At 35.8% G+C, this 72,089-nt stretch overlaps 3 protein-coding genes across 3 annotated transcripts; 2 read left to right on the top strand and 1 right to left on the bottom strand.

Annotated features, from left to right (window-relative positions):
- The first annotated feature begins 28,220 nt into the window (after nt 1–28,220).
- On the top strand, nt 28,221–29,765 carry LOC137402169 (uncharacterized). The gene is made up of 4 exons (XM_068088649.1): nt 28,221–28,342; nt 28,450–28,526; nt 28,832–28,989; nt 29,213–29,765. The coding sequence occupies exons 1-4, from the start codon at nt 28,267–28,269 to the stop codon at nt 29,310–29,312; spliced, it is 411 nt and encodes a 136-aa protein (XP_067944750.1). The 5' UTR covers nt 28,221–28,266; the 3' UTR covers nt 29,313–29,765.
- Nucleotides 29,766–31,696: 1,931 nt separating this feature from the next.
- LOC137402168 (uncharacterized) lies at nt 31,697–32,858 on the top strand. Its single transcript, XM_068088648.1, has 4 exons — nt 31,697–31,819; nt 31,927–32,003; nt 32,287–32,444; nt 32,662–32,858. The coding sequence occupies exons 1-4, from the start codon at nt 31,744–31,746 to the stop codon at nt 32,759–32,761; spliced, it is 411 nt and encodes a 136-aa protein (XP_067944749.1). The 5' UTR covers nt 31,697–31,743; the 3' UTR covers nt 32,762–32,858.
- Nucleotides 32,859–55,090: 22,232 nt separating this feature from the next.
- On the bottom strand, nt 55,091–63,185 carry LOC137402170 (uncharacterized). Its single transcript, XM_068088650.1, has 2 exons — nt 63,132–63,185; nt 55,091–55,592 (listed from the first exon to the last, which is right to left on the bottom strand). The coding sequence occupies exon 2, from the start codon at nt 55,590–55,592 to the stop codon at nt 55,218–55,220; it is 375 nt and encodes a 124-aa protein (XP_067944751.1). The 5' UTR covers nt 63,132–63,185; the 3' UTR covers nt 55,091–55,217.
- Nucleotides 63,186–72,089: the final 8,904 nt, after the last annotated feature.

Here is a 72,089-nt window from a genome sequence, read left to right as displayed (position 1 = left end):
ATTTGGGATTTGACTCCAAGCCTTTTGATGATTGTCTCAGTACAATCATACCTGGACATACAAGCTTTAATGCGTTCCGGGACTGAGCTAGTATGTCAATTTACTCGTGTCTCAAAGCACTACTTCCCATATAAACTAACCAAATAAAAATTAATCCGCTACCATATTATGAAAAAGCCACATAAAGCAAGATATTGCGGTGAGAACATGTGTTTTTAATTGTTGTAACTTGGTACCTACACTAACAAAGTAACAAATATATATTTATTTGTTAAAGTCTGCAATAAAATGTAACATTTGTTTGTACACTACCATGAGTTTTCACTCTCAAGACAGGCGTAGTAGCTAACGGCGGTATGAGAGAGTTTTGACAGCAATGCCTTCGATATACTAAACTTTTGTGACGCTAAGTAACAGAAACTTCAAATTTAACTTAAATGAATTGGGCTTAGGCCTACTAAGCACACACTTGAAGTTAAGTTTTAATATTTTACTAAGCTTACTTTAATTTGGTCATTTTGCTTCTTTATGGTCTGTTTTTGGTTTGACACTTTTTGCCTCGAGTTCACTACAACTTTTAGCCAACCTTTTAAAAAAATTTTTCAAACTGATTCAAGAAAAAATACCAAGCGATGCTGTTCTCAAAAGCCACCTCCCGCATTCTTAGGCATATAGTGGCTACCGAGATTTGGCTCATGCGCTCGTATCTCAAAGATTACTTGTATATTATAGAAGAAACTCGTTTAGAACTCTGCTCGTATCTCGATTTTCTTGTGTATTGGGACACTCGAGGTATAACTGTCGTGGCCTTTTCATAACTACAGTCATGATTACTCGCTGTTTAAATTTAAAAAGTCTGCATTTTTCATAATATCAACACCCTGTGATTATATCACTGCATTAGATCTTAACTACTCTGAAACAAAATAGTTGGGCAACTGCACAAAGCTTAAGGATAAAATTTCTCCCTTTTATGCGAGTAACAAATAATTTTGGAAAAACTATCTTATTGAAAATTTCAAAACTTCAGAATATGACTACATCCAGCATCACATCTATATCAAAACTACGAAAACTTTTGTGGTAGAATATGTTTGCAGACATACAATTAACCATAAAAATTGAAAATTCATCTTAAGGTGTGGGCATACTAGAGAGAATTAGATATACAGAAGTGAAGCGATGCGACAAATCGGCAGCCGCAGCGGCAGGATTGTTGCATTTTCTCAGCGTTCAAACATGTTTGATTTTGGGTGCGACCTCTTGCACGCTATTGGCTGTTCCAAGGTCATAGACTGCAAAAAATTGCAAGCGTGGTAGCACCAAACACTAGTGTATTAATAATAATAAATTGATTGATTAATTAATTAACAATAGTAGCGTGATCAGATATGGAAGAGTAACTCATTGCGCTAGTAAGAGAGAGGCCATGCCTCTATAATCAAAGACACCAAAATTATAAAAGAGAAGATATCAAAAGGAATAACTGGCGAGAAATTGCAAAAGTTAAAGCTAAGCTGGTAAGTAAATAAATAATAATAATTAATATATTTTAATTCATATTTAAATTAATGCAAATAACATCACTACATCACTATCCCTGCATCACTAATAACATCACTTTATTAATCAAAACTGTGTACTGTATTTGTTTTTTCTGATGGACGCAAATGATATCGCACCACGTGTGCTTTGAGGTGACATTCGTTGGATGCCTCAGCCGCTACAGTTTCACTTAATTTGCTTTTAGTGTGCTCACACCTTAACTGTTTCTATGTCAAAAAATTTCAACATATAAAAACTATATCAATAGCAGAAATTACTTTAGTATTTTTTTCACAGATTGATCAAGAAGATTTTATGATAAACTCGGATAAATAGGCTTCACACAGAGTTTTGGCATTGATCCAACAAGCAACTCAACTATTACATACCTCAGCAGAGAAACTTTTTGTATTTGAATTAATTATACTCTGGTCAATCAACTTTCTACTTGCATGCATCTATATCACTATGTTCCCATGATGCAATTTGTTCCCATGATTCCCATGATGCAAATTTGGAATTGTGCGCAAATTGAGTTACCGTGCGATTAAGTGTTTTAATAGATATTCACTTGTTGTGCATTTAACTGCTCTGTTTAGTGCCAGGCTTTCTAAAAATACTGGACTTCAGCGCTAGTTATTGACCCCACAGGTCAAAAAGTAGCAATGCAGTATTGTCATACTTTGGCAGCAATCAGAACATTAACGCATTCGGAACTGCTGAAACCGAAATGAAAGTGACTGAAGTTCGAAAATCTTTAGAATGGAATAGCCTGCACAATATTTTAATGCCCATCATTTGCAAGTGCCATTTCCATCATTCGCAAGCATGAAGCATTTGATAAAGATTTATGAATAGAAAAACTCACATAACTTGTGCATTTTCACCATTTTCATAATGCGGATCTCTTGCGGATTGGCTCAAACTTGGCCAACATGCGCCATCATAGAAACATAGCCATTGAAGAGTAATCATAAACTTATGCAGCTGTGCATTCTCTCTCTGTCACAAAATAAAACAATACAACTATGGTTCAAGGTCGTTTTGGTCGTTTTCTCTGCCAAAGGGCTAAGGTAAAAAAATGACTAACAGCTGATGCTAGTTTATGAAGACTAAATCTAATAAGACACTTGCAACAATTTGTGTTCAATTGGCAGGAAAGGTTTCACAAACCTGAACTCTTGAGTGTAATTGATCACATTAAGGTGGTTCTTGTTTATTATTGCAAATGTATAAAGTTAGTGGGTGGGGGTTAATAGCTTCCATAAACATGCCAGTGATTTCTGTAGAGAAGTAAAGGCACTTCTCATACTCAAACTAGTCACACGGAGCAAAATTTACAAATTTAATTCTAACGGAACTTAAGCCAGCAACTGTTTTTGCACTGTTGTTATTACTACTCTGTACTGTTACTCCTTCTCTGTAACAGTAAAACTGTGATTATAGTATCTAATCTACCCTAGGACACTTATATTTCGCTAGTATTTAGTTTCGTGAGTGGCATACAGAGTAAAATTTTGCTGCAACTTAATTTCGCAGCTCTGACGATTGCAAAAATATAGTGATGTAAAAATAAATGCAGTGAACAAACATAATTAGATTCTTCAGGTCCAGCTCACTCGTAAAAAACAATTTGTCAATTTGAGACTAGTTTGTAATTGTAAACCGCAGGTAGAATTGTGTGGGCGATATCGATGATGCAATTTGATCGCTTGCTGCCATTTGTTTCTTGGATTATCAATGACCAAAGCTATTTAATTTCACGTTTCGCTCGTTCGTTATGATAGTTTAGTTTCGCTCATGGAATTTTCGCGAGATGATGACTCCGCGAAAACGCAAAAGTTAGATGAGGCGAATACCTAGTGTCTATCCTAGTTGTAGCTCTTCCTTGTGTTATTTTTCATTAGTTGACATTGATTTAGGTAATAGCGCTAAACATTTGTTAAACTTTGTTAAACATGCGCTAAACGTTGTTTCTATATGTTTGCACCTTTTTGTTTAGTGCTGATATCTGTGAGAAGTGCCTGTGACAAAAATTAGTTTTAGTGCATGAAGATATGCTATAAAAGTAGTTATGCATTTTGACCATTTATGAAACTGGGGGCTACTTGTCATAGAGTACATGTGAAAGCGGTTGATTTACCTCAAAGACTAGAATGAAAGTGTATCGATTCTCAATGTGTGCATATGCATACGTACTTAATTGCTGCCTGTTTTGTTGTTTGTAAAAAATCGGAAATCCGGTAGAATGACAGTTGTTCACCAAATAATCTCCATAAGTAAACATAAGATGAAGGCTTCAACGCACTGAAGCTGTTTTGGTATTACCAAGTTGTGGATTTGTTTGTTTATGCATCAGTGTTCAACCAACTCTTTGCAGTTCCTGCTTATGATAGATCAAGGTTTTTGCTTTCAAGCCCGGATCTCGGATATCTCTAATTTCCCAGGAGTTTCTTTTTGAATATTTATGAGTAAATCCTAATATAGTTCACAATTGTAGACCTCTGCTTAGATTTTCAGTTTTACACGGTCTTATCTGTATTGGAAAAAAGTAGAGTTTTACCTAATTGGGGCACCTAATTAGATACCCCAATTAGCTGAAGCTGGGGCACTTAGTTTTTTTGACCTAATTGTAAATGTCAGCTAACTGAAACTGATCAAGCACCATATTAGATATCTAAAATAATTAGAGAAAAACTGAGTAAGTTTTTGATGAAAACGGTCTCTGCATGTATCACAAAACCCAAAATGTGCTTTTCACAGCACCATCCTCTGACTTCAGTTTTTTAAAAGAATAATAGGAGATGGTGGGTAAGAAATCACAGTATAAAAAGAGAAGCATATAGTTATTATCACCAAGTAGGTGACTGCTAAACCTACAATAAGTGCTAAAAAGAATGATAAGAGATGGTGGGTAAGAGCTCACAGTAGAGACGGAGAAGTATATGGTTATTATCACCAAATACTGAATGTGCTAAAAAGAATGACCGAGGATTATTATTTACTATTGTGGTTTCCATATCTTGGAGTTGAGGGAATTACGTCCCTCCCTCATTTTATTATTTTTTATCACTATTCTTTACTAATATTATATTTGGATATATTATATATATATTATTTATTATATTATATTATATATTATATTGGATTTTGTTCACTCAGGTTATACACAATTTTATATTCTCTCATGGGCAGTTGGATAGTTTACCAGAAGTTTGAATGATGGTAGATACAAAATAAAAAGTTGCAGTTGAAGATAGTTTGAGGTATCACAAAGTAAATTGAGCTGCTCATCCTGCAATAAAAAGTGTTCGGAAAAACAAATCAATGCAATGCAAAGACATTGTATTGCAGGTAGATATTTGTAGGTAAAGCCAATAAGAACACAGGAAAATTGGGACACTAGTTCTCAACATAAGATAGTTGCAAACTTTTACAAAGAACGCCACAGGAAATTGCATAACATTTATAACTTTTAAAATATTCAAATATTTTTTATGTTTAAAATAGGCGAAGCTGTAGCCTATTACTTTTGCAATTAGGCAGTTTTATGTGATTTGTGATTTATTTGAAGCTAGGTTGTATGTTGATGGTCACACTTGGGTGTTATAATACTAGAATTGACACCATGTTAGTGATTTAAAACAGGCATTTATAGAAGGAAAACACCGTATTGTTGAGCTTCAAAACTCATATCAGTCTTACAGTGCAGACTCTAAGAAGCCCTCCATATAACAAAATACTTCCATGCATGTTTTTTCATTAACATTTACAAATAAACGAGCTTGCAATGCATTTCAAATACTTTGCCATGTTTTTTATTAATATTAATTGTCGATTATTTGAATTTTGAGCCACCCTATACTTTTATGGAGTAGTTTTATTTTTTAATACAAACTTATTATTTTTGGCTTTTGTTTTAAAACGCAAAAGTAAGAAATCAAAGTTAGCTTTGACAATGGGCCAAGTTATAACAAAGCATTGTTATGGGACTTAAAGATTTTTCCCTCTCTTGTTTTTCAGTCACATGGTAAACTCTGATGGATTTCAGGTTGTAGGAAAAATACTTTCATGATGTCCACTAATGTCTTAAAGTTTATTTTAAAAAAGTTTTTTGATGACAGGATGCTTTTATTTCTCATTAAGTTAAATAGTGTAATAAAAAAACTGTTGTTTTTAATAAAAACGTACAACTTTCAAAAGATTTAATCTGTTTGCTGGATAGAACACTAAATAGCAACATTGAAAAAAGTTAGTTCGTGCCAAGAGCTTGAAAATCTTTAGTTACTCTTTGGTTGTATTCTTCAGCATTTATAAAAGTTATTCTTCCTGGAAGTAAGATGTAAAACAACCATGAAGTATTTATTACATGAAAGGATAAGTCCTTCTACGCATGCCTTATTCATACATGTCTTTGAGTATTGACAAAAATTTAATTAAATTTGGTATTTTCTGACATATCTCATAAGAACTAAACATTTTTTAAACTAGTAGAGCCTACGCTTCACTAGGTAGAATGGTTACTTAGTTGCTTGTTGCTTCTGCCAACAAAACCTAATGAAACTGAGCTCAAAATCTTTTTCGAAGCTGTCTGATAAGAATTTACAAAATACTTTTTTATGCATATGCGCTCCAATCGATTTGTACTCTTTTCGACACAAAATTAGTTGTTTGTTAGGTTTGAGCTTTGTTCATATAAACCGATACAGTTGTAAGCGAGCTATAATTAATGACATATAGCAGTTAAGTAATCTCCATGATAGCAGTATAGCAAAAGAGTAGAAAAAAGAGTGTTGAAATGTTTAGCCTATATAAAGTCACAGTTTTGTTTAAAAAGCTAGTTTAAAAGTTTCAATATTATTTTGATTCTAAAGCTACTAGTTTCTAAAACGTTTTACTGATTTTAAACTGTGATTTGATCACAAAGTAGCGTTGCTATAGCGATTTTTGAGCTCAATTCTCTTGGCATTCAGCCTATTAAACATCCTGTAACAAGCTACAAGCAATGTTAAATAACTTATTTACCTTTCAGAAAAGACTGAGATTATTTTTAAGGCTGAATTTAGACAACGAGAACATTTTTAAGACACCTATCTCTATAATTCTAAATCAAACTAAACATACCCAACTTCCGTTCCTAAAAAGCTAGGTTACGTCACATATTTATGGGTGGGGCTTGTTGTGTTGATTGCGACACTGATATTGAGTCGCTTTAAAAAAGCCTTCAAAAACAAAAATGACTTTGAAAGTTAGTGGACCAATCTTTATTTCGAGTACTAAATCGCAATCAGCGTGTCTGATTTACCTATGAACAAAGGATGAAAACTGTTCATGGCAGTTACGGTTTAAGGTTTTTACCAGTCATTTAAACTAGTACCATGGGGGTTCACTTCACGGCGCAAGATCACCAGATGTGATAACTATCTGCACAAGTATTTCAAACTCTGGTTAATTGTCACGGCTGGTAGTGTCCGTCTGCTAAGCTAAAAGTTTTGTTCTAATTCTGTTAAAGCAATTTTTTGCTTAAGCTTTATGCATAGCTTTAGATAGATAGACAGATGAATAAATGAACTGACGGATAGATGGGCACAGTTGTTATAATAGTAAAGATTTTACCTCATTCATAAAAGAGTTAGTAGCTGAATGAAGCACGTAGCGATGAGCTACCTGGCTCAGTGCCAAAATCTTGTTGCGCTGCCAAGCTACAACAGCTATAGAGCTGGGGCTATTCACAACAGCACTTGTCTAAGTTGAAAGACGCTATCACATACTAATTAGGAAAACAAATACTTTGCAATCATTACTTTTAGACTTTAAAACAATCTACTGGTGCCAACTTCCTCTTTTTTCCAGTAATGTTGCCTGAATGCCACTCTGGAAATGTTTTGAGAACTTCTAATCCATATCCTAGCCACATACTTCATCTGATATGGTTTTTTTGACCACTAAAATCTAAAAATTCTTAAAGAGGGGAGAAATAGCCATGATTTCAAGGAAAATACAATCGTAGGCATGATTCGGAGTGTAAGGGTTGATTTAAAACTATCTTTGTACCTTAACTATAGCATGGCACCAATAATGTAATGCTCTGCCTGTCTATGTTTTAAAGGGTAAAAAAATAATACATTCTGATTATGGCTACCTTTAGCCATTTTAGAATTGTAAATACACTGTGACAACTCATTCTGGAAAACATTCACCGGAAGTTATTTTTTGTGTGATAAGTTGGCTACTATATGGTCCACCCGTTTCTAATCTAGTGTTTCATTGGCTGACAACTGATTGTTTCGGTATAAAAGATGGCTTTGTGCGATTTTATTCATTAGCTCGTGGTCACAGCAAATGACTGCTTATTACGCTTACTGTGTTTGTACAGCATGAAATCTTTACTTTCAACAGGTGTGCTGCTGGCTGTTATCGTGGCTGTTATAGCAACATCAATTGTAGAATCTGGTGAGTTGATTTTATATCTGGTAATATCATAAACCTGTTGTCTACCTTGAATACCTGCTCAACCTTTGAGAGTTAAAGGATTGGAATGAATTTATCACTTTACACTCCTAGTTCATGTTCTCTAGTATTTTTATGTTCCGTGTGAACAACATTTCATATATTAAAAACACTCATCCTTTTGCATTCAGGTTTATAAATGTTACATTCATTTTTGTAGCTCCAGCTGAAAACACTGAGACATCCTTGACAAGGTCAAAGAGATTCTTCATTGAAACTGGCAGATGCCCGTTTAAGGTAAGCTACTGCGCAAAGAATCGAATTTTAATTACGTCAGTAATATTGCTACAAACACACCGCGTAGCACCTAGTGATCACTTCAGTTGGCTTGCTTGTGTACTTGGAAAAACAGAATTGTATAATATTCTTTTGAATTCATTATTGTTATAAAACCAAGAATGTTTTAATAACAAATATGCCACGAAAAACTGCAAAACCGTACTTTAAATTAACATTGTAAGCAACTTGTAGGAACTTGTTAAATTATCAGCTTAGGCAAGAATGGTGCGAAGTTGTCTCAGAAACAAAAAATTTTCCTTATTGTAGGTACTTTGTATACACCCAAGTCAGTGTGACCAAGAGGGTGGAGAACTCTGTATGATTTGGTATTGTGGAAGTCATTGCGCTGTACCAGAAATAGATCCAGCTGATGTCCCTGTTCTTCAAGCTAGTGACTACCAGTGTCTCAACTGGAATAATCCTGAGTAAGTGTTAAATATGCATAAGTTCTTATCTGAAATGTCATTTTACTCAGCTGACCAAAATAATCTGTTTTTCTCATAACCCAGAGAGAGCTCCCTGTTATAAATCAACTTCAATTTTACGTAATTTGCTCAATTATGTCAAAATTAGTTTTAATAAAAAAGCGCTTTATTACAATATTTGTATATTTTCACAGTTGTCGAGATAGATTAAAAGTAAGAAGGCAGCAAGAAAAAGAAGAAAGACAAAGAGCAAGACAAGAAAGAAGAAGACAAAGACAAGCAAACAGAAGAGGTTAAAAGTCTAAACTCCTTGGAAGTATTTGCCTCTCAGCAGTATTTAATTTACTTATTTGTCTCTAACCACAAAATAATATTTTTTACCGAATCAACATTATTGCAGCCGAGTCACTACTAATATTATTATTTAAATATTAGTAGTTTGAAGTGCTGTTGTATTATCATTTTAAGAAACTTGTATATAAACAGTATTCACATCTACTAGCAAGCATCCAGTTTAGCATTTATAGGCCTATATATAAACTGAAATTTTTTTTATCATATTTAGAAAACACTTAAATCATATTCCATTCAACTGTTTCTGTTTTTATATTTCAAAGACTTAATTTTTTTAACCTTGTGCCTAGAGAAACCTGCAGAATTATTCTATTTTCATTTTGCAAAAATATAATACATGATATTATTTCACCTTTGTTGTTGGAAATTACACAGTACTGTTGCCTCAAATTATTCCACTAGTGCAAGCCAGTACGCACCAATCAAGTTATAGGTACCATAATCAGTACAGCAAAGTTTTAGCCATAATAAGCATGAGTAATTTTGTAAAATCAGTCAACAATATGAGGAGTTGTATACCGTGTTCCAAGCTGCCATAAAGATCTAAGGCTTCATATTGCTGTCACACTCTAATGTTGCTTGGCCTTCTCTCAATATCAGACGATTTGTTGATGCTAAAAATCCAAGGTATCAAGTTTAGTCTAAATAGTAACTAGCTAGTTGGAGCGACGCCAAATATTGCCAATGTATACACGCTGGATACATACCTTAGTGGTTAGGGTCACACACAAATATGCCCACGTGGATATTCTACACATTTTTGCTGCAGAGAGTTAACTAATTACTGATACGTGCAGTTTTATGGCTCATGTCAACTTGCTGTACATTTTGTTCTGTGTGATCGTGCAGCAAACAAAATTGTAAAACCGTTTATAATTTCATAGGGTTTGTAACCATTACAAAAAGCTGATGCAATGTCAATGTTCCAACATCACAGGCTTCCTAGTCTCTAGTGTAAGTGTTTTGACCATCATATTAAACCAAGCTAAAAACTTCTAAATAAACTTAACCCTTTAGCGACGATCGGCTTACGGCTTGGAAAGTACCAGCGGACGGGGGCAATTACTAGGGCGATTTGACCCTTCGACATGACTGCATAAAAACTGCAGTAACTTACATCACAACTGCGGTAGTGGCATAAATCAACATGCATGAGAAAGCTGAGAAATTATTCTACAGGCTCATTGTTTTTGCATGCAATTAGCTTGCAAATGCTTTCCAGCAAACGTGTCCATTTGTTGAAGAGATGATTTTTTTATTTTCATGTGCCAACTTCCATTGCATTTTCCAAATCGATACGAATAATCGACAATGTTGTACAAATACTACTTGCAAGGATTCATAGGTTCACAACAGTTTGCAAAAAAAATTGGTCGTCTAAGGGCTTTGAAAGTTAAGTTACGAGCTCCGATACATTACGGGAGCGCCCCTCGAAATTCTCAGTGCGCGACCTGTAAGACAAGCAAAAATTGAAGGCCTGACATGGCCGCCTAAAAATCGCAATAACTTGCATACAAATTGACATGGAGCTATAAATTAATATGCATTGGACAGCTTAGAAATTTCTCAACAGGCAGCCAATAATTTCCTGGAAATAGTCTGTGATTATTTTTGACAAATTATTAATTTGTCTAAGTTTTCACTTCTTTTTCCATAAAATATCGATAACAAATACATTTTTAAAAGCAATAACTCTGTGAAAATGATTTATAATAAGCATCTGCACAGTGTCATATGTTTGCAAGAGTTAGCAAAAAAAAAAATTTGTTTAAGTGCATTAAAAGTAGAATTAGGAGCTTCGGTGCATTGCGGGTGAAGACCTTCAAAATGCTCATGACGCCATGTCGATAACCGTGCAACAGTCGCCCGACAAGGCAGCTCAAACCTTGCTATAACTCTCGTGCAATTTGGCATAAAGCTGCAAATGAATATGCATCTGAAAGATGAGATATTTTTCTATACAGACTGAGATTGTTTCCTCCAGACAGCTTGTGAAAACTTAGCATCTTGAGATCTATATGTTTGCAGTTATGATTTTTTGCATTCAATTTATTATTATGTATTTCTTGAAGCTATATATGTATCAATTTTGCATATAAACTCATTGCACAGACTCATATGCGCTGCAGCAAAGATTAACTGTTTGTGTACAAGAAGAATGGAGTGGTGGGCCTGTATTCACACATTTGGTGAAGCAGCAACAGACAAGAAGCAACATTTATTATGAACAAACACAGCAAATCATGGAGAAAGCAATCTGCTACATTGCAGAACATGTGAACTGAACTCTCTTGATTAGTTGGCTGCCCTGAAAAGGGCAATGGACAACAAATACAACATATCAAAGCAATGCAGAACAAATACAACATATCAATGCAATGCAGAACAAATACAATAGACTAGATGACATTTCAGCAAATGTATGTACAAAAGCTAAAAATACAAAGCAATGAAACAGTTGCCAAAACTAAATAAATTAATTTGTAAAGAAATTTATCTAGCATGGTAAGGAATAAAACATGACTTGCACAAAGATACTCCACATGCTAGGCATTTAAACTTAGTTTCGCTTCGTTTATGGGTGCCGTCATCATTTTGCCTTGAGCAGCACTTACAAACTCTATATTTTGGTTTTCTATTTTTTCCTGGACTATTTAGCACTAGTCGATGAGGGGAAGAAGTTGAAGAAGTTGAAGCGCAGGAACTAGTGTATTTGCGGCAAGATCCAGTGTATTCAAATATCTGTTCAATTAATTTATTTCGAAACTCTAGGTCAGTTATTTTACAGCCGCTATGTACTCTATAAACTATGACTGCATTATACACACAAATATCCAATAAGTGAAAAAATAATTTTTTGTACCATTTCATGGTTTTACGCGCAACGTTATAATAATGCAAGTTTTGATCTGATTTGTCAACTCCCCCCATGTATTTGTTGTAATCCAAAATAGCAGCTGGTTTGCAAATTTTACCCCCTTTATAATTTACTTTGCCTGTATCTACGACTTCCAAGTTTTTATGCATAGTTGAAATTAAACAAATAAATTTTTTATCTCTCCAACAGCCAATCATACTATCACCATTAGAAAAACTCGTTGTTTCACCTTTTTTAATAGTTTGTCCATTACATAATTTTAACTCTTTAGGAACACCTTTTCTGTTTGGACGCAGAGTTCCGCAAACATGAGTGTTATTTTTTATAAGTTCAGCAGCTAACTCTGGCGAATTATAATAATTGTCCATATATAAGCAACGACCTGTATTCAGCAAACCATTCATTAATTTCATTACTATATTATGGGTGACTCCTCTGCCGGTACCTTCAGCTTGCTCTCGCTCATCACCTATGTACACGGACAGCTTGTGCACGTAGCCAGAGACAGCATCGCAGAGAGCAAATATCTTAATTCCAAATCTGGATCTTTTAGATGGAATATACTGTTTGAAGCTAAGCCGTCCTTTCCATGCCAGCAAGCTTTCATCTAAAGATATAAATTTACCTGGCAGTAAAACAGAAGATAACCGCTCACATATCATGGATAACACATTGCCTAGCTTGAACAATTTATTGCCAGCAGGGTTTTCCGAGTTGTCAGTGAAATGTAAACAGTTTAAAATCGTTAAAAACCTGTCTCTTGAAATCATTTTCCCAAATATTGACGTAGATAAATGGGGACGGGTAGACCAGTATAATTTTAGAGTAGGCTTTTTAACAATACCCATGAGCACAACTAAACCAAAAACTCGCCAAATATCTTTGTCATCGACAGGCTCCCAGGCATCGCGATGTTTTTGAAGGCCATATCTATTTGTTTCGTTAACTATTACATTCATGATGGCCGATGTGATAAAAAGTTTTAAATAATCAAAAATACTTATCTGTCCAGGAATTCGACTTTTTACTCCTGCCAAGCTTTCATCAAAATGCAAATCTTTGGGTTTTAAGTCGGCTCCTCTTTGAAAGCCGTAAATACTCCCTGTTTCATCGCCGGCCGTTTCACTCTCATTTTCGCTATCAGATTCACTCTGTTGATCTTCTATTTCACATGCATCGTCTTCCCCACTTTCTTCTGACCTGATATCCTCTTCCTCACTTTCGAACCAGTTGATGTCTTCATCTAAACGTACTTTTTTGGCTGAGCTGGAACAATCGCGTCCGTCCATGTTGACTAGCTTTCCAAAAAGGAAGAGCAATTTTTTGCAACGTGTTCTTCTTGCACATGCGTATTAGGGATTACTTTTCAGTCTCAAAACATTACTACAAAACCTACTGAAATTGATGAAATAATTAATTTTATTTTTAAACGCTATTTTCTTAAAAAATAAAATATTTTAAAAAAGGTCTATCGTAGACTGATTTCTAACGGGCTTTCACGTGATTCGGCCTCTGAGACATTGCCCGGTTGACGGGCTTTCACGTGATTCGTCCCCAAAGAGTTAATTAGCTATCCTAAAGTTCTAAAGTTTCAAAATATCTTTCCAAAATATACTTTTTTTTATCATTTTACACTCGGTTTAACTTGTAATAATGTTGAAATTATAAAAATTTTTAGTAGATTTTATAAGACAGTGTTGGTATTTTTCTATGATTCTCGATTAAAAAAAATCTGATTAAAATAACGCTTAGAATAAAAATACATCTGAAATTACATGATGCCACTAGTTACCATGTTGCTATCGTTCGTATAGCTGATATCAGCTATTGCGTTCAAGTTGCAGAGTTACACACCTCGATTCTATTTGTCTCTTACGCAACTATAGATGTCATGACCACACTTTCGCTTGACCTCAGTCTTTTAACTATGATGAAGTTTTGTTGGTTTCAATCTTGAAACATCCTGGCTATCTGATCACCTCAAACATCAAAAACAATCTCGAGTGGTAAAAAAACTGATACTTTCTGATAGAATCTACTAATAATTTGTGTAAGTTCACCTAACATACCTTCTAACTCTAACTTTCTTTCATAAGGCAGTTCTAGAATTTAACAGTAAACTTATAAAAAAGGAGCTGTGCACATTTATAACGTTGTTTGAATAAAAATAAGTTTACAAAAATTAAATAAACTGAGTCATGTTTAATAAACACTTTGTCTTTACCGAGTCCAAAAATGTTGCGAATTGAGAGAAGTCTCTATGAACCTTCAAGAAGTCACCGATAAAGAAACATAACAGCATATACAGTTGTTTAATAACCACTGGTTGCTTCTAAAATGTTCTAAACATAAAAGTAGTAATACACACTCTGAAAGCCTCTTCATGCTATACGGGTTAACATTTCTGTTAAAAAGTCAGTAATACTAAATAGATCCGGTAATGCAAATATTATATTTTTGTACAAAATTATATGTATTCTAAAAAAACCAATTTTATCTGTAGCAATGAATAACATGAACATCAAAAACACTTCTATGGTCTTCTTAAAATGTTTTGCTTGCTTTTTTCGTTTTGTTATGAAGAACTATAAAAAATGCATCAAATTCAACAAACTTCGGAATTTCAGTCAAGTTTTCGTTTTATGTAAAACTGCAAACGTAAAAAAAAGTGGTGGGATCTTTTTCGAGAAAAGATTGGCTTTTTGACTCCATCTCTGTATTTATACTATTTACCAATCAAACTTAACGTAAGACAAAAACTCAAAGATTTAAGGTGATGATCGTTTAGCGCTCTCTAAAATTATTCATGTGGTCAGACCATTATTCTGTACCAGAAGCAATTGTTATCCACGACGTGATAATTCATGGGGTAGAAAGAAGGTGGAATTATGAAATGCTTTCCATCTTCATAAGCCTGACCAACCAGAATGGTTGTGTCTTCACTCGGTATGATAGCAATACAATAGACTTTCAAACCAGTCCACCGTTTAAGAAACCAACAAGAAAAAGAAAATATGAAGCAAGTTTTTTTGTCAAGAGATAAAACAGTATGTCATATTTGACGATACATGCAAGCAAAATTTAGCTCAGATGAAGTTTAAATATTTTTCGCAGTTTTGTTTGTTGTATTTAATATTCATTTTCAAATTTCAAGGTTAAAATAATGTAAAATTTCATTGTACATACATTTTCTCTTTTTTTGGATTTTAGTTCATTTTATTCATTTGGCTCTGATTCAAAATAAACCCACACAGTGAGAACCGCTGTTATGCAAGTTTCATAAACTCATTTGTCTGGGGTTTATACGGCAATGTTTAATGACTTAATGGAAGTCGCATATGTAATGACCTTTTAATTCAGACAGATCAATTAATGGCTGGTGAAAATGGAATGCTGTCTTCCGCAGACATCAGGCTCTTCTCGGTCTGTTTATGTTTGTAATTTTATTAGCGTTTTGAAGCCTTGTGTTCTATTGCATATACTTGCAGGACACATGATCTCAGGCGGTTTACTAATTATTTAGTGCGCTGCTGTAAGCCTCTTTCTTTTGTCTCTCTTTCTCTCTATCTCTCTATCCCTCTCTTTTTCTCTTTCTGTCTTTCTCTCTTTCTCTCTCCCTCTCTCTCCCTCTCTCTCTCTCCCTCTCTCTCTCCCTCTCTCTTCCTCTCTCTCCCTCTCTCTCCCTCTCTCTCCCTCTTTCCCCCCCCCCTTTCTCTCTCTCTATCTTTCTCTCTCTCTCTTTCTCTCTCTCTCTTTCTCTCTCTTTCTCTCTCCCTCTCTCTCCCTCTCTCTCCCTCTTTCTCTCCCTCTCTCTCCCTCTCTCTCCCTCTCTCTCCCTCTCGCCCCCCCTTTCTCTCTCTCTCTCTCTCTCTCTCTCTCTCTCTCTCTCTCTCTCTCTCTCTCTCTCTCTTTCTCTCTTTCTCTCCTTCTCTCTTTCTCTCTCTCTTTCTCTCTCTCTCTTTCTTTCGAAGCAGTTGGTTGCTTCCAATATGACTCTCTTATGATTGAGACTTCAGCGCTAACTTCAAAGCACCTCTGTGTTCTGCCTTCTTTTGCCATTTCTTCATTTTAGCTCCTTCCACTTTATGTTACCATTATCAATATATTTTTATCTCAGCTCGGGTCTGACCTGAATTCTCTTTTTTTCACGGAGTTGTGAATATAATAATTGTCTTGGCAATCACTCATGAGCCATTCTGTGCATATGTCCCAACGTCTTAGATCTCATTCTATCAGAATGTTAGACTGCATGCACAAGGTATTAAGAAACATTAGGTCCTGCCTTACTAAAATCCCCCATCTCAGTAAAACAGATGGCGAGAACAGGTTCAGACATAATGATGTATTTGTTCTGCTAATATGTTAATATGTTGTCCATAAATGCATTTAAAAGCCGTATAATAGCATTAAACAAAAAGGGCTCAGTGCGCTCAAAGTTGCCATTCATTTTTAAGTAGCTAGCAATTCAATTTCAAATGTTGGTCTGATTTGAGCTAAGTTAGACTAAATTTAAATGGTTTTCATGCTTGATCAGTAAAACGTTTCACAGCTTTGCAGTGGTCTATTTTTCTAATGTGTCTTCAGCTCAGAGTGGTGTTTGAATCATGGCAATTAGCTTAACCCTTTGAATTCTAGCAGCCGTTATTCCGGCATTACGTAGGGTGTGTCAGAAACTCTAGCTGCTGGAAATCGTAATGAATACTGAATGTGAATACTAGCATTCACATTCCTCTGTTTTCAAAAGCTGTTTTCAAATATATTTATCTACTTTCTTCGTTATAATAACAAATTCAATTAGATCGGTATCGCGAAAAAATCGATGCATCTCGTTCGTTGGTAGGTAGGTCATGGATGATTGTGATGCAAATGAAGAATTTTATGATACTAACTATAATTTTCCAATTTATCTCGAGTCTGAAGTGATGATGAATGTTTTTAAAATCTGTTTTTAAAAGTTTTTTAAAGTTAAAGTTTTTCTGAAAGTTTTCAAAATCAAACAAAGTTTTATAGTTTCAGCACGAATAATAGTGAAGTACTGTTTTTTGGTTTGATGGCATTTGCTGTGGGTTGCCTGATTTTTTTTACTCGTGTTTTACTGAATATTATTTTATTATGAGCACATTTAGATCTACTCAATTAAAATTGAAAAACTTCGGATCGTTGGACAAATTACCCAGGGTTACCGACACTTATTGACAAAAACGGCCAGGGTTCAAAGGGTTAAAAGCAGTCAATACAACGTTTCCCTACAACTCCCAAATAATGTGATACAAAGTAACTTTCAGCAATAATGAAATTGCTGCTTTTTAGAAAAGTATTGAAGAATCATTTAATTGTATTTTATTAATTTTCTGTTTTAAAACTTTCCATATAATCTGCTGCTAGAACTCCATGAATTGATGCGGTTAACAGACAAGTCAGAGTTACAAAGCAACTAACTTGAAACTTGCAAGAATTATATTATGGTGTTATGAAAGATAGCAGAGTGTTAGTTTATTGTGATCGTACTACTCCAGTGTTGAACGGTAATGATGAGAACGATACAACAGAACATTGTCATCAAGGACATTTTCACATAAGTTTACAACTCAACCTCAGTGCAAAATGTGAAGCCACCGTGGTCTGACAGCCAAGTGCATTGCTATGGTTTAGCTGCCGGAATAGACAGCATTCCTTGTGGTAAGTTGACACCAGCACTCCAGACTGCTGGTGGTCTGTCAGACTCAGGTGGTAGATCTGCAAAATGTGTAAAAGATCGTCGCTATTACTCCAAGTATTTGAGTACATGTGAAAAGTTTTTTGTTTCATCATTAACCAATTAGCCAAACGCATGGAGGAAGATGTTAGTAGGTCTTGAATTGATCTGGAACTAATGGTTTATCAAATAGGAGAAATTATTCAGCAAATTTTACCAATAATGGCAAAAATTAATTTTGGTTATGAAAATGATGCACCCACTAGTGATAGAAATTTTTAATAACGCTATTTGATTGAAGATACTGCAAAAGCTACTGGCTGGTTGAAGTTCAGTTTAAACTTTATTTAAACCCTTTTCACTGTTTATAACCAAAATTATTTTAATACTATTATGAATTGATTTTTCTAGTCTAAAGCTGTGTTTTCTGTCTGTAGGTTTTTGGCTATTAATAAAAACCCCAAAAAGTGAAATAATGCAAAATGACACCAAAATGAACAGCAACAAATATTTGTCATCAAAATATAAGTTCGTCGCCTCAGAAAAAAGCTTATTGGTCATTCATGTAGAGTGTATTGAAATGCAATGTTTTCAAGTGCATGGAGAGTATAGAATATAAAAAGTTTTATAGGTTTTCCAGCAAATGTGTTGAAAAACTGTTTGCACGAATAAATGTGTAGGTTTGTATCTTTAGTCAGAGAGCACCATATTGCCCACATTAGCAAAAAACGGTTAATTACAATGTGACCATGATATGATCAAAGCTTTTCAATTGTCATAACAAATATTATGCTATGAGTCCAGGCTTTAAAATTAAAATTCTAAATTAACTCAACTATTTCTCTTTCTAGATACAGTCGACTTTTTTGCCAATTTTTTTATTATATACAGTTATTGGATCAACTCAATAACTTCTGGTTTCAATTCATTAAGTATTTATACTCAATCACTGAATGTAATCACAGACAGCTACAGTAGTGTTTGTAATTATGGAACTTTGGGCTTATGGACTTTGTTATTGCTATTATATTGTTGTATTTGTTAACAACTCATAGTTTGTTTATTATTTATTAGATATATTATGACATTATGCCCATAGACTTAACAAAGTTTTTGAACATACATATACATGTATCTACACAGTGTGTGAAAGTAAATTGGGTGGTATTAGAAGTATTACTAGTGTCTTAATATTTAGTTGACCTGCCCTTATTTACTGGGTTTCCATGCTTTGAATGGATTTGGAGTTGACCTCCGCCTACGAGTTCATACCTTACCATTTCAAAGATTCGAACTTGCACATTGTCGATATTTCCGAGACTAACGATGTATTCTTCAAAACAGAACTTATCAAAATAGACTCTCTTTTGGGCCACGCCACTTTTAATTAATGCCTCATACGTTTGCTACACTAACTCAGCCATGATATCTGATTAAAAATTTATTAATAACAATATTAAATATAACTATTAAATAATAATATATCACTCTATATTACAAAACAGCAATGGAGTTGTTATTTGCCATATGATTAATACGTTATAGGACACATGAATGTCAATCGCTTTTGGTAAAAAAAACTTTTTTTATGCTGCAAGAGTTAAGCCTGAGAAAAGCTTTGTATCAGTGCAGTGGGAATCTGTACGATTATTTATTGAATAAAGTAATAAAATAACTAAAAAGGTAATTATCTTATTATTGTTGTGTAGACAACTTATCGTTGGCAATAGTAGCTCACATATGCATATTCACATTATTATCATAAAATGAACCCAACCACTACATAGCTTTTAAAATTGTCAGCTCTTTCTCTACTTGCTGCTTTGCTGTTATAGTTTTAATGTTATCGATGTTGGGTAAGAAGCTAACGTAATATGTGGCTAAGAATAAGTGCAAACAGATTTGAAATACTAACGTAATTGTGGTTATGGAGTAGGTTTACGCATTTCAAAGAGCGATAAAGCTGATGTCTGGTTTGTGACAAGCAATCAAAGAGTTTGACCTGATAGAATTAATACAATCTGTAATCGAAGATAAACGCAATTCACAACATACAATAGGATGACTGTGGTTAGGAAATGAACTTCCTGTCTGAAACTACGTGTGAATATAAGAAATATAAGTATTGACAATATAAAATAGCATCTCTACCAATAGTGCTTGTATTTACAAGATCTAGAAATTACTTCAAGTGGAGTTGTCTCATCTCTCAACAGTAAGGCAAGTTTGGCGATAATGCTGCAATATTTCTAACTTCTGCTCACTTAGATGCTTCTATTGTTGAGCCAAAAAGATGGTAAAGAAGCTGGCTTCAAAAGCAAAAATGCACATAATTTAGTTGATATAAGCTGATCAACTTCAGATCTAAGTTGTAAAAATTGAAATTAATAATACAGCCATTCCTAATTTCAAGTTAGGATCTTTTTTGGTGCGTATTCATCCCATCAATGACAGTTGGAAAGAGAGTTTCATTTTATTTTGACTTCTACATTATTGTTGCTATTATTTATTGAATGCTTTATCTCATTTGCCCTTTACCTTTGCAGTGCCCTAACAAGCCATTTCTGTAGTTTCTAGCGCCGTAAAAGTAAAAATGAAGCTTTTTCCGTTTGCTGACGGTTTTGCTACTTTTTTCCAGACTCACCAACTTATAGCGGGTTATGTTTTTACTGTCGTAAATTAGTTCACTTTAAACCTAAAAGATAAGCTCTCCTACAATAAGAGTTATGTCCTCCTGTCTGATGCCAAAGCTGAAAGTTGGGAAAAGCTAGCACCACACAGGATGTAACTGACGACTTCCAACATAGCACCTGGCCACCTCTTTACTAGTTTATAGCTGGATTGGCATGTGCACAAAATTATTTCCACTAGCACACTTAGCAGTCCAATGCACCGTGAGAGATCATAATGAGTAATAAGTGTGTGCATAATGAATCCATGTAGGGGCAATGCGGCTGAGTGATGTAGTGGTTAGGGCACAGCGGAGTATTTGAGTTCAATTCCTGTGGGAAGAAATTTTTTCCTATAGCACTTTGGATGGCTTTAAATGGATGAACAAACAAAAAATGTTCCTAAAATAGTAAAGATTTATTAACTTTTCTGGATTATCAAGGAAAGTCTGTTTAAAGATAAGGCTAGATAAAACTTTAGTTGATTTTATCAGGAAATATTGGCTTTTTTGATCATTTGCGATTGTTTTTGATGTTTAAGGTGGTGTGACCTCCAGGATGTTTCAAGATTAAAATCAACAACATTTGATTGCGGTTAAAATGCTCAGATCGAGCGCAAGCCCGATTATCATGTCTATAGTTGCAAAGAGACCAACAGAATGGAGACTTATCGCGCTATAACTTAGAAGAATTAGCCGGGATCAACTATTAAAATGGTAATAACTAGTGTATTATCATTCACAAACTAACTTTTATTTCAGTTTGACAAAAATATTACTGCATTACTCTTTTTTTTAAAGTTTCCTATTTTTGAAAAATGATTCAACTAAGGAAGCGTTATAACTAGGGCAAACTTTTGTCAATAAAGTCAATTTTTTTACATGCTTGGATCACTCTAAAACACAAAAATACCATGTATGAGCGCTGTAGGTACATTAATAGCAAAGTTATAAGGTCGATAAATTGTCAATTTTTATCTTTTAGGTCAGCTTTTATATTTTTAAGTCCATTTTCACTATTTATGCATACTGGGAATTCAGAATTTCTCCTTATTTGGGTATTCTCTTTTCCTAATGGAAATTTGGGGGGGTTTCCTCTTGCTTTATTTGTTATGTATAGGATGAGTCAGCATAGCATGATGAAACCTGCTCAAGCCATTGGTTGATATTTCTTGCATGCGCTGCCCAATTATATGGCTAGTATGCAGTCAGTTTTACACTAGCAAAGATGCAAAAAGCTAAACAATCAGCTCATGGAAAGGTTCTTCAGATTATAAGAGAGTTCACCAAGACACCAGGCAATGAGCTGTATTGTAAACTTTGCAGTTGTGTGGTAAAGTCTTCTAAACGATTTGTTGTGGAAAGCCATCAGAAAACTGCCAAACACAAGAAACAAGTGGAACAGCCAAACCAGTCAATGCAAAAGTTCTTACCAGCAGCAGTTTCAGATTTTTCAGAGGACGTAACGCGTGCTTACTTCCCAAAACAATATGATCAATTTTTCTGATTTTGAGGTCAATAAAAAGCTTGCCCTAGTTATAACCCATTACTTTTGTATAAATACAATATGTACTAACCATTCGTAATACATATCTGCGTTACTTCAGTTTTTCTTGTGATATAGACAAAATTGTAGCAATCAGATTTTTATTTTCAAGGTCACTCAAAGGTTAAACTGTTGAACGATAAAGACCCGTTCAAACCTGACTGTTTGGTCCTTTATGGTCTCAAAACAGATCATCAAAGAGCGAGCTGCCAAAAAACAAACAGACATACGCTGTGTCACGTCCTTTACCAATAACACAAGGAATTTCATTCACGTATGGTCTGACACTGTGACGAAAATGCTTGTTATTATGGAGCCACTTTTTGGCATTCCGAAGGACTTGTAAATACTTTGGCCAACGCTGAGTATGATTCATAGCCCACTATCCTACGCAGTTCCTGATGAATTTGTTACTCCTGTTTTGCTAGAATTTCTATTTTGTAGGAAATACCGAGTTTTCACAACATGAATAGCTTCCCATGCATAACATGAGCAGAAATTTAAGATATCGTAGCTTTTTCATGCATCAAACTCTTTATGCAATAAAAGTTATACGTATGCATACATACTTTGATGTTGAACAATCAACATCAAAGTATATATGTACATATGTATGTATGTATGTACGAATGTACGTACAAATGTACGTACGTACAAATGTACATACGTACAAGTGTACGTACGTATGTACGTAAGTATGTACGTATGTACGTATGCACAAATGTACGTATGTACTTATGTACGTACATACATATGTATGTATGTACGTACGTATGTATGTACATATGTATGTATGTACGTACATATGTATGTATGTACGTACGTACGTATGTATGTACGTATGTATGTATGTACGTATGTATGTACGTACGTATGTACGTACATACGTATGTATGTACGTATGTATGTACGTATGTATGTACGTATGTATGTACGTATGTATGTACGTATGTATGTACGTATGTATGTACATACGTATGTATGTACATACGTATGTACGTACGTATGTACGTACGTATGTACGTACGTATGTACGTACGTATGTACGTACGTATGTACGTACGTATGTACGTACGTATGTACGTACGTATGTACGTACGTATGTACGTACGTATGTACGTACGTATGTACGTACGTATGTACGTACGTATGTACGTACGTATGTACGTACGTATGTACGTACGTATGTACGTACGTATGTACGTACGTATGTACGTACGTATGTACGTACGTATGTACGTACGTATGTACGTACGTATGTACGTACGTATGTACGTACGTATGTACGTACGTATGTACGTACGTATGTACGTACGTATGTACGTACGTATGTACGTACGTATGTACGTACGTATGTACGTACGTATGTACGTACGTATGTACGTACGTATGTACGTACGTATGTACGTACGTATGTACGTACGTATGTACGTACGTATGTACGTACGTATGTACGTACGTATGTACGTACGTATGTACGTACGTATGTACGTACGTATGTACGTACGTATGTACGTACGTATGTACGTACGTATGTACGTACGTATGTACGTACGTACGTACGTACGTACGTATGTACGTACGTATGTACGTACGTATGTACGTATGTATGTATGTATATGTATAACATTTTATTGGCATTAGTAATCATCAACAAAATGTTGTCCATTGTTACATGCTCCCAGAAAAAAGAAAAGACAGAAACCACGAAATATTGTGTGAGTGGAGAACAAGTATTTCACAAGTTGGTAATCTAATAGCATTGCTCAAGAATCAGCATAACAAACTGAAGGTTGCAGTAACAGAAAGCTATTAAACTGAAACATGCGATGGTGTAAGTAGTATTTTGGAGTCACGGAATAGAAGACAATGTTTGTCATATATGTGGAAAGATAAATACAAATATTCCTACCATACTGTCATACCATAATCTTGATTGCTTTTTTAGTTACACTTCTGCTACTTTCTGATGTCAAATTCCATTAAAACTCATCACTATTTCATGAGCCCTCACCATTTTAGTTAAAATGTTCCATGGTAGATTTAAACTGGAGCAGGTGTTAGAATTATGGGCAACTGTGAGCGAATACTGTGAGTTATAGTTCGTATGAAGCAATCCTCTTCCCTTGAACCGTTGCTTCAGACACAACTCTTTTTATGGTGAAAACTAGCCTTGCACTGATCTTCAAGAAATCTCCTAACTTTTGTGACTGTCTGCGGATGCTGGTACTTCAAACATCGATGTAGAGTGAGCTCTTACAGTTTCAATCGTACGAAAATTTGGATAGTTTTCAAATTCTTTACTTCAGTCTATTTTCGATTTTAATATATACTGAAAATCAGTACACTAGCGTTATTTAGTCTTTACTAGGTGAATATCCGGCATTGAATAAACAATGCAAAAATGTCTTATAAACAATGGCAGGTAATGTAGTTGGCATCGGCTAAGTTTCTTTATCCAACGAATTTGAGTAACTCGAACTAGTCTAAAGCTTTACTGTAACATGTGCAGTCATTATAACTTAAGTCAGCATTAGGAAAATATATTGCATTATAATCTCTCACGCAATCATGATCTTCAATCGTGCTAGCTTAAGTATGAAGCATGCTATTTTAGCCAATCCGCATTAAAGATTGCCAGGTGTATAAGTATGTGCACAATTAATTTTTAGTATTTCCGTTGGATGATTTGGGTAAAGGAAAGTACGCCTGTCTGCAGAACTAGAGGTTTCGAGTTTTATTCCAGTGCAAAATGTATTCTTCGTTTCTACAACTTTATTGCTATAACTAGAAGCACAAACGACAAACACTGAGATTTATATATATATATATATATATATATATATGTATATATGTAAATTTGCAATTGATGATGCTCAAGTAATCGTGGCTCATGATCATACAGCTCCCAAAAAATTGAAGGAAAACCGACTCTTGAGTCTTCCGGGAGTAGCGAAAACAAGACTTGCAAAGCTATACTCCTCAGTTCAACACTTGTGGTTGTGGTGAAATTATTTATGAAAGGGAATAAAACAACATGGCGGATCCTACTTGTGGTATTTTAGGAATTTCTCCTTGATGTCAATGCTGCTCAAGTGCATAATAATAACAAAGATGTAATGTATTTACTATGGTAAGTCTCATGGTAAACTTGGCAACATTTGAGGTGACTTGTGGAATTCGCCCTTCAAGAAAAATTCAAATCAGCAAAAATGTAAACAATATGGAGAACCCCAGAATTCCCAATGTTTATGACACTGTTGAAGGACACAAAGATTTTGTACATACACTGCAGACTGTGGGAAAACTACAAAAACATGGTAACAAGGTGCTCATAATATTTCAAACTTGTCTTGTTGCAGTAGGCTGCTGATCAAAGTTTCTTAGGGAAATTCTAACTATTACAGAAATAAAATTTCAAAGTGTTCATTTTAACTTTAAATTGATTTTACAGGAAAACCAAATATATAACAAATAATAAAAAATTCAAAAAATAGAGACAGAAAAAACAGCATTGTTAGAAATAAGGAAAGCTATTGGTTGAATTAAAAAGCTTGCTAGATCTTAGGTTTTCTTATGGAGGGTGTTAATGTCAGATGCATGTCTAGTTTGGAAGATATTTTGAAGTCACTAAAAACAGGTTTCTTTGCTTCCAAAGAAAAGCATCAGAAAGCGGAGGCGTTGAGAGACCCTCCTCCTTTCCCCCATACAGAGATTTCATCTTCTCATTCCCCCTTCTCCTATTTCCAAAATATATTAATTCCTATCTTGAGAGTCGGTCCGGTCTGTCGGTACATCATATATGCCTGTCAGTAGGAATTAGACAACTAGTAGCAGAGGCATGGAATTTTCCACTGCTGACTCTTATGCAATTCATTTACACCAGATCTGGTGTAAATAACTAAAGTGCACTGCAATCGCTGCTGGCTTTAAAATCTGCATATTTGGCATCTTTGACAAGTTTTCAGTGTTGGCAAGCGCAGCAATGAAATGCATGGTTGACTGACAGCCAAATTATTTTGGCAGGTTGTACATGTTTCCACAATAAACCATCTTCCCGACATTAGGCAGCACCATATTGGACTATGGCCAAGTGATAGATTAGCCTAGGTAAAAAAAATCATAAGGCCCAAGAAATTGGGTTATGTGATCGTATTTTAAATGCTATTTTGCTACATTCAAGATTATTATTATTTTTTGAAGATTTTGTGAAGTGTAATCACAAAAGCATCCCTATCGAAAACACCACTCACATTTAAACGCTGTCAGCTTCAAACCCTAGGTCACCAACTACATCACATTTGTGATTTGAGTACGCTGGTGCCAGAACATTGACTTTTTTAAAGTCTGTGAGGCAATCTAGTTGTTTCATGGCAGGAAGTCAACTCTCATTGATAATGGGATTTATCTCCCTTGTCGACTCTGAGCTGCACAGATGAGACTTCAATAGCCGAAACAGTACTGTCTGTAGCATATATATATATATATATATATATATATATATATATATATATATATATATATACATATATATATGCATACAAGTTAGTTGATGTTATGTCTACAGGGTTGTGCAACCTTTGTACAACAGTTGTTTGTAAAACACGTTGTAATTCCAAGGTGTAGGAAGAAAGACATTCCATGTGTTTGGTCTCCCTAAAAACAATATTGTTTATAGTATTTGTAATTGTTATTCAAAAGATTCAGACAACCATATTTATTCCTGAAGCATTGTAAATTTTAGTAGAAGCCATTTTACTAGTAGATTGGTTAAGTGAATTGCTAGAATGTTCCTATACAACTGAATGTTTGAAATCAATAGTTTTCAACTGATAACTGATAAATTTGATTGACAAAAATTAATAGATGGTAACTTTAGAAGTTTTTCCTGTGGACAACTAGCCAGAATAGAACAGGTTGATAGTAGACAGCAATAAAATGACCAAATTGTGTAAATGAAGATGACTTCTAAATAAAGTACATGTGAGAGAGAAGAACAGAGGAAATAAACTATATAAAGATTGGGTGAGGAAGAAGTCAGACTGAATACTGTGTACCGAAATCATGAAAGAAATTACCATCTGACTTATTGATACTTGAAGTTTCTTTCTGATGTTTTCTAGAATAATGCTTACATCACCAGAAGCCCAACTGGTAGTAATTTTATCCAAATACATTTATTGATCAACTGCAGAAGTTGGAAGCTCCACGATCTGCTGAAGCTTTGAAAAAAGTACATCTTGACACATAAATAAAATCATCTTAGTGGCAAAGATTGATAAAGCCAGCAAGAATGAACGCTGTCAATACGAATCTGCTTTACATTACGGGCAAATAGTTGTCAACAACCGGAAAATAAAATGTAAGAAAACAATAAGTTACTTAAAAAAGAGCCATTATTAGTGCATGCAAAGGTTGAGTACTATGTGTTTACTTAACAGTATAATATATGGGATAAATATAGTAAAATAAATATTTTAATTAAACTTTCTTGTTTATTAGTCAAAACAAAATTAAAAAAATAGATTATAATACATATATAGATTATATATATATATATATATATATATATATATATATATATATATGTATATATATATATATATATATGTGTGCATGCGTGTGTGCGTGCGCGCGTGCGTGTGAGCATGCGTGCGTGTGTGTGTGTGTATAAAACTAACTTCTGAGCTAACTTTCACACCATTTCATGTGTAAATGCATGAGCTAACAAACAGACAGTCAAGTTATTGTTGATGAAAAGCTGTATAAGTTTGGTTACTATTGTTTTTTCTGCGCTAAAAGTTGGTCATGGCTGCTACAATCAAAATGCAGTCACATTTAACCATTCATAAATTGTTTTTTTATGACTTTTATTAGCAATTAAGATGATAATAAAAGTTAGCAATTCTTTTGTACTGCGCTCATTTAGTATAAATTACTCAGAACATGAAATATGTTTGTCAGTCAAATTTTTAGTGGGTTTTTGGACTTAGGACTGTGGAATTGATTTGTAAAGGATTAACAAATGTGTTAGGCAACTGCATGATAAACTTCAAATAGCTTAAAGAAAACAGTTGTTTAATTATCAGTCCAACTTAATTACGTTTATGCGAAACTCAAGTTTAAAAAAGGGCTAGATTTTTAATACTAGGCTAAGTACACTGATTCCACAATAGCTAAGGCCAAATGTTTTAGCAGACATCAATGGCCAGCCTATGAGCAGCACCATTAATTATTACGTCAAGATGTATGGTGCTTTTGATTGGACAGACTCTTATATATAAAGAAAGCTCCCCACTACATTATTCATTTATCAGTTATATACGGTTATCACTAAAACCTTGACTAAAACACAAACAGTTTACTATGAAGGCAGGACTCTCAATCGAATTATTGTTTGCGGCAGCTATGCTTCTTTTAGCAGCATTGACTATAGAAGGAGGTGAGTAATTTAACTTTTCTACAGCGTTGAACAATATTTTGTTACACCATACCTTGTGATACTATAGTTCTTTAGAAATTATATGTTCCTTATTTACAATATTGTAGCTCCGGCTGAAAACAGTGAAACATCCTTGGCAAGGTCAAAGAGGTTCTTTATTGACGCTGGAAGATGTTCATTTAAGGTGAGTTGACCACTGCATATCTGCATTTCTAATTTGTTCAGTGATATTATCAAAAAATTATGACACCAAATGAGGAAATCCATTAGTTGGGTTAAATTTCTAAATTTTTGTAACAAACAAAATGGAATAATATAAGCCTGTGTCAATTCATAGTCATAAATGAAATCATAATTTGTTTTAATAAAAATGTGTTAACAAACTGCAAGACTGTACTTAAAATTACTAATTACTAAGAACTTTTTCTCTTTCAGGTAAGCTAAAATTAGTGCGGTTATTTGAACCATAAGCAAATTTCCTTATTGTAGATACTTTGTATACACCCAAGTCAGTGTGACCAAGAGGGTGGAGAACTCTGTATGATTTGGTATTGTGGAAGTCATTGCGCTGTACCAGAAATAGATCCAGCTGATGTCCCTGTTCTTCAAGCTAGTGACTACCAGTGTCTCAACAGGAATAATCCTGAGTAAGTCTCAAATATACATAAGTTCTTATTTGAATTGTTGTTCTACCTGACAAAAATGATCAGTTTTTCTTAAGACAAAGAAAAAGAGCTTCCTGTTAGAAATCAACTTGCACTTCACATAATCTGTGAGAAATGGTCACATTAATAATAAAAGCCCATTCTCATGAGTTTAATGATTTCTAGATAGAAACTCAGTTTTACAATTGTTTTTTTATTTTCACAGTTGTCGAGATAGATTGAGAGAATTAAGGCAGCGAGAAAAAGAAGAAAGACAGAGAGCGAGACAGGAAAGAAGAAGAGCCAGACAAGAAAGAAGAGGATAATTCCTCCATTCCTTCAATACCTCCAGTATTCAACAGTATTTGATTCTCATGAACCTGTGGATAAGAGTTTCTGCTTTTTACTATTTAATTCTATTTAAGTCTTTTGACTAGTAAACAAGAAAACTGAATTAAATTAAATTATGTATTTTTCTATATGCATTACATAAATTATACTGTTAATTTAAACACAATGTATTTGACCTTTTCTACCATTATTATAGCTATTTCTTAATTAGCTTATTGTTCTACTACAATTTATTTTCTGGTTTTTGAAATTGTGTCCGCAATGTAAAGCATAGTTGTTTTGAAATCATTCATAACTGCTGGTTTTATTATCTTTGCCACTAATATGTTTTTAATTATGTGTCAAGGTGTACTTTTTTCAAGCTTCAGCAGATCATGGAGCTTCCAACTTCTGCAGCTGATCCGATAAAATATATTTTGCTGAAATTACTCCCAGTTTGACTGGTCAGTTATTGTTTTCAAAAGTTACTCAAGTGTTTTATTCGTTATATGATTAGCACTTCTCTCTGGCATAACATTCATTTAAAAAGTAAAAGAAACTACAAGTTACATTTTAATTTATTTTAAGAATTTTGTCAACCAGTTTTCTCCCTTACTCTTCAACCAGTTTTTACATAGTTTATATCCGCTTCCTCCGTTCTCTTCTTTCTTTAACATGCATTCAATCTGGGAGTTGTTTTCTCTTAGAAACTTTGAACATTTTATGGTTATCTTCTCTCAACGTACTTTCTTCTTGTTAGTTGCCCACTCAATGAAAATGTTAAATTTCCCATCCTTAGTTTTTAACCAAATAGCAGTAACAAAGAATTATTGAAAAATATTTATTTCGAACACTCACTTGTAGCAATTTACGGCATGCTACACTGTAGAAACTGCACAATCCTGTCGTCACAACATCTAGTATAGCTAAATAGATGTATTGCTGATCCAAGTGCATTTAGGGTGTTTATGACTGAATCATATATGTGAGAATAAGCTTGTGGAAACCAGGTTATTTTAAAAACGGTTAGTGAAAGGCACTTGAAGACAAATATTTTGCTTGTATGAGTACATTTAGAAACCAATTGCTACAAAGTCAAATTTCTATTTCTGTGTTAAAAATTTAGTGTTAAGGTTTTCATAATAGCATCCTGGTGCCTCAAATACTGCTATGGCATTTTCCAAGGTACTACGAAAAAGTGATACCATGCACAGATTTTGCCGAAGACTCTAAAAAGTATGAGTATATTTGTTAGTCTAATTTTCCAAGTGCCACATGAAATTTTTGTTAGCGCAATAGATGTTTTTGTTTCACAGGTATGTTAAAAAACTGCGAAATAAACTCTAAATGGTTTAAAAAAATATGTTGTTCGGTATTCAGTCAAACTTAATTATGCTTTTGCCAAAATCAAGTTTGAGAAAGACCTAAACTAGTGTTACTACTCAGGTATGTTTCCGCACCGAAATTGACTTACAGACTTTTTAACGAACTTCTGTATGATCTCTCTTTATATTAATATAGTTTGCTATTTTTCAATATTCAATGGTTAGATAATTCAATTGTGAATAGTTGAGATACATGTATGTATTTATTGAAAAATAATGAAGTTTTTGGTTGTTTTCTGATCACCATCTCACCCAGATAAAACCACCAGAACGCCATGGAAAACCCGTGGGGAATCCTTTTCGTGAATGCTATTTGATTGGCTTAGCTCAAATGCAAAACTGCACATCTTTTTACCTTCTTTCTTTTTCATTTCAGTAACAAATCAAATGAAAAGTCTAGGGTAAGACACATAGTAAAGTAAAAAAACCAGTCAGTGATGTGTAGACCTTTGATAAGAGGTTTGAGTAATAAATTAAGATAGACAAGTAGACATTAACCACAGGCAGATAACTGAAATGAAATATGGCAGGAGAGAGAGAGGGGGAAGAGGGTAAAGGGGGTTGGGTTGTTGGGGTGTTGGGGGGTACTACCACACGTGACCTACTGTTGATTGGTCATAACATACATGGTTTACGAGAAAATACCTCTGGACAGCCGCAAGAATAATATGATATGGTATTTTTTTATTCAATAATATTCCCTTATTTGACTTTCTACAACACTGATTTGATTCGAAACTTATCCATCTATCAAGTCTGTTAAAAAGTCTGTAAGCCATATTATATTGTCTGAGTACACACTACCTGATCTCATGATTGCGAAGGCCCAAATGCTCTAGCACATCTTTGCCAGCCTATGGGCAGCACCATAAGCTACCAAAGACAGTGTCAATATGTATGGCTGCCAAATATTATGTTAACATGTATGGTGCTTTTGATTGGATAGACTTTTTACATATAAAGATAGAGCTGGCAACATTAGTCATTCATCAGTTATATACTGGTATCAATAGAACCTTGACTAAAGCGCGAACAGTTTACTATGAAGGCAGAATTCTCAATTGAGTTCTTGTTAGCGGCAGCTATACTTTTATTGACAGCATCGACTATAGAAGGAGGTGAGTAATACAACTTTTCTACAGTGTTAAACAGTATTCTGTTACATCATACCTTGTGATACTATCGTTCTTTATAAATCATATGTTCCTTATTTCCAATATTGTAGCTCCGGCTGAAAACAGTGAAACATCCTTGGCAAGGTCAAAGAGGTTCTTTATTGAAACTGGACAGTGTCTATTTAAGGTGAGCTGCTAAACAACCATTGATTGCATTTTGAATTAGCTCAGTGATATTATTAAAAACGTTTGGTACCAAATTAAAAAAACCAATGAGTTAAATAAGCTCAACTGCTAACACATGGAACAAACAAAAAATGAAGCGTTTCAATTGGTGATTGTGAATGAAATCATGATTTTTTGTAATATTCTCAAAGTTGAGAATGTAAGCAACTTCAAGAATTTTTTGTTATTTTAAATTAGCTAAAAATGGTGCGACAGCTGAACTTAAAAACCTTTTCTCATTTTAGATACTCTGTATACACCCAAGCCAGTGTGACCAAGAAGCTGGAGAACTCTGTATGATTTGGTACTGTGGAAGTCATTGCGCTGTACCAGAAATAGATCCAGCTGATGTCCCTGTTCTTCAACCTAGTGACTACCAGTGTCTCAACAGGAATAACCCTGAGTAAGTCTCAAATACACATAATTTCTTGTTCGAATTGTTCTACCTGACAAAAATGATCAGTTTTCCATAAGTCAAAGAGAAAGAGCTTCCTGTTAGAAATCAACTTAAACTTTACGTAATCTGTCAGAAACTGTCAGTCTCATAAGGAAAGGTCATTATTATGAGTTTAAGAGTTCTAAAAAAGAAACTCAGTTTTACAATTGTTTTATATTTTCAGTTGTCGAGATAGATTAAGAGAATTAAGGCAGCGAGAAAAAGAAGAAAGACAGAGAGCAAGACAAGAAAGAAGAAGAGCGAGACAAGAAAGAAGAGGATAATTCAGCCATACCCTCAATACCTTCAATATTCAACAGTATTTGATTCTCATGAACTTGTAGATAAGAGCGTCTGCTTTTTACTATTTAATTGCTTTTTAACTTATTTCTAGTAGTGTACATAAAAGCTGACTTGGTTTATTTACCTTGCTGTATTTAAATCATACATTATAATGTACTATAATCTATTTTTTTAATTTTGTTTTGACTAATAAAGAAAGTTTAATTAAAAATATTTATTTTACTATATTTATAGCATATATCATGCTGTTAAGTAAACACATAGTACTCAACCTTTTTATGCATTAATAATGACTCTTTTTTAAGTAACTTATTGTTTTCTTAATTTTATTTTCCGGTTGTTGACAATCATTTGCCCGTAATGTAAAGCAGATTTGATTTGACAGCATTCATTCTTGCTGGCTCTACTAATCTTTGCCGCTAAGATGATTTTATTTATGTGTCAAGATGTACTTTTTTCAAAGCTTCATCAGATTGTGGAGCTTCCAACTTCTGCAGTTGATCAATAAATGTATTTGGATAAAATTACTACCAGTTGGGCTTCTGGTGATGTAAGCATTAATCTAGAAAACATTGGAAAGAAACTTCAAGTATCAATAAGTCAGATGGTAATTTCTTTCATGATTTCGGTCCACCGGTATTCAGTCTTACTCCTCAACTAATCTTTATATACATGTTTGTTTCCTCTGTTCTCTTCTCTCTCACAGGTACTTTATTTAGAAGTCATCTTCATTTACACAATTTCGTCGTTTTATTGCTGTGCCGTCAACTATCAACTTGTTTTCTGGCTAGTTGTCTATGAAAAAAATTCTAAAGTTACCATCCATTAACTTTTGTCAAACAAATCTATCAGTTATCTGTTGAAAATTATCGATTTCAAACATTCAGTTGTTTAGGAACATTTTAGCAATTCACTTAACCAATCTACTAGTAAAATGGCTTCTACTAAAGTTTTTAATGTTCCAGGAATTAATATAGCTGTCTGAATCTTTTGAATAACAATTACAAATACTATAAACAACATTGTTTCTAAGGAGACCAAAGACATGGAATGCCTTTCTTCCTACACCTTGGAATTACAACGTGTTTTACAAACAACTGTTGTGCAAAAGTTGCACAACCCTGTAGACATAACATCAAGTAAATTTTTACTGAAATGACTTCTACTAATACTTTTGATGTGTTTAGAAAATGTTATATTAAAATTACAAATAATGTAAACAAGACTAGATTTAAAAAAACAAAACGTCTGAATGATGTTCATGGATGACTTTATCCTTTATATTCTTTTGGACTGCAACAGCTTTCACTGTAAAAAAAGCTGCACAATCCTGCAGTCATAACGTCAGGCATAGATAAATAGATGTATTTTTTACCAAGTGCATAAAGACACCAAAAAACAATTGTAGTAGTGTTTGCAGCAAGCAACGAAGTTCTATGGGAATAAAATAGATTGGGTGAATGAAATCTTGGGCATAACAACAGAAAGATCAAAATTGTAGTAAGCCTTTGACCAAGCCAATGATGGCTAAAATAAAGAGATTAGACTGAAAACAATCTTTGGTTTTCCTTGCAAAGCTTTTGGCCATGTTGCTTAAGATCATGACTATGCAAATAGCTTAAGAAGAAAAAAAGTTTAAAAAGAAATAGAAAAATCAAACAAAGAAGGAAAAGCTAACATGCAGCAAAACATAGAATAAATAGTTCACTAAGACTAGTGGTTATGAATGGATTGGGTTGAGCACATAGTGCCCATATCTCCATCAGTTCAAAATAAAAAAGCGAGACTGCAAATATTGGAGCAACCTTTTGTCTCAGCACAGATTGACGATTGTTTTTAGATTAGCAGAAATCAATTAATTTCATATTCTCTGAAATATAAACCAATATGCTACAAAATATGGGATTCCTATGAGTATCAGTTCAAGGAAAATAAAACAGCTATTTCTCCGTAATAATCTCTTTTTGACTCCAGTCCTTCTTGTGCCCTGCTAAGTGTCTCTAATGCAGCATAAATAGTAAAATCATTGCTTAATGAGATGATTTGTAAGAAATATGTAAAACTACGCAGACAATAAGGTAACTTTGGCACAGCAGGTTCGAGTGTCTATTTTGAGTCACCTGTTGTAAAAAATAAAAATTGAGGTGTTACTTTTCTCAACAAATATCTGGCACAGCAGTTAAATTGATCTAAATATCATTATATTAATAAATGATGGGAAGGGGTATAAAGGAAGACTATTTAGACTACCAAGCAAAAAATAACAGAATCGGCAAATTTAGTGAGGTTTGAAAGAGAACAATAGATAAATAAATATACAGTAGACGCTCCTATAACGTAAACAATCCGTTCCAAGAACTTTTACATTATCGGGAATTTACGTTATAAGAAAGGCAAAATATATGTAAATTGTCTAACCTGTTCCAAGATCTTTGTAAACTCACCCTTTGGCCATGAAAAAGGAAGAACCTTACTTAAACTCTTTTAGTTGTGGGATGTACCGTAACTGCAGAATTATTGGTTTGCATCAACAACTTTTGTTTTTTTTATTATCAATCTCACTGGTTTTATAGACCATGATTGTGGTAAGTTTACAACAAGTTGATAGGGACTGCACATTTTCGACGTTCATTCACAACAGACTTGTTTATTTTTCTAAACAGAAAAGTCTATTCTGCAAAGTAAAGCTAATAACAAATATTCTGTACGTCTACACTAAGGCAAAACAACAAAATATTTTTACTATAAAAAGCAGTTCTACCTGTTCGTCGTTTATCACTATTCAGGGTTCAAGGTTAGGATTACGATAATTTTCGACGATACTCCAAACTCGTGACATTAAGACTGTTAGACCGATGGTGTAATACCTGCACCAATCGATCGCTTTTGTATTTATGAACAATTGCAAAGCTATCCTACTCGTCTTTTTGTCGACACCCTGAATGATCTACTATGCCAAACTAGAATGTCGCGAAAGTTATATATAATATATATAATGCTAAGCGCACAGCGGTTTTTCATTCGCAAGTGCGGTAAAATAAACTACCATTCTAATCGACTTTGAAAACTTGCCCGACTTGACACTTTACGTTATATGGAATTTTTTATGTAGTGAGAAGCAAAAACTTTTCATAAATTCTTTACGTTATCTGCAATTTACGTTATAGGAGGTATATGTTATAGGAGCATCTACTGTCTACTGTACATGTAATTTAGTAAGGTTTGGTAGAGAACCATCCATAGATACACATATAATCCTAAAAAATATGGATTAGGTTCTATTAGTTCGGTTTAGCTTGGCCATTTCATTTTATTATGAACAATAGTTCATGTCTCACACAGCTAGTTAAGGATGGGTCAAACAGCACATGACCATTTTTTGACAAGAAGAACATAATATCTTAACTCAAATACTACTGCATTCAAAAGGAGCTTACTTAAGTCTAGAATGAATTTAAATAAAATGACGTTGTTTTACTTATTTGCTGTTTAATTTCATCAAATTCCATTTATGACTGACTCCATTTGTAGACAAATAAAGTGAACACCCTCCATTCATAGTTACCCTAGGACACCTTTATTTCGCTAGTATTTAGTTTCGTGAGTAGCACACAGAGTAAAATTTCGCTGCAACTTAATTTCGCGGCTCTGATGAGTGCGAAAGTATAGTGATGTGAAAATAAATGCAGTGGAAAAAAACAGATTAAATTCCTCAGGTCCAGTTCGCTAATAAAAAAAAATTCAATTTGGGACTAGTTCATATTTGTAAACCGCAGGTTGAAATGTGTGGGTGAGATCGATAATTCAATTTGATCACTTGCTGCCATTTGTTTCTTGGACTATCAAGGACGTCTAGGTCCCTCCTGCCGTGACTTTCACACTCGAATCCCAAGAAGAAGAAAATAGATAGGTAACAACCAACTTCACAACCAAAACTGTATAACCCTTTTGCTGCCATAAACGCATTTATGCGTTTTCTAGGGGCCACTGCCATAACCGCATTTTTTGACTTTCTCAGCAATTGCGTGGTAACCTGATTTTATTATCTGTTGACCACATAACACACAGGTCTTTAAGGGTTTTATGAAATTGACTGTGTTGTCTGAAGATTTCTTTATAAAATCAGCCTAAAACAACAAAGCAATTTTAAACTTTTGTTTAAGAACTTCTAATCTAAAAACAAACATTTTTCTGTGTGTTCATTAACTACCACGTGCAAGTCATAAAACAGGTAATTAGTTGTTGATGACATTATAGCCAATTAAGATTTAGATTTTCGTGATTATACAGATAATTAAAGTAGCAGCACTGTCTCTGACAGTGGTGGAAGTAATAGTTTTGTAAGAGTAAGGAGCATTGTGGAGGATCGTTTTAGCCTCGGATCGATCGTAGCTTCACATAGCTTTATCATCGCGCACAAGTAGAGATACATCGAATTTTTGCATAGCAATATTGGTGAAAATGTTGGCAAAATAAAATATGTAACAAAAATGTTCTAGATAGAGATTGAACTTGAAAAAATACTGTATACATATCATGAAGCAATGTCGACAATTTCGGTAAAATGGCTGGCACTAGGCCGATGGCGAATTTGTACATGGTTGGCAGTGAAAGAGATAATGTGGTTGAACCTGATGAGGGTTGATATTGTTTTTGGTTGGTAATAAAATTCATCACTACAATAATTATTCTTCAATTTTATGACTTCACCTACCAGACATTCATCCTCATCAGTTACAAATTCGGTGACCAAACTGATATAATCTTAATTTGCTTTGCCATGCTGCTCAGTTGGTGTATCAGCTATAATGAGTTTACCAGAAATTTCCCATTGAGCCCAACCACAGACGAAAATTGCCTGCATTTCTAATATGACGATTTTATTGTGGATATCAATAAATAAAGCTATTTAACTTCGCGTTTTCGCTCGTTTGTTATGATAGTTTAGTTTTGCTCATGAAATTTTCGCGAGAGGATGACACCGCGAAAATGCGAAAGTTAGATGATGGCAAATACATAAGTGTCCCAGGGTAGGTACAGTGAGACTAGTTTTGGTTATGCATAGCCAATTAGATGAACCATGGCCAAAGCCATTTATTTAAAGCCTTTTAGAGGGTTGTGATTCTTTTAGCAGAGCTGCAATGCGGCAGCACTCTTTTAATAAGTAGACATATTTACTGAAAATAAATAAAAGTTTAAACAGAGTTATTTTATACAAAATAATTGTTAAGAAGTGCAAAACCGTGATAGAAAGTCATGGGGGATAAATCTTAGGAATTTCATAGCAGATAACAGAGGGTAATAAATCCTCATTCACTAAATATTACCAAACAATGAGAAATACTAGACATGGGTATACTGCGACTAGGTCACAAACAGAATGCTACAGCAGCAAGTTTATTATTAAATTCTTAAAAAACTTTAATGTGGGTTATTAGACAAATGGCTGTCAAAACTTATTTCTAAAATAAGTTTTGATAGTTACCGTCAAAACTTATTTTGGAAATGTGGATATTGACATAATTGAGCTTTGACCAATTTTACTGAAATAACATCAACCATTAAAGCCAACTGTGATTCACCAGCAATATATTGATATTCAGTTCTACTCCCTCACAGCAGAGAAGAAAAGATCTCACAAAGTTGAAGCGTTTTGTCAACGTACCTATTTTGGATTTGGAAAAAAACAAAGGTTTGGATATCTAGCTCAAGCTGAGTTAGAATAGAGTTGGTCTTACTCGCGCAGACGAGATAGAAGAGATGAAACTTGATGAGGAATTAGGATTTTTCACAAACTCGCCAAACAGTGAAAGTGACTCTGCAGGAATATTTGTGATGAAAACCTTCACCAAGCAAAATATGCAACCCGTTTCTATGACAAAAGATGAATCTTGGTTTTTAATCCACAAGAATTAATAAAGCAATGAAAATCATACAGCAAGAAAATTGGTAAAAGGTCATGAAAAGGTCATGAAAAGTGAACTTAGGACGCTGTCGACAATTGAAAAAAACTTAAAGATGAACTTACAAAAAATTTTAGTAGAATGTATCAGCAAGTATCAGTATTTTTCATCTTTTGTGACTGTTTGGATGTTTGAGATGATCTGATCGCCAGAATGTTTCAGGTTTGAATATGACAAATTTGATTTTGATTAAAACGCTCAGTATATTCTTTTAACTCTCACATCACCCAAAAACTGCTTTAATAAGAAACTCGCTAAATGATTATTGTGAAGCCACTTCAGAGGCCATTTGTGTGAAAGAATGGTAACCAAATCACAATAATACACTAGAAACTCAGTAAGGCAAAACCACACTAATGATACTGATTTCAAGCTTCACTACAACAGATATGATTAACAGCTTAGACTTAATACAATGAATCACCTTACTCTATGTACAAGTATGATGCTAACTGACACATGTGTCAAACCAAGACATGTAAAATCATTTCTTCAGATTTTAAACCAATTTGTTCAGGTATCTCTAGAGAAATTAGAAATTGGCGTTCAATGGTGTTTTGAAATTCTAAAAAGTGTCAGTTAAGGGTTGGTGTTACATTTAGTTACGCTCTTTGTATTCTGTGTATAGAAGTTTGGTTCTGTTGGCTGATCTCTTTGCACAGACTGGTGATCTTTTCTAGTTGGTAGTCAAATATAGCAGCTAATATCGGTTGGCCTTAGATACTCTGTTTTAGTCTTTATAGTACATATTTATTTATGTCAAAGTTCGTACAAAAGCACTAGTTGAGAATTTGAGGTAAGGACTTTGTTTTGATTAAACAAAGTCTGTAGATAACAGGTGACACGCCAAAGCTACGTGAACAACTTATTGACTGAACAATCTGTTGATGCAGGCAAACAAACTAAGGGATGATGATTTTCCTTTGAAATATTGGCTTGGATTTCTATTGAATTAAGTTTGTTTATGTTTTTCTTTGTGTTAGCCAATATGTTTAGTGTATAGCCAGATCAATATTATTATTTTCCAAGAAACCAAATTACTTGTGCCAAAAGGTTTTCTCAGTCTATACTAATGTCGGTTACAACCAGACAACAAATTTGTAGTAAAGTTCATTGACTTGAGCTTTTACAATGCTGGAGTCTAGAGACAACTAATGAGAAAATTATTATCTCATTAAGATTAGTTCAAGAGCGGTTTCTCAGCAGCATAGACATGCTCAGTTGGCATGCTCTGTTTTCGCTTGATAGAGGAGATTTAACAGGAAAGCAAAATGACTTGTGAGTGGGCATGACATGGCTGGCATGACTGGCATGACTGGCATTACTGCTTCCTTTTTTTATATTGAGGATGGTTTGGTACAGTTGTAACAGTTGCAAGATTTTTTGTGAATGAGAATTTTCCCCACAACAATTCTAAACTGCAAAAGTATCTAAATATAGCAACCAAGGTCAAACAGCTCTAGTAATAGTAAATTACATGTAGTATCGCAGAAATTTACGTTCAAGCAAAGTGTTACAATTGTAATTTAAATGAAAGTTTTAGGGCCAAAATAATGTCTTTGAGACATACTTTAAAAATAGGTTGTTACAGATATTTATGCCGTGTACAATGTAATTTGTTTAGAAGTTTCTTTAGAAATCGATTTTGAACTTAAAATCTACTGGCAGTCACTTGAATAACATGCAGAATTTTAGATCGTAGAAAAATATCTGTACTTTCTGATAAGGCCTGCTAGATTTTGATGTGATCACATCTTTAGTTAGCATTTTTGTTGGTTTCTCCCTGGTTACAGGGTGTTGGTCTACCTCTCCTTGGTTACAGGACATTTGATAAAATGTTTAACCACTATATTTCGGTGTTAAAAAGGAACTTGGACAAAATTTTCAGTAAAATTTATCAGCAAGTATTGGTATTTTTCTGTCAATTACAAATGTGTTTGAAGTTTAAGGTGATCTTATTGCCAGGATGTTTCACAAAGGAAAATCGACAAAACTTGATTGCGACTAAAACGTTCAGATTAAGCGAAAGTGCGATTAGGACGCCACTAGTTGCAAAGAGACTGACAGAATAGAGGCTCGTAACGCTGCCACTTACATGCAATAGCCTGTATCAACTATCCCAACAATAACAACTAGTAACACGATTTCGCACATTTCTTTCTGACCGTTTGAAATGAGATCAAGTTTAGCCGACTAATCTTAAAACATACCGGCGGCCAGATCACCTTGATTGCCTAAAACAATCACGACTGATAGAAACATACTGACACTTTCTGATAAATCTACAAAAAATTGTGTAAATGCATCTTTAATTCAAAGTAAGATAAGATGGCTGCTATTAAATAGACCAGCATCATCTGCTTGTGCAAATCATTTAGAGTTGAGCGATAACTTTGACACAACATTTTTCAAAATGAAAAATGAAGAAAAGCAGTATAACGGTTGTAATGGTTTGCTTGAATGAGAATTTCTGCAAAAAAAATTAGCCACTGCAGCAACTCTCTAACGCTTTTTGCTATTTTTATAATTTTTTGTAGCTTAGAATTCTTTTAAAAGCTTAAATTCATGCAAAGTATTACAACAGAGTTGAATACAATAATTTAATTTAATAATTTGCTCTAATCTTAAAAGTGCTTCTTCAGTGGTAGAAGAATTTTTTCTATGTCTTCTGTTTTCCTTATATTCAAGGCTTAGTGCATTCTTTATTTTTGTAGAAAAACCTTTTCGGTAATCCTAAAAAGCTCTCAAAATCCTTAGTTATTACAAATAATTTTTTACTTATTTATTTGTTCATTAATGATTTGCCATAGGCATTGCCAAACTGAGTAGATGCATCAAGCTAGTCTCTCTTTCCTATCAGCAATATATTTAAAAGCATTTTTTAATTCTTTTGAGTTTTGGTATAATAAAATTCGATAAGTATTTGTATCAAACTCTAAGCAATGCAACAAAAAATCGAGGATTACGTGACAAAACTAAGTTACAAAATCAACATGAGAAATAACACACACTATAACTGACATGGACTAGTTTATAAATAGGCCTATACGTAAAATATTTGGTTCTTTCAATTACGTATTGCATATTGCAAGTGTAAGAAGTTATAATTCATCTGATATGGCTGTCTTAATAAAAATTTATCTAGCCGATTGCAGCACCAGATGGTGTCTTTCACTCACACCAAAGTATTTCCATGTATACCCTTATTTACCTAGTTACTACTAATGCAAGAATGACCAATCAAAATGTAGCTCAAAATAATTGCTAGCAATGACAAATATGTGCTAATATTACATAGATAGCTTAAAACAGAACGGCCCAGAAAGCTTGGCCAATATAAAAACATATTCTATTAAAATTTAAATACAATGTAACTATATAAACCATAGATCTAGCCTTTTTACATATAACATGTATTTTAGTACAACTGGTTGTTTCAAAAATACTTCAAACAGCGCAAGTTTATTGTATCTAATAGCAATTTTTTTTCTATGAGACTTTGCATACAATAAGTAGATTTAACCATAGTTATGCAAGACGATGAACTCTCACATCGTTAATTGTAACTGATGATTTTATTCTGGCATGGTGCCAACATCAGAACCTACTGTATAAAATATTTTACACAATGAGAATTGCATAAACAGTGGTGAGGCGATCTACAAATCATCAACCTAAAGTTAATCATGGTCATCACGGTTGTGGTTAGAGCTGGCGATTATTCATCAATTACTCACCTAGTTTGAATCATCTTACCATATGGGCATTAAAATTGTCCGTCTGTATGGCTGTCAATAACATAGCAGGAGTTGTAGTATTAGTCTTTGCTGACCACAGTTATTTATTCGTTGCAACATTGATGCAAGGACTGCATAGTTTTATATAGCAATTGCTCTACATCTGCATGCAGAGTTTTGATGTCTGTATGCTATGGTAGAGCAAATGCCTGCAATATCTTTACACATTATATTTGACTATGTTATGATTTTGTCACAATATATACATATTCATATTTACCAATTTTAGTTAGAAGGTCTGCTCTATCTTTGCAAGAATTATTAAAATTCATTTTATAGTATTTTTAAAAACTTCAGTTTCAGTAATTAAAAATCTAGACAATTTTCCTCTTTATAGAACATTCACAAATAATCTTTAACATACACCAATGGCTTGAAAAATGCAAAAGTTTTCTACCAGTTTTACCATGAAAAATCTTGCAAGGCAACTATAAAGAGACAAATTTCAGAATGAATATGCTTTAAATTGTGTCGGGCTAGTTATCATAAAACTAATTACACTATATATTAAATGTATTTTAATGTACTTCCTACATTTTATATTAAATTATATCATATAATGTTATATTTTATGATATATGTTATGTTAGGTGAGGCATGTCAGATGTTGCTCCTTTTATTCATTGATCTAAGTAAAAATAGATACATTGATGGAGAGACCTTTGCAACATCATCTAATTAGAGCTAGAAGTGATAGTACTCTCACTCAATGTATCAGTCTATTTTCCGGTCAATAAAATTAAGAGAAGCATCTGAGATGGAAAATAGCATTAGTGTTTGTGAAATAATATACTCATAGACTGTTGTCATCGGAAGATACATTTTTCACGCAGGCTTGTCGCAGTTTCATTGTGTGCTAGCCTTCAGCGCTGCGATGCTCAGAGTTTATTTCATTTTCAATTGGATAGCCTGCAGTTGAGTGTTTAAAAGGCTGATTTTTAGGAAACAGACAGAGTTTTGAAACCAAATATTTTTGAAAATCTGGTAGGTAGAGAGCAAATGCGTGTGAAGTTTGGATAATTCAGATGAAAAATGTGAAAGTGTGTTTACGTGGACTAACAGACAGACACACAATTATAAACTGTAATTTATTAGCATATATTATATTGTATTTTATTATACTATACTTTAATATATTATTATGTTTATATATATATACTTTATATTATTATGTTTGAGTGAGTGAAGTGAAAGAGTAATTGCCCTCAAAAATTTGTTACAGAACTTACGGAACATAAATAAGTTTGCAAAAATGAGTTTCTGTTAAAAGAAGCTTCTTCTACTTCTTCTTCCAAGTGAGCAGCTGATACGGCAGTTGCAAGTTAGCGTAATTGTAAGCAAGCAGCTGATAGGGTAGTTGCAAGTTAGCGTAATTGTAAGCGAGCAGCTGATAGGGTAGTTGTAAGTTAGCGTAATTGTAAGCGAGCAGCTGATAGGGTAGTTGTAAGTTAGTGTAAATGTAAGCGAGCAGCTGATAGGGTAGTAGCAAGTTAATGTAAATGTAAGCGAGCAGCTGACAGAGCAGTTGCAAGTTAGTGTAAATGTAAGCGAGCAGCTGATAGGGTAGTTACAAGTTAGTGTAAATGTAAGCGAGCAACTGATAGGGTAGTTGCAAGTTACCCTACAGGATGAAAATATTCGTTGGTCATAAAAATTCGTGATTTCGCGAACAGTCAATCCCGCGAATTATTAAATTCAGTGAATAATTAGTTCTATTTTTAATCACAAGAGAGAATAACTACTGCATCAAATTTAAAACTAGTCGCTAGCCTAGTTTTTAATGTAAATACTAAACGTAATTGAGTTCCAAAACATTTTTAAAATCATTGCCTGAGCTTTGAGCTAACACCATTGGCAATGCATCACATTTATTTACAAAATTATTCGAGGTTGTCACAAGATATGCAGAATGGCGTCATCGCGAAAATAGCCGCGAGGCAGAAGTACTAAACGTGGCCAAGTTCCAAAACTTCTTTAAAATCATTGCCAGGCTTCCAGCTTTATTGCCATTGCGTCAAACTTTACAAAATTATTCAAGGTTTTTACAAGTTATTCGGCATGGCTTCAGCATAGCAAAAAAGCTCTCCTAGTCTTTTTACATTAGAATCAACTCCATCAATTTCTAATACCGAAGTCAAGGACGATCATGATTCTGATCAGACATTATGGTACAGACCTGCCAACCCAAGAGTGGGGCAATGCGTGAGATTTGGTTTTGGGGTAATTGATGTATCAATGATAGTATATATAAAATTGTGGAAATTGGGGCAAAAATCTCACGCATTTTTCACGCATTTTCATTTTTTCTTTGGGGTGATTGCGTGAGTCTCACGCCCAATGCGTGAGAGTTGGCAGGTATGTTATGGTATGTATTTGATTTGCAGTGCAGATACGTTTTTCCATAATCAACTGCATTAGTTAATTCTTTTGTTTAAAAACTGATCGCTTTCATCAAATACTTCAGCTATTGTTTTTGTACTTCTTCAACACTCGTTAATATTTTTTTCTTTTTTGTGTTTACTGCAGATTGAGAATGAAACAACCTACTCCGATTACGAAAACTAGAAACAAGTAGTAATAATATTCATCAAGGCAGGAATATTGGCAGAGAGGCAATCAGTCAACCTAGACCCCTTCATCGACAACAACTCCTTGATATCGCTGTAGCAAACATGATTAAATTATATATTTTATTTCATGTATAGATGTATTATAATTTATTCCAAACTTGAGTGTACAAATAAAATATTTCAAATACAAATAAAATTTTACAAACGATGAATGGAGTAAATATAAACAGTTTAGTCCATATGGCGGTTGTCTAGCAATAAAATTAAACTGGTACTCTTGATATGTGAATACTAGCGTGTAATGGTGCTTTCTGACTAGTTATTTTGGTAATAGCAGCTCTGTCGCTGTCACTGTCTTGGGTATGTGTTGAAGGCGATTCTCTCTCTACTACATGGCTGGTAAGGAAGTTATCATCAGAACTCTCCTCGTGGCGTACTATTGCAAAGTTCTGCCGGTTGGCCAAAGATTTGTGCTCGTAAAGGCGTTTTCGTTCCTTTTTTAAAAACAGATATATTCTTCTCGTAAGTAGCTGCGGTCACTTCAACTTCGATTTCCAGACCTCTCTGAATGATTGGTGATCTTCTAAGAATGACATCTACCACCCTTGCAATCATTGTTCTTCGGTGTATGATGAAAAATCTCTCTCTCACACTAAAACAAATAATGAAGCAGTAGGGATGGAAAAAATAAATATTGCGTTTTACCGAAGAACCAAAGTAAAATTTAACTAATTTAGTAAATGTAAAAAACTCATTACTTACCACAAGTTGTTGGCTTATCAAAGGCCTCCAAAGCGATGAATATTCGTGAAAACCTCTGGACGCAGCAAAAATTGTTTACCGTAGAATAGCATGATCGCCTCGCAGTTGTAAGCTAAATATAAACCGGAACACGCCGTGTGCGCATGCGTAGGAACATCTATTACTAGCCGCAATAGAGTTAACTTTTCCTAGAGAGTGGCAGTTTTCAGCCGCGAATAAATTCATCCGCGAATATGCGTGAAAAGACAATTTTCGCGAAATATAACTTCGCAAATAAATTCATCCTGTACGGTAGTGTAAATGTAAGCGAGCAGCTGATAGGGTAGTTGCAAGTTAGTGTAAATGTAAGCGAGCAGCTGATAGGGTAGTTGCAAGTTAGTGTAAATGTAAGTGAGCAGCTGGTAGGGCAATTGCAAGTTAGTGTAAATGTAAGCGAGCAGCTGATAGGGTAATTGCAAATTAGTGTAAATGTAAGCGAGCAGCTGATAGGGTAGTTGCAAGTTAGTGTTAATGAGGATCCAAATAAGGTGAGGCCATAGGTAATAACAAAATCAGTCAATTACCTTCATATGCCCTTGTCACTACAGCTGTACTGAAACTATAGCTAAGAAAATACCACATAGTTTGATTCATGTTTATAACATCTTTTTTGCCCTAGAAGGGTTTCTTGTAGGAAAAATACAAGCTGTTTGTTCTGTGTTTTTGCTCCTTACTATCAGCCCATGCAAGAAGCTTCTCTGCATCGTTGCTCACCTTTCTAAATAACTGATGCACAAAATCTACCATGGCTGAACCATCAAAAATTGTTACCTTGTTACTAGTTACTGCTTCTAAAATTACAGACCACAGGCTATGATAGTTAAAATCTTTTGCCATATTCTCTACCAACTACCTTTTTGGTTTAAATTTCTGCTTGTTGAACAATTTACTTTAAATAAGTAAAAAACTTAGTCAATGTCTTCCTAACTTCAAAAAAAGAATGCAATTTTTTTAATTTTTAAAATTAAAAGGCCGCAGTTTCATTTATTGCATGCAAAAGACGACAGCTGCCGTCATCTTGTCCCTGATCTGGCTGGTTGTCCTCAGCAGAAGGACGAGTTCCGGAAGTCACCACATGCCCACAACCAGACATGTCAAACTAATATTTGTAATCGCTATTGCTTTGCACTTAGCTGACCATAGATGTGAAGGTAAAAAACAGAAGGGTTAGAAGCATTTACCTAAACCCTATTTGTAAACAAGTTACTCTGTTATTGTACTAACCTACACAAAGACATGATTATAGTTGTTGGTGATTTCTCTTTGTTAGGCTTCCGTTATCGGTCACACCATAACTAATAAATTTGCTGTGAAAAGGTAAAATTCAGAGTAAAAAGCAAGTACAGTAAGTACAGTATGTACAGCAATAAGTACAACAATAAGTACAACAGTAAGTACAGCAGTAAGTACAGCAGTAAGTACAGCAGTAAGTACAGCAGTAAGTACCGCAGTAAGTACCGCAGTAAGTACAGCAGTAAGGACAACAGTAAGTACAGTAGTAAGTACAGCAATGAGTACAACAATAAGTACAGCAGTAACTACAGCAGTAAGTACAGCAGTGAGTACAGCGGTAAGTACTGCAGTAAGTACAGCAGTAAGTACAGCAGATGCTCCCACAACGTAAATAATCTGTTCCAAGAACGTTAAAATTATAGGAATTTTTTGCTATACTAGGTAAAAAATACAGTGCACATGTAAATAGCCTAACTCGTTTCAAGATCTTGACGAATGTACCCTGTTGGCCTTCAAAAACGGAATAAGAGTTTAACTTGTTAATTTAATGACTACAGTAACTGTTGTATTATCAATTTGTATCGACAACTTTTTTCCTTTTTCTTATCACTTTCAATTAGTTTAGAATCCGTGATTATAGGAATTTTATGTTAAATTAAGATTACACACGCGTTCAGTGTCAATTTAAATTGTTCTTTTTTCTTGCAAAAGCTTCACATAAAAATATTTACATGTATTGCTAAAGAATTTACGAAAAAGGAGATTTACGCTATAGGGCATTTACTGTAATATCCTACACTTTTGTTACCAAAATAAACGGAGCGTTCACAGTTCGCAGGTTATTCGCTTAAAATTTTGGCATTCTTATTTACAAAACTGAACTTTCAGTGAAGTTTTAGAAGAGACGTCCATTGTAGCGACTCCATTTATAGTAAGAGATATTTTTCATTATGGTCCTGAATCCCAGCACATCAACATAATTATAACTCAAATAATTATATAGATATGGAACTTTAGCAAGTGCAGCTGTATCAGTCTTAGTTAACACCAGTCTGTTTGTGAAGAGACAATGCGCCTTCCACTTTTAATGCATTCATATCAAAGTTTGGGTGTATGACAACTTTATGTCTTTAAGGTACGGTTACACGTTTCTTTCATTCCAACCGAAATGACGAAATGAACCTAAAACACAAAATTATTCCGCCAAATGTCACAGATTTGTCTGAGCTGTGCATGCACACCGAATCGTCGACAAAAATATTTTAATAGGCTAAAAAAATTATGAGCAAGCACGGTTCTAGCAGCTTTTGCAATTTATATAGCCCAAAACAAAAACACGACACGCAAGAAAAATACTAACGCAATATGCCATAGTAAATACGATGCAACTGACTTGATTGCACTATTGTTGGTTCTTTATTGTTCAGACAGCATGGCTACAAATATTTTCTTTTTTAATAACATTAATTTCTTTATAGCAGCAAAATTTCCGTTGTAAAAAGAGTTGCCATCTCACTCAGTACAGCGGTATTTGTTATTAGTTATTGTAAAAACGAAACTGGAAACAGATGGGGGATAAAATTTTAGCAATGAAAAAGTTGAAGTTCAGTTTACTAAAATACATACTGAAACTTAGCTTTAAGCGTGTGTTTAGCAAGCTAAATTCATTTATGTTAAATCAAACATTTATTTTATATGTCTGCATCAGAAGGAAGAATTCTCTGGGGCACGTACTGCACATATCACATTATAACGTTACATTTGATTGCAAATCAAAACCACGAAATACACTAAAGTTACTGCTGGTAGCTATAGTTACTAATGTTAACATTTTATTTTGTTACTAATTATTAATATGCACAGAAAATATATATAAAATTCTGATGATTTTTACCAGGGGTGTTTGCGTTAGATATTTACTATTGGTTTTTATACACCTCTATACAGAATTTCCAGCTTTTGATGCCAACTCTGGAAAAATTAAAACTGTATGGCAAAGGTCTCTTGTACTTAAACACCGAAGTGTACACCAAGATCGGTGCCCAGATGTCTATTAAACCTGGCTGTCAAAACCCTGAGGCTAAAAATGAAATGGGTTCTTAATAACAGATGGCTTCCGTCACACTGTCAGTTCTTGCGTGAATAGCGTGTTTTCTGTTATGCTTTGTGGTTGCAGAAGAAATAACAGCTTTGCTGTGGTTGGCAGTGGCAGAACTACTGTTCGTAGCAAGGCCTACTCAAGGCAACATAAAATAACATACCAATACCTGGACATGCTACTAACATAGCCTCATAAGAGGGCCAATAGGAAATTTTCAGCAAGTCATGAGGGTTATATAGAGCTATTCCTAATGTAAACATTGAGCGCTGTGGGGCGGGTACACCTTAGCTTGTTCTCCAATGCAAGAGCAAAGCAAAATTCAGTTGCAATTGCAAATTTCATGCAGATCTCAATAAAGCTGTTCTAGAGACAGTGAGGATTATCAGGCTCTCTTTATAAATTGACGTATTAATAACCTTGCAGCATCTGAGGGCTAGCTTGGTCATGGTACAATCCAAAACGCTTTATTCTGATGTGGGTCCTCCATAATTTACTCAAATCCTACAGAGTCAAAGTAAATTTTGTAAAAATTTCATTTAATTGCATTACATGTTATCAGTGTTTCATCTCTTGGAAAGCTACAATTGGAATGTATTTTAGCTTTGGAATTGTCTTAAAAGGCAATCTTTGAAAAATCAATGCAATTTTTATGTGACGTTCTCATTGGCATATATATTGCTTAGTATATCTGCGTTGGTATGTTAGCGTTGTAGTATTTGTGCTTCAGGTTTTTTGTCATAAACTATACCCGCTAAAGCAAAGACACTAGTTCATCATTCTTGTTATTAAATTCATAATCATTCCATTTTAGCAGTTTATTGTATTTAATGTCATACTTTAAATAGAATTAAGTTGCACTTGATGTTAGATTCTACGTGAAAATTCAAAAGCATGTGACAGGCAGTCTGTAGTTAGAGTATTCCTCACTTTCTAGAGGTGGAACGAGACACAAGACATCTCGAGTATCGACCTGTCTCATCTCGTATCGGTCTCGTCTCGACCTAACTATTGCCAAACTTGAGACAAGAAATAGAACTAAAGCGCCTGCGCACAGCTGTTAAAACATGGCTTCTCGCAGTAACAGCAACTCCATACTGTATATCGTAATGGATTGCGGGCAACTGCCTTGTTAATATATTGTAGTCCGGTTCTGTGTCCTTAAAACAGATACCCGGGTCGTATCCAATTACCCTCCAGTTAATCCGATTTAATAAATAAGACTGTGGCAGATAAATGTCTGTATTTTATCGTATTGTGTCCAAACACCAACTGCCTTTCATAAATTCGGGCCTCTTTTATATACTACCAAGTGTGAGTAAAACTTGCTTGGACACGGAGAAACGAACTAAAGGCCGCATTGACCATAGTCCGTGTTCGGGTAACAATGAAATTATCGTTAGTTCAATATAAGGATATGTACAGTAATTCATACAATTTCATGAGTAGGCCTACAATATAAATATAATTCACATACTACAGTTAATACACAAACAAAACTTGACATAAATGAAACAATAAAAATGAAAGTGTTATCGTGTGTTCTTTTAGTTGCGGTGCTTCTTTGTAGATCGTGGCCATCGGTTTCATTACACATTTCATTACAGTAAAAAATAAGACCTATTCAATAGATGTTAAAAGTATAGGCTACATCAATCTATATCAAATAATCAATATATCAATCAAGCTCAAAATTCTTAGAAATATATAACTTCGCTATTTTAGAGCTGTTTGTGTCACTTTTGTTTACAAAAAATACATGCATATCACTATTAAAATGTTGTATTTAAATCGTTTACACCCGGTGAAATTTCAATTTAAAAGTAGGTTTATCAATTTTATATATACCAAGTGCGCTAGTCCTTCTGTTGTGAAATCATCACCAAAGCTCATTATTTTACTGTCTCATGTCTCGAGTCTCGAATTTTTACAAGACAGTGTCTCGTCTCGAACTTAAAAAACCTGTCTCGTTTCACCTCTATCATTTTCCATGGTTAACCAGCGCCTCTCGCAACAGGTGAAAATCCGGAAAACAGAAACTAAATTTTCTTGTTAATTTTTCAATAATTGTAATTTTAAGAATTATGATTATTGAAAAAATTACCTCAAAAATAATTTTCCCTATGTTATTTGACAATTTGAGAGTCATGAGAATTTAAAAGGCATGATAAAAAGTATTAAAAGCACATCGCACTTTTAAATTTTACAAAACAGCAAAAAAACAGTTGACAGCTGTATAATGGATATTTTTAAAATCAAATACAATAAATGTCAAACAAAATAAATAGAATCAAAGATTTTGCTATTAATGGAGAATTGTTTCAAAAGATTATGCTCACATCAGTCTTGTATTACAAGTATTAGATGCAGCCATCTAGTTAGTTGCAAAAAGGTTGTAAAAACACAATATTTTACTTAAAGATAATCTTTTCAGGCACAAGGGGCAGCTGTAACCCTAGTGTAGTGGTTAGAGCTCCAAACTACTAAGCAGCAAGGCAGTGGTTCGAATTGCTCTACTGATTCTAAGAAAGATAATTGGTTTTTGATTGCTCATGTGCCCAAGATCTGTGACCAACTTCACTACCTTGCAAAAACTCTGCTAGTCAGCTATACCATGAAGTTCTTGCCATTCTCTCATTTACTTGAGAGACGCATGTGGTATATTTTTGATAAAAAATATTGCGCTATTGAATCAGGAAACATTACAGCCAATCGATAATCATTACTTTCCCTTGACGAGACATGACGTGACATGACGTGACATGGTGAATCCACAAATTTGTATAATCCGCAAGAAGAAACGGGCAATTTTTTATCGAATGGTGAATACTTGCAAAATATTAAAATGGGACTTGGAAATGATGCACTAAAAACATACCACGCCAGCTATTCTATTTTAAAATTTTCCATAACTACGTCATTCCTATTTCGAAAGTGTGCCACTAAGCAAAACGGGTGTGCGCTGCTAAGTGCTATAAAGTGGAATTCAACATATTTTAGCAAAGCACCATATTACCCGTAACAAACAAGTGTTTAGTGAAACACTTCTCACATGTTAACTCAATGTGCACACAATTCCTAATTCGCATCATCCGTACAACTGAAACATAGTGAATGTTATACAATTTTGTGTTGAAGATCTTAAGACTATTGCTTAGCCAGTTGAGCATAACATTATCATGGTTATGGCTGTAAACCAAGAAAGCTAACCGGAAGGTTAGTAACCACTGGCATGGCATGGCACGGTAGGCGCTGTTTACACTGCGGTATCTGTAATGTTCAGTTTATAATGGCATACTCGTTGGTCTATTAATTCTACTGCCAGTTTTTGGTTTTGGCAAAGATAAAAGCATTTTATCTTGTTTGGATTACTTAAATCTTTTGGCAAGTGTATTCTAATACGAAGAAAAGGCTTTGGTTTCTCCGCACTTATAGCTTGAATATGCACCGTATCAAACTATAAGACTGTATATTTATTTGAGTCTGTGTCAAGTTTAACTTTTGCTTTATGTTGGCATATGAGTATTTACCAACTAAATAGTTTTACTCCAGGTCTGAATTTATCTGCCAAAAAGCGAGGGCACCTGTGGAGCACCAATAGCGTAAGAGTTTAACCAACGTAATTAGATTACCAACTCATTATTATTAACGCTATTGAGAAAAAACTAGCCTTAGAGTTTTTTATATTATTTCAAGTAGCAAATTGTGAAAATTTTTCCAAATTTTTACATTTTTAATTTTTTTTACAATGTAAAACTGTTTTACTTAACACTAGCACCTCTTATTTTTAAGTGTAAGTATTTGTAAATACAAAGAACTGAAGGTGGATAATTAGTGGCTAAAACTGAAATAGTTAAAGGATGAAAGCCGATAAAGATCACTTCAAATACTTCACTTAATTTTACTTTGTAAATTTATAACGTTTACTTATCTTGTTATAACAAAGTTCCAAGTATTTGTAGCCTTTTTAAATTAATTTTAGTTTGGCGAAAGTACTTAGTGTATTACAATAATTTTTAAAATGGGATATTTTATCGAGCAGCATTGTGTGTTACCATTGCTTTAAACAAGATATTTTTTGAAATAGTTTGTAGTTGATGGCATAATCAACTGTAATTCAGTGTGAATTCAACATTGAAAATGCCTGAAAGCCATTATTAATATATATGTTTTTTACTGTGATCCCTTTTGCAGTAGGTAGAACACAACTCCAATGTTGAAACCATTCCGGAATCTATATAAATTTTTAATCAATCTTTTTAGGAATGAGTGAAACAAACTCTATAGCTATTTCAACACTTTTGATCAAGTTGTAGATTAAAAGTTTATCTGAAGCTAATTTCAAGTTAGACAAAGTGTAATTTATATACATATGATGGAATATATTATGTGTATTAGCTGTATTTTGTTGTTTCAAGCCGATAGTATATTTGCACAGCTTATCATCTATATGTGAAAAGAAGCAGACGCAACTGTAATAGGAAAAATATGCCAAGTGTGTCATGGTTAATTATTCAAATTTGCCTCGGTTATATCAGTGGTTTACTGTATATATCTATCTCATTGTTTGTTTCTCTCTTACAATCTATTTGGATATTTTTCTGTGCATCTTAAACTTGCACTCTCCTTAATTAGCCTTCAAGACACCCGCATATCATCTTATTACAAGGTCTATGTGTAATGCACTATATCTAGACAATGAACTGAGCGTCCGGCTCTGCTGTGGGTTGTGTAGCATTGTAGATGTGTACAAATCTCGAATATTCTGAATTATTGGCACGAATGAGAAGACTCCTTATATGACCAACAGGAATAATTATTCATAGAGCACTAAACAGTAGTTATTATTAGATGTGAGGACAACAAGTTTTAGTTTAACATTTCATGTACTCCCATTATATTTTCAAAATCCCAACACCTAGTGTAATATAATATTAGAAAATAGTAGTCAGCATCAGCCAAAAGGCTTTGTCCATATGAGGCAACCACAATTATCCATGAAGTTTTACTCTATACAATATATATGTATATAATTGATTTAATTAAAAGTATGTAGTGTCCCTGGAGTCTACCAGTGTATTAGATTAAAATTTTCTAACAGCACGAGTTTTTTTTTTTTTTTCCATATGGAGTCTGTTTTCCCTTCAGCATTCTCCCAATGTCCACCCCTTTACTTTGTGACAACACAATACAACTTACATGTAGCTTGGAACTCTGGTGCCTTCTCTCACTCAGTGGTGCTTGGTCATTAACAGTGACTGGAAACCAACTGAAGAGATGTGCACAAGCTCTGGGTTTTTATACAATTCTACACGGATCTTGCTTAAGCTTTTGCGGCGTCGTGTGGTATTTTCTGTAGCATTAACTTGGATTAACGCTGACGTCGGTACCACTTGTGACTGTGACTTTGCACAAACCCGCTCCTCAAATCCGGCTTAGGCGGTTGAAGGTTATAACTCGAAAATCCGGGTTATAACGTCAAGCCGCCCAAAATATTGAGACATTTGCTTAAACCGTGAGAAATCTGTTTATTTCCAGAGTTGACCAGGTCTAGCTTGTGGTCACATGCAGGTGTGACCCTCTCGTGCTAAACACATGGATACCGCTCCAATATATTTAGCTGATGTTGCAATTTTATGTTGTACAAAGCAATAGATCCTTTTAGCATCTATTGAGTCTTTGCCTCGTGCACTACTAGTAAACCTAATAGTGACAAGCAGTAACGATTTTTAAACTCATGGCTGTTGTATAATGGCTATTGCTAGTGTACCTAGCAATACACAAAATATATTGTGCATCAGTGTTGGGTATTGCAAACGTGTTTGGCAATACACAATACAGCTATATGGCACCTTATACCTTCCTTCTTTCAAAAAGCATCGTGCCCGATGCTTTGCTTGGCCGAGAAGGAGGAGAGCAGTAGCAAGGTATAGGGAGAAGTGGTGTATTTCATATAGTTGATATATACATAATAGTTACATGCTACTCTTCTTTTCAGCCAGAATGTCATTTAATAGTTTATCTAACACATTGGTCATGTAGCTTGATCGGTCCCGGGCTGATTGGACGGCCGCTCTTCTGTCTCTCAGCAACTGTCTGAGTCTCCTTAATTCCCTGGCGGCACTACAACAGTCCTTTGCCTTCTTCGACTTCCTCCTTTCGCCCTTTTCCTTGGTGGCCCTTTTGCCGGTCGTCTTTTGAGCATTGACTGCAGGCATTGGCTGGGATTCGCTGCTTGGCCCAGAAGTCTCGGATTGGCTCACGGAATTTTCCACTGTGTCCATGGCTATGGACCTTTCCACCACCTCGTCCTTCACCACTACTCCCTCACTGGTACTCCTCTCAGCCATCTGCAATTTGAGGTATACATGAATGTAATCAAGCCAACCACACGCGTGTAGTTAGTCAATTATGTTCATTTGGCGATCTCAACTACATTGGAATAACACCAACCAGATAGATGGCGAGGGAATCATAGTCCACCTCGTACCTATACCCATGGTTTAGAATTCCAGTAAAACTAGCGCTCCTTTTCGCATAGTCTTAGTTGTATATATGTGTGTATATAATACGAGATTATAGTACGATTTGCTGCCGTTTTATTATTGTTTTTTTTTTTTTTTTTCACCACTTGCTCATGTCATACATGGGCCTAGGGCCGCGTGGTCGCAGCTCGTACCGTGGCAACTCTTTTGCCTCTAACTCATCATCCCAATTGATGTTATCCTCCTCAGCCTCGGGTGACTGACCTGAGTCTGCTACCACATCAGATGCTGTGGAGTTATCTCCACCATCAGCACCAGACATTGCATTTGGGACTGGACCCACTGCTTGCGTAGTTGGCGTGGCAAGACCACCAAAAGGGGGAACTACCTCAGAGCCCACAGCATCAGGCCAATGCTGTGTCCGTTCATGAGCAAGCTTGCAGTCATTAAGGTGAACCCAGTCGGGCTTTTGGGATCTACCCTGCCGCAAAAGCACATCTACCCCTTGCTTAACAAGAACCTCATAGGGTCCCTTGTAGACAGGCTGGAGTTTAGGTGAGAGTCCAATCCTGAGATTAGGACGCTTCACGTAAACCTTATCTCCTGGGTGTATATTATCAACATTCACCCGCTTATCATGCTGCCTCTTCTGTGCCAAACTGGCAGCTTCATTAGTCTCATGGGCTACCTTCCATGATTTCCTGAGCTGCTGCCTTAAGGTCAGGACAAAATCATCAGATGAATCAAAACTTGGTTCATCAGTTGGAGGGCAGAGGAAATGAACAGGCAGGCGGCAGGTCCGACCATGTTCCATCTCAAACGGGGAGAACCCGGTTGAAGTATGTTTGCTTGTCCTGTAGGCTAGTAGAACCAGGTCCAAGTAGGAACACCAGTCCTTTTGGTCCCTGTCCACATACGCCTTCAGGAGTTGTAACAAAGTTCCATTGAACTTCTCGACCAATCCCTGACTCTCAGGGTGGTAAGCGCTGCTAAATGATTGTTTCATTCCCAATAACTTTGAGACTTGATTTAGCAGTTGAGAAGTAAACTGCGTACCTCTGTCCGTTTGTAGCTGATTGGGTACACCATGTCTACAAACTATGAGCTGTACAAAGCTCCTGGCCACTATTTTGGCAGAAATAGACCTCAGAGGGGCACACTCGGGGTACTTAGTGAACCGGTCCATCATCACTAAGATGTATTTGAAACCCCTATTGGACACTGGCAGTGGGCCTAAGATGTCCATTACAACAGCATTCCATGGAGCTGCAGCCAAAATAGGCTGCATCGGCTCTTTATTGGGATGTGTCATATGGGACCTCGTAAGGCACCCTTGGCAAGATTTTACCCAGTTATCTACGTCCTTCCTGACTGTAGGCCAGTAGAACTTCTCCAACACCTTACCAAGTGTTTTCTCGACCTTAAAGTGTCCTCCATATACCGTATCATGACACTCCTCTAAAACTCTAGTAATTAGGTGCCTAGGCACCACCAGCCGGCCTAAAGAGTCAGAGAAGTTGCGTAAACACCCATCCTTAATAGAATAATCGCATTTCTTCTCCATCTTCGCAACCTCTAACCTTAAATCCTCCGGGACATGTGAAAGAGGAAGAGAGTTAACTTTCCTTTCAATCACGTAGCGGAGGACTGGGTCCTTGCGCTGCTCTACTCTTAGGTAGTCTTTCTGAGGCTCTAAAGCCAAAGAAAACAGTGCTGACACCATGGGCCTGGTTGCTAAAACTGGTTCATCACTCTCCAGGCCCGCAGAAGTATAATTCATGCGACTGAAGAAGTCAGCTGGGCGGTTCTTCGACCCAGGTCGATAGAATATTTTGACATCAAACTCCGCCAGCTGTGACACCCATTTCATGAGCCTTGCATTATTAACTTGCTTGATTCCCCAGCTTATACTTTGTTGGTCACTATACACATAAACTGGGTGGCCATACAGATAATGACGCCAATGTTTCAAAGCAAGAACGATTGCATACAGCTCTTTCTCTACTGTCTCATACTTTACCTCATGCTTCTGAAACGTGCGAGAGAAATATGCAATCGGATGTTCTCTATCACCATAAATCTGACTCAGAACTCCACCACAAGCATACTTGCTAGCATCAACAGACACAAGGAACACCTTGTCGAACTGGGGATACCGAAGTACGGGTGCTTTGGTGAGCTTTTTAATCAGTGTCTTGAATGCCACATCGCATTCCTTAGTCCAGACAAACTGATTTCGTTTTTTCGTCAGATTGGTCAGTGGTCTTACTATTTCAGCATAGTTAGCCACAAACCGGCGATAGAAATTACAAAATCCCAAGAACGTACGCACCTGAGAGACATTAGAAGGAGGAGTATAGTCAGCTAACTTGCTGATGTTCTCCGGGTTTGGACATGACCCTTCAGGGGATATGATAAAACCCAAAAATGGCAAGGATCTTCTGACCCAATGACATTTTTTCATCTTCAGTCCGAGCCCAAACTGGAGAAGACGTTGAAACACCTCCTCCAAATGTTTGACATGCTCATCAAAGGTTTTGCTAGCGATGAGAACATCATCAAGATACACTATGGCTGAGCTGAACAATAGCCCACTGAGTACAAACGACATGAGTCGTTGAAACGTAGCAGGACTATTGCGCAATCCGAAAGGAAGTCGATTCCATTCGAACAGGCCTTTGCTGGTAATGAATGCGGTGTATTTCCTTGAATCTTCCGCCACAGGGACTTGGTGAAAACCAGAAAATAAATCAAGGGTAGTAAGATACTGCGCCCCTGACAGAAATTCTATGGCTTCATCAATACGTGGCAGAGGATAGGCATCTGGCACAGTGACGGCATTGAGCTTCCGATAGTCAATGCATATTCTCACTGAACCATCGGGTTTAGACACCAAAACCACAGGAGATGCCCAGGGAGAGCTAGAAGGGGAGATGACACCAGCTCGAAGCAGATCTTCGAGTTTGTCCTCTACCTCACTTCTCTTACTCTGCGGCACTCTATATGGTTTCAGTCTGATGGGACGCCCATCGGTCACCTTTATCTCGTGCTCACAGGCTGTTGTACCAGGAAGATCAGCGTCTTCATTGGCAAACAACTGTGAGTACTTCACCAGCAACTCTTTCAACCTGCCCTCTTCCTCCCAAGTGATGTTGCTATCTCCAAGATTGAGAGACTTCAACACTTCACTGGAATGTTTTCCTAATGGCTTGTGTTCAGCAATACCATGGCTTTTAACCTCAGCAGCTAGAGAAACAACTCCCACTTTGGAATTCGCGTAGACAGTAACTGGGTGCTGACTTACGTTAGCAACCCGGACTGGGATAGTGGCGTCTGCACAGACTAACGTGTGTGGACTTAACAGCTCACCCACAGGCTGTGAGACCTGCTCAAACAGTAACTCAGTACCCAGTTTGATAGGCAAGGAGAGCTTGCACGGTACCACTACCGCAGTTCTTGGTGCAATCTTCACGGTGTCTGCTGCACACGCAGACACCTGAAGATCTACTGCACCAGATACTGGCATCTGCTCATTCCCAATAAACACCTTCTTGGCCTTCACATCAACTGTGAAGGGAGGAAGGGTAGCGAGAATGTCTAGTCCGAGTACACCATCTACTGCTAGACGACAATTTCCCAGTACTGGGAATTCGTGTACCCGACTCTTAGTTCCAATTTTGATATTTAACTCGACCACACTGTTCAACGGAAGTTTTTGTCCAGTAACCGAGACTACCTCAGTGTCCCAGTCACCCTTCCTGCTGACAGGATTTAACTTGAGTTGTTGTACTAGCCTGCTGGTTACCAACGATACCGAGGCCCCACTATCTAAAAGGAACGAAAACGTTCTGTCATTGATTTGGACACCAATTGTCAGAACCTTTTTCATTGAGATTAGATGGTTGACTAGCTCTGTCTCTCCCTCATCATTGGGATTACCTTTGCATACCCGCCGCACTACTTCCTCAATCGGCTCATCTCCTATGAAACTTTCCACCTCTGCACGACTGCTTGGTCCTTTAACTATTCTATCCTTATTGGACCTTAAACTAATGAACCTTGTCTCAAAATACCTGTACCACTGGAATTTTTTAAAACATTTAACTAAGAAACAGATATTTAATATTAAGCAACTCAAAAATACCCACAAATGTATAGGCTCCCTCAGAAAGGTTGCTGCGTTGGCTAACCCACGCCTCACGGTGTTCTCAGCCAACCGATTCCCTGGGGCAGATCTAGAATAGTTTACCGGTTGTGATATGACCTTCAGATCATTCAGCACTTCCATTTCGACTAACTGGTTGTGTAACAAAGCATTGAGATCGGCAGCTGGCTGCAGTTCTTGCCATGTGTACATGACCACCGGGCTAAACACCCGAGGTGTCACCAGATTATCGAAGTCATCTTGCAATGGCAAGTGAGTGAATGGAATGGCTGGACCTACTTCAGGTGAAACCCTTTTAACACTGAAAGTTGGTCTATGATATGTATACATTCTCTTAAGCAGTCGGAACGTTACCCAGGGTTGTTCAGAGCAACCCATGGGAGTCCCTGTATGCTTAATGACCAAAGTTTGAGTGTCTAGGTATCCATCATATGTCTGATTATGCAAATATATTTGCACCGGTACTTCCACCAAGCAACTTTTCTTTGCTATCCAACTCGAGGATACATTTTTAAAAGTTACATTGCGGATAGTCAGACATGACCACAACTCCAACACCTCATGTGTTGCGGCAGCGACTACACCAGTCTTATTGAGTAGTTGGCGCACAGCCATGGTGGGATTAGAGATAGTAAAAGCACGAACCAACTCAGGCATGACCTCCATAGAACTGCAAGTTTGTTGTAATGAATGTCTATAGAGAGTATGCATTTCGTCTCTCACAACATCATGCAGCCCTTGAAGTTCAGCAGCCAGAATGTCCGTCATTACGTAGCCAATGCTGTTATCATCTGACCCAGCACGCTTATTCCTTTCTAAACCTATCTGTCTAAAAGCAATGCCCTGATCCGACAGCACCCAAGTAACACCACAGTCAGACACATTTCTGGTCTGGTGTGTGGTGAGAGCCAGCTGTCCGTCAGCAGACATCCAGCTGGTACCAGCCCTAGTGCCAAGCATAGTCTGATAAGGTAAATATTCGCATTCCACCTTGTCATTGACCTCCCATACCAAAGACTTGTCATCCAGCTGACATTGACCTTTAGAGTATGGAGGACATCCCGACACGTCAGCCCCAGTGCATTGGAATGTTTTAGCTCCAAAATGGCTGTACACCGAAACAGGAGTGACGTAATAATTAGACACTACCCACTCCCGCCATTTGCAACATTCTGGGAGCCCACCTCGTGGTGTTCTCCAGTTCAAGTCATTGTTAGTCTTCATCAAACCAGTAGAAGTGTTAAGGAGAGGACCAGCGGGGCTGGTACCTTTCTTAAGCATCTCCCAGCATTGGTCAATACTGACAGGAATAGGTTCTTCCGAGAACTCCTTTAGTAATTCATCACCAAAGAAGTATCTCAAAAGACGTGCCTTAGACTTAGTGCCACGGCACACCCATCCTTTTGACTTGTATTGTAAAAGGTTGCGGCGAGCCAATTCAAGCGTAACGTCCTGTGGTGAGGCAGTTGCAGACGCGATAGAGTCTATCTGGCACTCATATATGGCTGGCAACTTAAACAGCTGACCTCTCACTGTGGTCTGGCATACCATTGGCTTTTGAGCAGAACTACCAGCAACCAAGCTCATAAAGCAAAACATGGCTAAGAACACATGCCCTTGTCTAAAGCTTACCCCACCCCCAGCTGATCTACCAAGTGCATCTGCTTCTTGGTTGACCACAGTTGTACTGTTCACAGAGTCTCTAGGCCTCCCGGACTGCGGTGGATTAACCCTTGGTGGCCTACTGCCACGAGACCTTTGTGGTTTGCGGCAAGTTGCTGCAAAATGACCAAAGGAATTGCAGTTCCAGCAGCGCTGATCACCCCGACTGTTATAAGCCGTTCCTGGTCTGCGACCTACGCCATTCTTCCGCGGAGGGAAATGATGACGTGGTTCAGGCCACCTTGGGCAATCGTTAGGCTGCTGAGCATGAGGCACATTAACACGAGGATCAAACGATCTGGGGCTAGCAGCGAAAGCAACTAAGTTGCTGACTTGCTTAGTCAGATCTTCCACCTGTTTAGTTAATGCATCATCATGTACTGCCGCAGCAGTCACCAAAGGCTCATCTTCTAGCAAGAACTCACGCTGCGCTTGCGCTTTGCATGCTTGCTCCAAAGCAGCCTTAATGTTGTCAGGCTCTTTGGCTAAGACAATCCGTTTCAACGGGAGTCGTAAGCCCCTGATGAACTTCTCTAGCAGCACCTGCTCAGGTGGAGGGTTGCCAGGGTCTGGCCAGGAAATTTTAGCCAGCTTCATCAGTGCAGCATAATATGCTGTCACCGTCTCACCCTCTTCTTGCTGCCGCCTATGGAATGACGTGGATGAATACCTAACTCCACCCTCAAGTGCAGTTAAGTATGTCTCCAACTCATCCATAATATCTTTGTAAGAGGTCAGGTTGCCCTCCTGAAGGATAGCTTTATAGCGCTGAAGTGCCAACCCTTCCAAGGCTTTATGTAACAACATCTGTCTAGAAGGACTTCTGTCATCTAGACCCATGCCTTGGCAGTGGATTTCAAAATCCAATCTGAACTGGGCAAAAGGATTTTCCTTTCGCTCGAGGTCATACTTGGGTATGGCTGTGCCTCCAACCGCCATCCATGAGCTAGCAAGCATTGAACTTGCTAATTCAGAATTGCCGGCAGCACGCTGCTCCAGGGTTTTGATATGACTAGTCGCCTGCCTAACTTCTTCCACTAGTCGTTCGTGCTCTTGCACTAGCCTCACGTTATCGGCCTTAACCCGCTCTAGTTCTGCCATCACAAAGTTTACACACAACCTATTTTAAGCGTAAACTGTCCGACTTTGAGTGCTGTACAATGTTTGTACTATGTCCAAGGTACAACACTATTTTATTTTACCTGGTAGGCATCTACTATATATATATATATATGTGTGTATATATATATATATATGTGTGTATATATATATGCGTAAAATTAGATCACTTCCTTTTTATTTTTCTTTAATAATTATCCCCACTTATAATCACAACCCTTATATAAACATACAAGACACTCCCACAACCACACAAAAGACTGTCAAGTATCTACAGCTTGCCTTATGGTTTCCCTTTTATAATTTGTTGCGGAAAAGGATGAATCTGTCTGGCGGTCTTCGAAGTAACCCGTCCTGATCTCAGCTACACTCTAAAGCATACAGTTTTTGTGTTGTTACATTGTCTGATATACGCACAAGCATTTGGAAATTTCTGCCATTCATAATATACAGCTTACCCTCACAGCTGGTGCGCCACCAGGGTACAGCAGTGTTATCGCAGATAATTCCTCGGTAATCTACAAAATTACAGCAAGGTAGTTTTGTTTGTAGATTGACCCATATCCATGTCATTGTCACAACAAAGGATATGAAATGTAATGCATAACCACGTGGTACGTTGGCTGCGGAAGCTATACCTACTCGGAAACAACATTGCTTAGGATTATCTAACTACATAGCTCATACTTAGGCAGAAAGCTTATATCTTTCAATAATACATATTTAATCCTAAGGCTTCACGTGCATAACACATTTCTTCCATTTAATATTCATTTTGAGTTTACATGCCACTCATATTCTACTCTGCCGGCAGGAAAGCTATTTATTCGTACACTATTTTTATACTTAGTCTCAACCTTGCAGCATCCAAGGTTATACGACAGTTATCAGCTAAAATTGCTATGTGGGTCGCTACACCAACTCAGTTAGACAGCATAAGGGACCAGATTGTCAAGGTAAAGTTGCGCAAATAAAGGGGGCTTATCACAGATAAATCATCTAACTGCTAACACTTTCTACCTATAAATTATAGAGGCAAAACCACAACTATAACCGGACAGTAATGAGCTACAGGTGTACATGGTCCAGTGGCACAAACCATGACACATAATCCGAGAGGTCAAAATATGAAACGATAATGCCAACCTAATCTTGATTAATGACAGCTTATGTCGCACAGCCAACCTACCAGCAGGCAACAGCCAACAATGTAAACACAGCAAGGGTGGACAGAATGAGGAATGCCGAAAGTCCCAAAACTCAAAATAAAATGTTGACAACCAAATTTTTTTTGGTGTTCTTAACAGTTATCCTACATTCTACAAGGCTACAGCTACACAGCCTCTTAAAAGAACCTTCAAATTTGTAATAGGAAAAATATGCCAAGTGTGTCATGGTTAATTATTCAAATTTGCCTCGGTTATATCAGTGGTTTACTGTATATATCTATCTCATTGTTTGTTTCTCTCTTACAATCTATTTGGATATTTTTCTGTGCATCTTAAACTTGCACTCTCCTTAATTAGCCTTCAAGACACCCGCATATCATCTTATTACAAGGTCTATGTGTAACGCACTATATCTAGACAATGAACTGAGCGTCCGGCTCTGCTGTGGGTTGTGTAGCATTGTAGATGTGTACAAATCTCGAATATTCTGAATTATTGGCACGAATGAGAAGACTCCTTATATGACCAACAGGATTAATTATTCATAGAGCACTAAACAGTAGTTATTATTAGATGTGAGGACAACAAGTTTTAGTTTAACATTTCATGTACTCCCATTATATTTTCAAAATCCCAACACCTAGTGTAATATAATATTAGAAAATAGTAGTCAGCATCAGCCAAAAGGCTTTGTCCATATGAGGCAACCACAATTATCCATGAAGTTTTACTCTATACAATATATATGTATATAATTGATTTAATTAAAAGTATGTAGTGTCCCTGGAGTCTACCAGTGTATTAGATTAAAATTTTCTAACAGCACGAGTTTTTTTTTTTTTTTCCATATGGAGTCTGTTTTCCCTTCAGCATTCTCCCAATGTCCACCCCTTACTTTGTGACAACACAATACAACTTACATGTAGCTTGGAACTCTGGTGCCTTCTCTCACTCAGTGGTGCTTGGTCATTAACAGTGACTGGAAACCAACTGAAGAGATGTGTACAAACTCTGGGTTTTTATACAATTCTACACGGATCTTGCTTAAGTTTTTGCGGCGTCGTGTGGTATTTTCTGTAGCATTAACTTGGATTAACACTGACGTCGGTACCACTTGTGACTGTGACTTTGCACAAACCCGCTCCTCAAATCCGGCTTAGGCGGTTGAAGGTTATAACTCGAAAATCCGGGTTATAACGTCAAGCCGCCCAAAATATTGAGACATTTGCTTAAACCGTGAGAAATCTGTTTATTTCCAGAGTTGACCAGGTCTAGCTTGTGGTCACATGCAGGTGTGACCCTCTCGTGCTAAACACATGGATACCGCTCCAATATATTTAGCTGATGTTGCAATTTTATGTTGTACAAAGCAATAGATCCTTTTAGCATCTATTGAGTCTTTGCCTCGTGCACTACTAGTAAACCTAATAGTGACAAGCAGTAACGATTTTTAAACTCATGGCTGTTGTATAATGGCTATTGCTAGTGTACCTAGCAATACACAAAATATATTGTGCATCAGTGTTGGGTATTGCAAACGTGTTTGGCAATACACAATACAGCTATATGGCACCTTATACAACAAGGAAAAATTAATTTTTATAGCTTCATAGTAGGGTAATAAATTTTCAAAAGAATGATAGAAAGTTTTTTAAGCCTAAACTACATAAAATAAAAAGTATAAACATGGGCGTCACGTGAAACATCTTCGAATCTGCTAGGTTTTAACTTAACCTAACCTCATATCTTAAACTGCGGTCACAATAACATGAAATGCCTAAATTTGAGATGCCTGCTTTATTGGATACACGAGTGAGACGAGACATCATGTAAACAGTAAAATTCTTTATGCTGTTGGCAAGAGTGGCGACCATGATTTCTGCAGCAAGAAATTAACCAGTGTCTGATTTCGAGCATCTAAACTCAGCTTGGTGGCCAATCAGTGAACACATTACCAAAGTATATTTGAGCTACTTGTCTCAACTGTTGTAGCTGAGGAGAGTATATTTTAGTTCAAATATTTACTACATTCAATATGAATTATAACACCATTTTAGAGAGTGGTTTAAAAAGGCGAGTATAATTGTAATAATACATTTAAACAACATTTTGCTAAACCGAAGGAATTATTGAAGCGGCTTGCCAAACTGCTATTGATGTATCCTACACGTATATTACTGCATATTTTTGTTCTCTTTTAATAATGCTATTTTCATAGCATGCGCTATCGATCAACTAAACTGTATGAACCATGTGCACGGCGGCGACAGATTGACGGCCTTCATCCACTCTCTGTAACAACTTCATTGGAAGCAGACCCAAGCTGATTACCATCCCCTCACTTAAGCCTGGTTCCCATATCGAGTGCAAGACTCCAACAGTAACTTGCGCAGCAAAACGTTTGCGACGTTAGGCTCGGCGGCCTATGTTCACATATAAGCTGCATCGCTAAATGTAATCGCTTAATCAAATAAAATGTTCGCTCGTCATGCCATTTCTATAATGGTGACCTTTAACTGTACGGTGCATTTTGGAAAGGCTTTGCTGGCGGTTTTTTCAAAATTTGAACAGCGCTAAACTATTGCGTTGCTGCCGGCAACTACTAGCGGTCCTCGGCGGTACCCGGCGCGTAGGTTCCCATTTCACCGTTAATAGCCTGCGGTGCTGTCGCTGGTGCTTTGTGACATATATGGGAACCAGGTTTAAATGGCTATTCTGTGAGTAATTAACTAAAGGTGCTGACACTATTGGCATGTGTAAACTGGTCTTCTACAACACAGAGTATGTTCTACAACACAGAGTGTGCTCTACAACACAGAGTGTGTACACAGTGTAGATGCCTAACCGCTCAGAGTCTGACCACAAAAGTGAAAACTTTAGCGTAAGCATGGCTTAAGAACAAAGTAATATTCAACGTACTATAAATCTCAAAACCTTTACTTAACAATGTAGCTAAACAAACAAGTAATTTCTTTTTCAGGTAAAAAAGAGGGTGGTTATTCATGACCTTATAGAGGAGGCAGCTGAAGTGTTGTGTGTGAAACTCTCCACAGAACCTGTCGCGACTGAAGATCAACATTCTTGTGAAAGGGCATTCGACGGCTAATCTCTTATGACTGTTATATTGTCTTATTTGGCTAACCACCCTGCAATTTGTCTAGACTCTAGACAATGCATTGACTTTTAGATCAGTGGGTTGATTTGTTGTCAAAAACCAATTATTGCATATTGGCAGCCCAAAAGAATTTAGTGTATATTGATGTGGTTTTGGCTTTCAAGACTTACGTGGGCAAGCGGATGTTTTCTTTTTAGTCAATAGATGAAGTTCCTTGCTGACTGCATCAACTTTTTAATCTTTTTCATCAGTTGATTCAAACTATCTTGGATCTCTAGTTACTCAGCTAGTTTTCCTTTAAAAATATACTTGTACCAAATTTATATTTAATTTTATCAGAAAGCTTAAGTATTCTACCATTTGCAATTGTTTTTGGTGTTTAAGGTAGGCTGACAGCTAAGAAGTTTTCAGAAAAAATTTTTTATCACAGTTAAACACTCAGCTTTAGGCGAGTGGTAACTTTGAGACGTATAAAATAGCAAATGGAGAAAGAGCCAACAAGCGATAAATATACGCTCACTTCTTTAGCCAATTATCAGCCCAAAGTTTTATTTGGGCTGCAATAAATGTTATTGCTTGCAAACTAGTTTTCTGTGATTTTGAAGATTTTCGTTATTAGATAATTCATTACCTGCAGGTAGACATGAATAGGTTAAGCATTACCCTAAGCGGAATTAATCTCTTACAAAAGAGGGTGTTTTAGTTAATTATCTGAGCACAACTTGAGGATCGGAAGTTGTAACACTACAGAACCGTCGCAGATTATAGAATAATTCACCGATTTACTAAATAACAATCTGCCTCAATCCGAATCTCCTTCAATTACTGAATTGGCACAATATATTGAATAACAACAGATTTACCACTATTCCAGCAAATATGCCTCAGACTTTTGAGCATCAGTTAAAGATGGTTAAAGATTACAGGCGTTATGCTGCTGAGAAATATATGAAAATGTAGGTATATCTATATTTGCGTTTGATTCTTTTCTGCCTACTAAACTAAGGTAAAAGGAATAATTTTACAACTCATGAATACATATACTAACAAGAAACATTGCACAATTGATTGTAGTAGGTCAACTTGGTATTTACTACTCAACATATCTTGTTTTAACAATCTTTTAATGCTTTATCGTTTCACTCAGCTATAACTAATATATTGCCATAGCAGGTGAAAGGGATGCAATAACAATAAGTCTAAAGATTTGAGATGAATAATAATAATGATTGTTTTTAATATCAAAGGAGGTGTACTGTTTTATGCAGCTATTCATTAAATATTTTGAGGCCTCCACTTGTGGTCTAAAGACTCAATTGCAGCGTTAACTACATGTAGTTGAAAGCTTTAAACCTGAGCCGTATAACTAGTTTAGATTTTTTCTGGTAGTTTTAGCTAGGAAGTTAGATTAATTATTAGAGTTCATGCTCTCTTCTCCCTTGTAGAAATTTGAAGAAAATGCATTGAGCAATGCTCACCCTCAGATCACAGAATCCAAGCTTCAAATTATTAGCTTGACCTACTTATGCATTTGTCAAACGTGTGGTCATTTTGTAATTTTTCACTCTCGATCTAACTCCTACATGAAAAGCTTAGCTTATAGTAAGTAGATACATATTAAAATAAAAACTAAGAATCAGTGGATTTATTTTTCTAGGTGAGCCTTCATCAAGGTAGGTATCTTGTAAAATAGGCTACAGTATGCTTATATCACATTTGTTTTATTGATACAGCATGTTTATGTTTCTCTACCTGTGGAACTGTGATGTCACTGTGAAAACTATCATCAAGTTCGTCAAGTAGATCGCAAATGCGTTGCAGAAGTAGGGGAGATTAAAAACCTTACAACATGTAAAACCAGGTCTATTGAAAGTAGCCAAATATAACTACTGGCCTTACCATAGTAAGTTTTGTAACTATATGGATTTGGGTTGCAACTGTTTTCACTAGATGTTATATGAATTCCAAGTGACATTCAATAAGTTATCAAAAGATCTTAAAAGTTTAATATTTTGCCAGCACCCAAGTATGCAGATGCCATACACAGGAAAGAGAGACATGAATATGTGCTGCACAGTTGTGCAGCACATATTCATGCCTGCACAACTTTGCAACTATGTGCTGCTGTTCCTCAGACTGGTCTCAATTGTGTTGCAGAAGTGCAGGAGATTACCGACTTTATAAAGCCAAGTCTATTGAGAGTGGCTTTTCAAAACTGCCGACACTACCATGGTAAGTTTTGTAGTTAATTTTATTTTTGTTGCTAATAATTTTACTAAATGTCATATCACTTCCAAGCGTTACTCAATAAATTATCCAATAATAATAAAAATTTAATATTTTGTTTGTGCTCAAGTATCCAAATGCATGAGTCTGAAACTATCGGAACGACTGAAAAAGTGAGATGTACAGCATGGTATGTAAAGACAGAAAAAGTCATTCACCTGCAGATTACCTGAAATTTTGGACAAACCCAAAATAATTCGCAAACCACTACCAACTACCAACCACAGGTTGGTGACCACTACCAACCTGTGTATACAACATAGTGAGAGCTACACATCCTAGGACCAAAGATGCGTAGGAATATTCACATACACACAACATTTGAGTTTACTGCAGTAGAGTAATACTTTCGATTATATGACCTGAAACTATGTGATTGGCCACAACTTATATGGATGTTTTTAATGAAAACTTTTTGCTGAAATGAAACTTTTTGGCTTGTAAAAATTATAGAACGAAATACTAATGCTGTCATGCAAAATATTAGTTGCATAATCATGAATGAAAAATGACTTGTAGAAAATATGTAATAGATCTGAGCCCCCTTGTCACCTGTACCAAAAACTTGTCTGACTGATGGGTTATGAAGTGTAATCAGAGCTGTATTGGCAGGTACTTTGCATAGCTCTACTCAAATCCATCAAACCAAATATTGAGAGCTACTCAAAATTCTATGCGCAACACTACTAATCAAAAACAAGTGAATCCATGTCACAAGCTACCAACCAGGTGCAGAAAGAGCTTTATTAACCCTTTGCAACACAAGCTTATTTTTGAAGTTGAATTGGTGGGTAAATTGATTTAAAAGCAATATACCTTGTTTTGAGTTCACAACTTTGGTCAACTTAAAAAATCATTTTTTGTATTTTATTAAAGAACCAAAAGTGATCAGTAGAAAAATCTTTACAAATTGATACTAATAATGATAAAACAACATTGACTATACATGACATTTTTACAGATGCATTTGGTTAAACCATACATTCAAACATAATCTTTTCAAAAGTGCGGCTTGTAATTCTTATCTAGCAACTGGTTTTCCGTGTGGGTTACAACTGAGAACTTCACTGATGCCAACTAGGCACCGATGAACTAAATTTTCTTGAAGACCTCACTACTGCAGACTGACAGAATTGTAGCTAGATACTCATATGTTTACACAGTATTTTGAGAAAACAAATGGGACCAATTTTAATTACCTTATTAGAGACATTTGAGCCACTCATAGCATTATACATGTAGCTAGATTAAAAATTTTATTTCAACAATCATGAGCAAATACAAATTAAAATATATGCCTATAGAGCCAAGTAGCAGCCGGCTTTTACAGCCATAGCCAATGTGAATGTGAGTGAGAGACAGGCAGCCTCGGCTAAGTACATAATTTTGAGCGAGTCTGGGCGCATCTTTTTCTTCTGAGCGTTTTAACCGCAATGAAGTTTAGCTTATTTTAATCTTGAAGCATCTTAGCGATCAGACTACCTCAAAAGATTAAAAACAATCACAAATGATAAAATAATATTTATAGTTTCTGATAAAATCAACTAAAGTTTTGTGCAAGTACATCTTTAACGAGGTACTCAGATAAAGACTACTCTGGACATCTTTAACGAGGTACTCAGATAAAGACAACTCGGAGCAATGACTTTAAATGCTCCCAATAATCAGTTAACTTAAACCATAACTGCCACGAACAACTTTTATCATATTTACTAGGTAAATCAGACATGCTGATTCCGATTTTGTAATCAAAATAAAGATTAGGCCGCTAACTTTCAGAGTAATGAAGAACTTTTTATAGCGTTTTAATATCGGTCTCGAAAACAACACGATCGGCATAACAAGCTCCGCCCATAAATACTTGACGTAACCTAGCTTTTTAGGAACAGAAGTTACGTAGGGATGTTTAGACCGATTTAGAATAATAGAGATGGGTGTTTTAAAATCCATTAATATCTAAATTCAGCCTTAAAAATAATATCAGTCTTTTCTGAAAGGTAAATAAGCTATTTAGCATTGCATATTTAAAAAGCGCAATAACAACGCTAGCTCGTGATAAAGCCGTGCTTTTTGAGCTCATTTTTCTCGGCGTCCAGCCCATTTAAACGTCATGTAACAAGCTGCGAGCAATTTTAAATAGTTTATATCCCTTTCATAAAAAACTGAAACTATTTTACAGGCTGGATTTAGATAATAATGGGTTTTAAGACACCCATCTCTATTATTCTAAATCGGACTAAACATTCCCAACTTCCGTTTCTGAAAAAGCTAGGTTTCGGCACATATTTATGGGCGGAGCTTGTAATGTCGATTGTGTTGTTTTTGAAACGGATATTGAAACGCTTTAAAAAAGCCTAAATGACTTTGAAGGTTAGTGGACTAATCTTTATTTTGAGTACAAAATCGGAATCAGCGTGTCTGATTTACTTAGAAAATACGATAAAAGTTGTTCGTGACAGTTATGGTTTAAGTGTCTAGTAATTATGATGGTGCAGTAGCAGTACAGTTGTGAATTTGACTGCATGCTGTCTCATGAGTATGATAAGTTGGCTAAGGCAGCATAGCGACCCCCTCTCCATCTCGCTTAGTATCTTCCTGTGTCAGTCATGTCGTTTTTAAGATTATATCTGTAGGGCTCATTTTTAAGTGCAATATCCTTATATCTCCTCAAAATGTCAAAAAAAGAAAACTTTCTACTCCTCAAGGATCAATGAATATATAATATATGTAAACATATAATAAAGGGAGAAAAATAGAAAATTACAAAATGATGACGGACATGACCTATTCATGTCCAAAATTGTTGTTAAGCCAAGATTTTTAAGTTTTTTGATATTTATGACCTA

Source organism: Watersipora subatra, chromosome 8 (assembly GCF_963576615.1).
Source record: "Watersipora subatra chromosome 8, tzWatSuba1.1, whole genome shotgun sequence".
NCBI lineage: Eukaryota > Metazoa > Bryozoa > Gymnolaemata > Cheilostomatida > Watersiporidae > Watersipora > Watersipora subatra.
The sequence above is the reverse complement of the archived record's forward strand: the minus strand, read 5'-3'. Positions and strand labels throughout refer to the sequence as shown.

Excerpts from the sequence above, each read along its gene's own strand:
- LOC137402169 (XM_068088649.1), top strand. The coding sequence starts at position 28,267 with ATGAAGGCAGGACTCTCAATCGAATTATTGTTTGCGGCAGCTATGCTT. Across the intron at positions 28,527-28,831 it reads CTGGAAGATGTTCATTTAAG|ATACTTTGTATACACCCAAG; the intron begins GTGAGTTGACCA and ends TCCTTATTGTAG. Across the intron at positions 28,990-29,212 it reads CTCAACAGGAATAATCCTGA|TTGTCGAGATAGATTGAGAG; the intron begins GTAAGTCTCAAA and ends TTATTTTCACAG.
- LOC137402168 (XM_068088648.1), top strand. The coding sequence starts at position 31,744 with ATGAAGGCAGAATTCTCAATTGAGTTCTTGTTAGCGGCAGCTATACTT. Across the intron at positions 31,820-31,926 it reads AGCATCGACTATAGAAGGAG|CTCCGGCTGAAAACAGTGAA; the intron begins GTGAGTAATACA and ends CCAATATTGTAG. Across the intron at positions 32,445-32,661 it reads CTCAACAGGAATAACCCTGA|TTGTCGAGATAGATTAAGAG; the intron begins GTAAGTCTCAAA and ends TTATATTTTCAG.
- LOC137402170 (XM_068088650.1), bottom strand. The coding sequence starts at position 55,592 with ATGGCTGAGAGGAGTACCAGTGAGGGAGTAGTGGTGAAGGACGAGGTG.